This window comes from Ylistrum balloti, unplaced genomic scaffold, assembly GCF_031769215.1.
Source record: "Ylistrum balloti isolate Yb309-2 unplaced genomic scaffold, AGI_CSIRO_Ybal_v1 Utg369806, whole genome shotgun sequence".
Taxonomy (NCBI): domain Eukaryota; kingdom Metazoa; phylum Mollusca; class Bivalvia; order Pectinida; family Pectinidae; genus Ylistrum; species Ylistrum balloti.
In genome coordinates, this window is record NW_026781981.1 from 1,547,087 (window position 1) to 1,619,175 (window position 72,089).

Sequence of the window (72,089 nt, forward strand, 5' to 3'; positions counted from 1 at the left end):
GCTTTTATCGACTCAACCATGAAAACATTGATGATTAATCCACCAGGTCAGGAAACCAAGCCATTACGCATGTTCCTCGCCTGCGGAGGTTCCATGTGAATCTTAATGTTTCAGGTGGGTGGGGGGTCGAGGGGAGGGGCCGAGAGTAACGCAAAATCCTAAGAAAACATTCAAATTAAATCAATTAGAGAGACGCAACAAGTACTTTGTATGCACTTTACACCATGAAATTGTCAACAGTTGATACAGCAATCAGTCGTTACACCTCCAAGTGTAAGAACGATGCAGAACCAACACGGTGTTGTGTCACTTTTAATAAATCCACAGTGCTTCTCTAGATACAAAAGGTGTGGAACTTCATCGGAACTAGGACTGTCAGTAAATCAACCTTTCTACCACAACACAATTACCTACACATTGGAAATGTTCTCCATTCTTCCAAAATTGTCACATAAAGTCTCCTGAAAGTTTGACAGACATGCATGTCGGTACTTGGCATTTGATTACAATTTAAGCTTACTGAAGGTGAAAACAATATCTCCCTGAAGACACTATATAAAAGTTGTTTTGAGTCTTTCTTAGAATTGTAATTATTACGCTCATCTTCTACAGTGTAATATCCAAATATCGTGTTATTTGATGTTTAACCTGCAGTTGAAAACTTTAAATGATATGTACAGCCTACCATGTTAAGCTCACAATACTAAATGAATTGTCACCGCCTATCACCTCCACACTGCGTAACAGTAGAATAGTTTTGATACATAAACCAGACCCGTCATCCTCTGACGTATGACGAACCATCCATCTGTCCCAGTTCAGGATAATCAATTTCAGCGAGACGGACTAATTAGATCGAAATGTCAGCGACTAATTAATTTCGATGTGTTCTGTGTAGAACCTGTTTCCGATTCACGATCACTGTTTGTAGCAAAACAGATAGTGGGCTACTCGTGTTCATTCTTTTGATACGTAAAGTAGAAGCAGATTGAATGACAGAGAGGAACTCATCATATACTGATTTGTGTTGAGAAATGGATCCAAAGAGTTGTGTTTGTTTCCGAAGTTGTATATAATAGCTTTCCCTTACGTATCAGATGAAATTCTAACCTACTTAGCCTGGAGATGTATTTTTTGTTGTAGTTGCAACTGCGGTTTCATCCGACTATCTATAATACAATATCACTTGGTTAATAAACAAAATTCTATTATTTTACAATATACATTAGTCATCAGTGGCACCATCAAAAGTACTTTTAAGATTTAGTGTAAATTTCAGAGTTCCTTTCCTTGTGATTAAAAATACATATGAAAAAATACTTATTAGAAATACACTATATGATATAAGGCAGTGTAAATGTACGAATTCCTTTTCGTGTGAAAAAATACACAAAATACAAAAATATATGTTATAAAATATTACCCAAAATTTTGTTGATTATAAAAGTATTTTTCTCGGTCAGCAGGTAGATAATCACATTGCAGTTGACATATCAATGATAAACAGTAGGTGTGCCTTTTAATTTAAATTTGATATTGTATTTTAATATACTCTCGAAAAAAACTCTTAAAGAATACAAATTGTTCACATTACTATTGATGAACAAACATGTCATTTTCAAAAACAATAAATAAATAAATAAAAATGAAAAAGGTCTTGATATCAGTATTTGTGATTAACTGTTTTCCTTTAACAGTCACAAAACTACGTCTTAACACATCGAGATAAACAGGATGTTCGAACAATAGCCTTTGATTTATTTTAAATTACTACATTTAAATATTAACTTTCATGAAAATATACACCTCTTTCTATAGTATCGATAACACGAGACTTTACCGTTAATCTATTGTATTCTTATAAACCTTACTGACATTTGACCTTTGTATTGTTATCTACGTCACTCCAACACCCGTGTTGTCGTAGTGACGAAGCAAGAGTTACAGATGTGAGTGTTTATTGTGTGAAACGTCACGACAACCCACACATTAAACAGTCATAAATCTCGGCTACATTTACAAGCGTCTGAATAGATTCTAACCCAAATAGTTCCGCTAAATAAAACAGACAATTTAACTTAATTATAACTCGTCATTTTGCTTCAATTTAATTAAATTTGAACGAAATTTTGGGATTATTCTAATCGAATTATATAATGTACCATCTGTGACTGGCGAATCAGCCTCGGATGGTTTCATCAATCGCCATTGTTTTTGTAAGATTAGCTTGTTTGGAATTCTAAAACAACTGGTGACTTTTCCTGTCCGATTGTTCCGGAGAGTAACCCAATAGCAGCAGGGCGTGGTCGTTTGACACTGGGACAGATCCGATACACACCAAACGGTAAATTGTCCCCGCAGTTTGTGACGTTCGAAAGCTATTTGTGACTTGGTGTGTCACTCCGTTATTGTGATTCCAATACGGGTTTCAGTGTGACATGTGGAGGGAACTCTTCTCTTCAACTCGAAAAGGACCATCGCCGCTCTCAAGTGGCCATCACAGGAAGGCCAGTTTGATGCCTGCTTGTTATGTGGGATGGACCTTTATTGAAAGTCCATCAACTAACTTCAGCTTATTGATAGTTATTGTTCGATAGCATAGTAATTAATACTCCACACAATTCATTTCCTAATGAAGTGAATATGCTAGTTCCTAAATATTTTATTATTTGAATTAAGTATAGCAATTAACGGGAAGCTGTTGGGCATATTTTCGTTGCAAAAGAAACGTCATGTCTTTTTCATGAGATAACCCAAACTTAATGTCGAGAAACTAACAAGTAATAACGCCAAAACTGTTTCAAACACCGTTTTAATGCTTTCCGAGTATCAGTTGGGAAATGAAGGGCGAAAATTGCTTATTCTAAGAGGAAGAGAAGTAAAAATGAGAAAACAAAAAGGTTGCTTTGGATTTTTTTAAACGCAAATTCCTAGTTTTCTTTTTGTTAATTAGTTTGTTATGGTTAAAAGTCATATTCAGAGCGTAAGTCATGTTGGACAGGTTATCAAAGAAATGCACGAACGAGAAAGAAGTGGAATGTGTCGTCATACACCTTTAAACTCAGTGGAGCATAGGCAGCCCTACAGAACAGGGTGTCATGCATATTGGACATCGCTTCCATATGTAATATCATTATGATTTCAATCACATGTACAACAAACCAGATGTGAAATTGTCATTCGGTCCTGTTTTTGCAGAGAATTTTCAAACGTTGAAAATTGACTCATTTTTTCATATACAGATTAACGATCTATCACACCGTCTGTGATATCACAAGGTTTAGGTCTATCACCTTGTGGATGTCGGTCTATCACACTGTCTAAGACGGTCTGTGATATCACAAGGTTTAGGACGGTCTATCACCTTGTGTATGTCGGTCTATCACACTGTCTAAGGCGGCCTATGATATCACACTGTTTAGGACGGTCTATGATATCACAGTGTTTAGGACGGTCAATTATATCACAGTGTTTAGGACGGTCTATGATATCACAGTGTTTAGGACGGTTTATGATATAACAGTGTTTAGGACGGTCTATGATATCGCAGTGTTTAGGACGGTCTATGATATCGCAGTGTTTAGGACGGCCTATGATATCGCAGTGTTTAGGACGGCCTATGATATCGCAGTGTTTAGGACGGTCTATGATATCGCAGTGTTTAGGACGGTCTATGATATCGCGGTGTTTAAGACGGTCTGTGATATCACAAGGTATAGGACGGTTTATCACCTTGTGTATGTCGGTCTATCACACTGTTTAATACGGTCTGTGATATCACATGGTTTAGGACGGTCTATCACCTTGTGTATGTCGGTGTATCACACTGTTTAAGACGGTCTGTGATATCACAGTGTTTAGGACGGTCTGTGATATCACAGTGTTTAGGACGGTCTATGATATCACAAGGTTTAGGACGGTCTATGATATCACAGTGTTTAGGACGGTCTATGATATCACAAGGTATAGGACGGTCTATCACCTTGTTAATGTCGGTCTATCATACTGACTAAGACGGTCTGTGATATCACAAGGTTTAGGACGGTCTGTGATATCACAGTGTTTAGGACGGTTTGTGATATCGCAGTGTTTAGGACGGTCTATGATATCACAAGGTTTAGGACGGTCTATCACACTGTCTAAGACGGTCTGTGATATCACAAGGTTTAGGATGGTCTATCACCTTGTGTATGACGGTCTATCACACTGTCTAAGACGGTCTGTGATATCACAAGGTTTAGGATGGTCTATCACACTGTCTAAGACGGTCTGTGATATCACAAGGTATAGGACGGTGTATCACCTTGTGTATGACGGTCTATCACACTGTTTAATACGGCCTATGATATCGCAGTGTTTAGGACGGTCTATGATATCACAAGGTTTAGGACGGTCTATCATACTGTCTAAGACGGTCTCTGATATCACAAGGTATAGGACGGTGTATCACCTTGTTAATGTCGGTCTATCATACTGACTAAGACGGTCTGTGATATAACAAGGTTTAGGACGGTCTGTGATATCACAGTGTTTAGGACGGTCTGTGATATCGCAGTGTTTAGGACGGTCTATGATATCACAAGGTTTAGGACGGTCTATTACACTGTCTAAGACGGTCTGTGATATCACAAGGTATAGGACGGTCTATCATCTGGTGTATGTCGGTCTATCACACTGTCTTAGACGGTCTGTGATATCACAAGGTTTAGGAAGGTCTATCACCTTGTGTATGACGGTCTATCACACTGTTTAATACGGCCTATGATATCACAGTGTTTAGGACGGTCTGTGATATCGCAGTGTTTAGGACGGTCTATGATATCACAAGGTATAGGACGGTCTATCATCTGGTGTGTGTCGGTATATCACACTGTCTAAGACGGTCTGTGATATCACAAGGTTTAGGACGGTCTATCACACTGTCTAAGACGGTCTGTGATATCACAGTGTTAAGGACGGTCTGTGATATCGCAGTGTTTAGGACGGCCTATGATATCACAAGGTATAGGACCGTCTATCATCTGGTGTATGTCGGTCTATCACACTGTCTTAGACGGTCTGTGATATCACAAGGTTTAGAACGGTGTATCACCTTGTGTATGTCGGTCTATCACACTGTCTAAGACGGTCTGTGATATCACAAGGTTTAGGATGGTCTATCACCTTGTGTATGACGGTCTATCACACTGTCTAAGACGGTCTGTGATATCACAAGGTTTAGGATGGTCTATCACCTTGTGTATGTCGGTCTATCACACTGTTTAATACGGCCTATGATATCACAAGGTTTAGGACGGTCTGTGATATCACAGTGTTTAGGACGGTCTGTGATATCGCAGTGTTTAGGACGGTCTATGATATCACAAGGTATAGGACGGTCTATCATCTGGTGTATGTCGGTCTATCACACTGTCTTAGACGGTCTGTGATATCACAAGGTATAGGACGGTGTATCACCTTGTGTATGTCGGTCTATCACACTGTCTAAGACGGTCTGTGATATCACAAGGTTTAGGACGGTCTATCACACTGTCTAAGACGGTCTATGATATCACAAGGTATAGGACGGTCTATCATCTGGTGTATGTCGGTCTATCACACTGTCTAAGACGGTCTGTGATATCACAAGGTTTAGGACGGTCTATCATCTGGTGTATGTCGGTCTATCACACTGTCTTAGACGGTCTGTGATATCACAAAGTATAGGACGGTGTATCACCTTGTGTATGTCGGTCTATCACACTGTCTAAGACGGTCTGTGATATCACAAGGTTTAGGACGGTCTATCATTTGGTGTATGTCGGTCTATCACACTGTCTTAGACGGTCTGTGATATCACAAAGTATAGGACGGTGTATCACCTTGTGTATGTCGGTCTATCACACTGTCTAAGACGGTCTGTGATATCACAAGGTTTAGGACGGTCTATCACACTGTCTAAGACGGTCTGTGATATCACAAGGTTTAGGATGGTCTATCACCTTGTGTATGACGGTCTATCACACTGTCTAAGACGGTCTGTGATATCACAAGGTTTAGGATGGTCTATCACACTGTCTAAGACGGTCTGTGATATCACAAGGTATAGGACGGTGTATCACCTTGTGTATGTCGGTCTATCACACTGTCTAAGACGGTCTGTGATATCACAAGGTTTAGGACGGTCTATCACCTTTTGAATGTCAGTCTTTTAAGTTTAATAATACGGATTTTTTACCACGAAAATAAACACCACTAGATGTTGCACCTACTAATATCGGATACGCATCCGAAACAAACAAGTAATGATTAGTGTTTTTATTTATTTGCATACACAGAAAAATAAAACATACGTTTCCTTCAGCCATAAGGCCATTCCAAAGAAGGAAAGTCTAATTATTTGTGGAAGTGTGACAGTAACTTTAATCAGTATGTCAGAAATATTAAACACTAGTGGGTGTGTTATTACTATTTCAAGTCAAAAATATGACGTAATGTCATCGCAGTAAAAACGAACAATACGGAGGAAAAACGTTGCATGAAAGAATTAAAGATACTGTAAGATAATATGTTTTTGTGGAACTTAAATTTCATGGCTTTTTCAAGAAAAAGAAACACTTTTATTAGCATTTGATTTCGTCAATAAACCCTATCTATGAAATACAACCGTGTTGAAAATTCATGTCAAGATTTACATGTTACAGTTGAACATTTCATGGTGATGTGAATTCGTGGATTATAGTGCCTACGAAATGTACGAAAATCAAATTCACGCGAAAATACGTGCATTTCAACATAATGAATTATTTGTATTGTGCATTGTTTGACAAATATGAAATCGGTGTAGAGAACACAAAATACAGAAGGATATTAACAGACCGAAACAAATCATCGACATGGTATGATATATAAGAAAGTACATTTTGTGAGCTACATATTAACGATATGAATAAGAAAGTGATAAACATAACATCAAAACGGAAATCACATGTGCGAAACGTAGCTAGTTTGTTTCATCATGTAAAAATATGTAAAGGACATATATCCGGGATAAATGACATATGAACGAATATCTCATATTATGCATTTCTTTATCAATACTGTATAGCAATATAGAAAACACAACTTGGCCTCCGAAATAAAAAGCATGGCTTTACTTTTGTTTTATATCTGTTGGCACACAGAAAACTCTTAGACAGATGGAATTTAATTATGATATCAATAACCAAGCGATAGTTTAAAGTGTTGGATACCACGGCGTAGGCAGTGGTGTGGGAGAAATAACAAAACCCTTCTCCAGATGCTAACATTACAGTTATTGTCATACATTATCATCTGGGCGATCTGTTTTCCTGTTCCACATCGATGCACTGTAAATAGTTTCCTATAGTTCCCAAAGGGCTAAAGGGGCGATGCCTCCTCGCACTATGTCGTCAATCCAGGCTGAACAGTCGCCGAACTTCACTCAATCACATCATGAGTGCGTTCGATTGCAAGTCGTTTGTGTCAGGGACTAGGCGTGTTCGATTTGAAGTCACCATCGCAGTTATGTGTTAACACGCGACGTGCGAATGGACACCAAAGGCAGAGACTTTCACAGCCTTCGGCTCGGATAAAAGCAGAAAAGCAGACTTTTCATCTCGATTATGGCTTTCTCTTTGCGATGATTAATTGCAGAACTTTCGCTTTTATGATATTAGTTTTCAGATGAAAGAGAAGTTTTACAGAAAACACAACAGTTAACGAGATTTTGGGTGAAAATTTTGCACTGAAAAGTCGCCAAAGTGACTTTAATTCTGCAGTTATGTAATTAACCCCAGTCCTAATAAAGGGAACAAGTTGTAATCTGCGAATGTTATCCTATTTTGGGGTTAATGAAACGACGGACATGCCATGCTATTGGCACCCAGCGTGTCAATAGTCAGGCACGGTTAGACCTCGCTGTTTCTTTTGCGACAGTTTTTCCAGCGCTGCCCGTAACCCAATAACGTACCAACATTAGAGCACACAGGGTGTCCCAACAGATACATAGATACAACCTACGCATATGCCTCAAAGCGTGTTTTCTATATCCATGGTATAAATAGTCTGATAACCAGTTAATCAAATAACTGCAGAGAGAAAAATATTATTTTCGTTTTCGGTGTGGGAGTAGGGATACGTTCGCTATTTTCAAAATATTGAAAAACAAAATACAACGACTTTATGACTTTCGTGAACAACACACCCTTTGTCATCAAACTGGTAAAATCGCAACAAACAAAAAAAAAATAAAATGCAAAAAAAAAATATTAAAAATATCACCCTCGTAAAGAAGAAACTTTACAGCACACTGATATCTTTACCAAGCAGAATTTGTAATATTTTCTTTCTTTCGTTTCGATTGCGTTTTGATATTAAATGTGTATGGCATACTTTTATAAATGACGTTTCAGTTTCAGCGCATTGTTTTCTGAACAACACAGGATATGTCGGTTGGTGTATAGCTACACTGTTTCTGTAATATTCATATGATATATTACTTACCATAGAGGTAAATTGAATAGTCTGGAATACTCTACCATTCAGTAAAGTTCTCACATAACGTATATCTTAAATCAACAGTTGTTTACGTACACTTGTAGTTCCTATATCGACTATTCCGTTTAGAACGACCGATTGTATATATCATATACATGTACTCAAGCAAGTGTGTATTTTCAGTATCATGTATTCATTCAATGCCGTTAATGTATATTCTAAGCATTTCTATTTATCGATATCAGTTATTAACGAATAAATCATTAATATCTTTCACACACAACAAGCTTTAATTTGTAAATCCTGCATTAAGGTCTCGTTATGCTGGTAGTGTTACAACATCATGGCACTATAAAGAGTTTTGACACTGCATTGATGGTGAAAGTGTAGGGATCTCGTCAACGGTAAAAATAACCATTGTTCCGGCTGGCAGTAAGGTGTTATGAATTTCAGTATTTTGCTAAGATATAACGACAAGAAAAAATTAACAAAACATCAATAAATTTCATAAAGATGTCAATCGCAGAAAAACGTTTTCATGAGACAACGCGACATTTATAAAGAAAAAAACTGTTTTATATGCAAATCTAACACATATTTTATAACTAGGAGACATGGCCAATCAATAAACTACCTCCGAGAGATTGAACATCCAGATTATGAATCATAAAATTCATACAATATTTTGACACCTGGATCGACCAACCCTGTCCCAGTGATTTGTTTTGTGTTTTTGCATAACGCTTTGTGGTGATACCCAGGTGGTCGGCCCTTGCCGGCCAACAGACGGCGCCGTTCAGGCGTGGCGCTGTGGTGTACAAAGATGGCAATATCAGAGGATCACAAATCACGTATCAAAGAGTGTCGCACAGCCATGTATCATGAAAGTCAAGTGCTTTGATTTACGTACTTTCAGTTCTTTCTCTTTTCCCGGAAATACGGTGAAAGAAATCAATTTCACCTCATAAAGTGATATGTGTGTAATATAATTATAGGTTACTAGAAATATGTGCGGTTAACCTTTTACCTGGCAGATGAACTCATTACTCTCATTCCCATACCACGAAACTAATATTTTGTATTTTAAAATAAATTTGCAAGGTAGTAATATAATAAAACTCCAATAGATGTTAATTTAAAGCTGATACCATTTGTGAATGTTTTTAATTTTCTATCAAACCTGGGAAATTTTGTACTTCAAAAATACTTCTTCTGTCACTGGAAGTACTATTTTGCCATAGAGTAATTAAATTTCCGCAAATCTTCGCTGAAACCATCTTAATTTTAATTTACGTAGCAGTAATAGTATAAGGTATCTTACGTATTTTTACCCGAAATCCCCAATACTATTGACAACGATGGCTATGGTATACAGACCGATTCAATGTACATTGTCATATCTTGTTTATTTTTATTTTTTTATATCAAGTCGTGCTGTCTGACCGAGGCTCAAGTAGTAAAGGCCGATAAAAAATATAAACAAATTGAAAATTCATTCTCTCGAGCGATATAAACATCTTTTCCCCACAATTCGCTGACGGCAAACAGCAGAAGTTATGTGTTAGACACCAGATTAATGAGACATCACGATTTTGTTTTCTGTTGTTTTCATTATGGCTGCACATATCTTCCAAAATTATCACCTTATGGACAATGATAGATTGTTTTCGATAAGATTATGCACATGAAATATTGACTGATAATTATAAAAGGAAAATCTCTCACTGTTGATCAATAGTTTGTATATGTAAATTTTTGCGTCGTATATGATAATGCATGCACACAACACACCACATAATAAGTAAACAAGGATGGCGTCCCACGTGAGTCAGTCGCTGCTAAAAAATGATACAATGTCTGTCACAAAGCGAAGGATGGTCAAGTGGGCAGAAGAAAAACCCAGAATTTTGCTGAGAAAGCGTACCATGGTAGATGAGACCATATCAGACGAGAAGGCAATCAGGACGATGGGTGTATTCTGCTGAATTGACTGACGGATTGACCAAGTGGAACTAGGTCAAAGATTTGCTTCTTGCTTACGATTGTGCACGGCTGAAGTGGTCCTTTCAAAGAAACGATGGTTATTATTATAATTTTTTTGTAATTCTTAATCAGATTAAACTGCCTCGTTCTCAAAACTGTCAGATGTTATCAGGTCTAAATTTGAATGTTGTCCTAATAAATTGATTGGTCAAACTGGACATTGGATATCGACTGTGGATATCGATATAACATAGAAACGTAGCTGGATGTGTTTAAATCACACAAAATCAATAAAGATAACGCATTTTATACTGTAATGTCCCTTTAAAACTAAGGTAAAGGAATTTTATTGATTTTATAAATGTGTCAGATTAGACACTAACGTCTACATGTATTTTTTTTTTCTTATTTCATGTAAACAAGTTTAAAGTGTATTTTTGTACCTTAGAATATTTCTCTCTACTGACGTACAGTAAATATATAAACAGATTTATAAACAAGTATGAAATATACGTATACATACAGTGTACATGTTGTGCTCTGTTAAACTGCATGAGCTGCCATCATCCATATTCTTCTTGTTACGACCGGTAACTTAAGTATCTTTATCTAAATGTATCGTTATGTAAAATTTCCACTTAACTTATCGTTTTTTTTATTTCCATTTGAACGCAAATGTCACAATTTACATAGATATCGAATAATGAAATTCAGTGAAAATTCAGTCATAAATTCAATGATGCACATAAAGACTGCAGGCATTGCCAAAATGATTATTTCAGCGTCAAATCGTCTTATCATCGCCGAATGATTCGTTTTAATTCATACAAATTAAAAATTGTTAGAGTGTCGGGAACTGAATTATTGTACAATTTGACTGTAAATATATTCTGTGTACATGGTATCCAGGAGGACGTAGAGAAGATTGTACACTGGTATATACATCACGTAAAAGATTATTGGACACAGTGGTCATGTCAACATCGAAACATGTGTTTTGAGGATGTCGTCTCGGGAAAGTTATTGCAATTTATCTTGATATAAAACTCGCTTTTTATTCTTGATACATCTGCAAAGAGTTATCATGAAGGCATACGCTGTATGTACATACAGATACTGAACAGAAACTTTATTGCTGGCTATAACAACTTTCAGATTTGGTAAACAAACACAACTATCCAATGACATGCCAATATTAGATGTAGTTTCCTGCATATTCCCGCCATGGATCTGGTTATTTCAGAATCGGTATGCGAACGAAACATCCCGATCGGAAGCGCACCTGTCCGGTGTAACCGCAGGGGAAACTCCCAAGTGTTTACCGGGGTATTGACTTTGTCCAGTCGTTGCATTTTCCTGATTTCCCAAGGTACTATTTACCAGGAGACACCACCTCCGTCATATAGGATAGACGTGATTGTGCTACTGTAATGCTTGGATAATCACACACAAATTTAAAGCCCAAATGCCAATTGTTAGCTTCTCAGTATGCCTTGCAGCCATTTTGATGTATTTGACTCTTACGTTAAATAGCCGTCTGGGGAACTATGTCTGAAATGGATACCAAGAGAGGACCATTCTTCATTTGTATAATGTTTTCTCTTGTACCTATACTCGACATCAGTGGTGATAAAACACAAAAGTTAGTGTACTGTATCTTAACGGTGAATTTTGTTCTGATTGTAAGGCATCAATATTTATAAAACTATAACGCAAGTAATCAGAAAACAAGCAAATAACCGAAACAAAAGAGCGAAAAAATGAATTAAATAGATATATAATTAAAAAATCTAAATTGATATAAAAGTGAAAGAGCGCCGGTGAAAAAAGAAAAACCTTGCAATTAGTGTTTTTTGAAAAAATAATTAAACCATTCAAAATTGTAAAAAAAAACAACATACAAATTATAATCTTTTTCTAAAATGGTTAGTCTGCGATAACATTTTCAAACATACGTGTATCGTGCATCCGTGAACAGAATAATGTGTCATTTTAAGTAAGCATACATTCGTTTGGTTTCTCCTCTGTCCTTTACCTCACACTGTGAACAGACAGTAACTGCACGTGAGCACTAATTTCACAATGCTAGAGTTCAGGGATGGCAGAATCTAGAATTTAGTTTCTATTGCTGATGATTTAGATCGCCCCAAAGGTCCCTGTTGGCGTATGTGTAAAAAAGATGGATGTTGTCGACATTTTGATCTTTTTTTTTCTCTCTTTTTATGTTATTGGTATTTCGTGTTGCTGATGAAAGTTGGGTTTCAGCAGCTGATCTGAGCCAATATGTATTTATTTCTCTTCTTCTGAATGCCTGAACGCACATCTGTACATCTTTTATTACACATTCATTTCAGCTTAGGTGGAAAGATGAAATTCGGATATTAACTTCTTGTACACGGACACATATTCCTCTGTGCCCAACAACGTATTTTTTTCAATACTAGAACCGATGACATGCATGGGTTTACTAAATCTGAATTTTCGGCTCTTACTTTGGGTATTGAAATCCTCGTTTGTGAAAAATGAGTCCATTTGTCAATTCTATTGTATTAATATTTTAATCTATGTAGAGTGTGTTCAGAACGAACTGTTCTGGTAGTTTGTCAGATGATAAAGGTCAGTGCTTCACTATATAGAGATGACTACGAATACCTTATCAGATACATGAATGCCATATCAATATACATAGGTGGAGATTGTGCACGGCGGAAGCACTATTAGGTCATACCACACCTGACACTATCTCCAAAATCCACAATTATATTTTTCGAACCTTTTCAAGTTGGAATTCGTGTCAAGTCCTTGTTGGTAAATCTTAATAAACAACGTCTTACCTGTTCATATACTTATATTTACATTTACTACTGACGTCAGTAAAATGTTTTTTTTTTTTTTTTTTTTGTTTTTTTTTGTTTTTTGTTTTTGGTTTTGTTTGTTTTTTTTTTAAATACAATATGTAGTCCTTTTTAACTTTGCCTTTCTAATTACAATTACTAGACTGTGGATGAATTAATATGCTACGTGAATGTTGGAGAAAACATCCTATCGTTATTGTTCCTTTCTTTGCACTATTGCCGTAAATATAGTAGAGTTCACAGTTTCTCTCTAGACGGGTCTAAAGAGAGTGTCGCCTTCAGGATATTGCCAGTAAATGCCCTTCTTGAGTTCGGTCCTAACGTATTTACAGATTCAATGTTGACTGTGATGGCTCCATTATTCATAGAAACTTGTCTTTTATGCATTTGATTGTATTCCGTCTGAATGAGCAAAGAGCCAATTGTAAATACACTGGCTAATGTGAAATATAAAAAAGAGAATTTTGAACATCTTGTTAAATTCTGTGGATAATTTGATTGATTTCCCCTGACGGTTGATAACATCTCCACCCTCTCTATCCATTAATTATTTATGTCAAGAGTCGATCTCAATGGTTACGTGACTTCAATGCGCGACAAACTTCCAGTCGGAGCGTTGATAACGTGTACTTCTGATCAGATCAACACACGAAATGATCTATCTAGTTCTCAATATATATATATACAAAAGTACTCATAGATTAGTATTATGTGATACATGCAGGACAGTATGGAATACTTTCACGCGCTGACCAGAATCGAGTTAGGTAGAAGAGGAAACCATATCTAATATTCAACAGTTCCCATATCATTCTTCATTCTGAAAATATAACTAGTTGTCAGTTGTTGTTTTTTTTAATTTGGACGCTCTCTTCCATGTGTACAAATTACCATATATTCTACGATAAAAGAAGTATAGTTTAAAATATGATTTACATTGTGAAACACTGATGTCGTTGACCGTGTAGTTGACTGCACCAATAAAGACCAACATAGACCAATGGCTGAATTAATATTATTGATTGGTTCACATTATGTCTTCAATGTCAAAAAGTCAGGGAAGAAAAAACTGTTGTATCAGTTAATATGTAAGTACGATGTCGGGTCAGTCATCTGTAACATAGACATGCGAGACAATGCTTAACAAATATTTTCCAACATGAAACCAACCTAAAATGTACTAAATAACTTTATTGATAAATATGAAGAATTTGAAGAAAATTTCTAAAAATTTATAACAGAGAAAAAAAAGAGAAACAAAATATTGAGGTCGAAATTGATATCATTATCTGATAAGGATACTTTACTCATAATATAATTTGTCATATAATTTGGAGTGAGTCCGTTGATGACACAGCGATACGGTTGAAAACAGCAAATAGGAATAAGTCATCCATTGTATACAACTATAGTTAAAGTTGTGTATTTTCTAACTTACCTTAAAATGTTGGTTTTATAATCAATACAAAGATAGTATGATTTAGATGACTTCATATCTAAATGATATTTATAATACTTTCGAACGATGAAGAAAACATACCTTAAGCAGTTTCTATATCATTCCTGGCCTCTTTAATTGACAATAAAAATAGAATAAAAGTCATTTCAAAGGCAAATTTTTCTGTCCCAATATGCACATCTTCATTTTCAATCTATTTTTCATCTAAAGCCCAATGATCTGTAAATGTTTGTCCTCGTTGCGAGTGCTGTATTTGCCCTTATTTTATTGTAGTTTGAGTGCATTTCACAAAGTACACACGATCGTAGAATGTTTATAGTCGCAGCGCCGACACTCCAGTTTTAACATCCATTAAAACATTTTATTTTCTTTGAAAGCCTTTGTTACATCAGTTTTTTATCCAGCATCCCCATTAGCTTGTAGATGCCATGGTCTATTTACCTGCGAATTTATGTAGTGTGAAATTCTAATGTCTTGCCGTCATTAGTAGGCCGTTAGTGTGTATTATGACCAACCGATCGACAGTATTCCGTGCGATGTTTTAATGTTTTCTTTTGATGAATCAACAGGCTTTCCCGTACGGCACGCGTCCACGACTATAGTTCGATGACTACCACTTGACAATGTTCCGGAACAATAGCGGAAAGCATTAGTTTCTATGTTTCCCGGAGCAAACAGCTTTTTAATACCTTCATTCTGTGGGGAGGTAAAGTGACAACCAATTAGACAAGCTCAAGAACAGCGCCATACCAGTGTGTTTTATTCCGACTAAGCTATTTGTATAGGTCATGCGTTTCTTTGCAGTCACTCGGCCACCCTAATTCAACTGTGGCTCTAGATGAGGAGCTCTTTGATGCATATAAAAATAAATTTTAGACTAAATTGATGAGGACATTTTAATTGATACAATCTATTTTGTCTCGAGGAAATGTAAAATGTTAGTCAACAATGTTGGACAGATTTGCACATTCTTTTTTAAACATACTTACGTTATTCAAAATACATGTTTACTTGTTGATAAATTTGGTAAATTTAATAAATGTCATTTGTCAAATAGGACTTTCGATATAAAATGTGTGTTGTTGTTGGTGAATGGGCATAGAATACTGTACTTTTGGTGTTGTTTCATATCGTGATGACAACCATACAAAAATGACTTTTGTCCGCTAATAAGCAGTAAAAGTAAACACCTTTAATAATCCTGATTTTCATGACAAGTTACGTTACCTTCCGGAGCCCTCCAAATTGAGTCAACCTCTAACAGTAATGCAACAATAGACACGCTCACCTGTATTATGTCACTTAATGCTTTAATGTAAAGTCAATATTTGTATTATTTTGTTTTATGAAAATCTTATCTTTTTATCAGTGTATAATATGCTTCCATCGACACTTTACGTGGCTACACAGGCAACAGTGTGCCGTCACCGGGGTCTCATTGTGTTACTATTGTTCATGCCTCTCTGAGCAATGCTAACAAATGTACCCGTCCGGGTAGTGTATTATACGGACCGACGCATCCTCCATATAATCAGAGGATGACTCTCACGATTTAACAATCCACTGGCAGCGATAATTTACCGTTAGTCTAGAAACTGTTTACAAATTCTATTACGCCAGGTTGCACACAATTATACTTACGTTACCTGTTTTTGAAATAAAACTACAAACGGTTTGCTTGCTATTTTAGGTAAATTAACTCAATTCTAAATTTTTGTGGGAATATGAGAAAAAATTATATTTATTTAGATTAAAGCTCTTCAAAATGATGATATGGAAAATTTGCATCTGTCTTTGTAACAATAATCTTAACATTGGATATTAATTGTGGAGGGGTTGGGTGGAGTACACTTATATGATGAATCATTCTGCATAATTTCAAGTAATGCACTATTATGTTAGAGGAATTTATTGTTTTAACGCGATTGTTTTTGCTCGCCTTTTTGAAAATAAGCTATAACTGTGCTGTACATATAATTGTGTTAAATGATTATGAAAAATAAGCATTCGATAAAAGAGTATATTAAATCCCTGGAGCCATCATTGATTTTAATCCAGTTTTATGAATCATTAAAAAAACCTTTAAAATGTCAATTAGTTTGTATGGTTGATTTGATTGACTGTATCTTTATCAGTAAATTATTTAGCATGAACTGCCTTTTCTTATAAATGATGTTTTGTACCATTATTGTTAGTGATTTCTATTTTGTTAGTATACATAACCTAACATGGACTCGTTAAGTGAAGAATTCTCTATGTTCATTATGATATAACTATATCAGGTTCATACTCTTTACATTAACAATGAAAGACATGATAACATCAGCAATATTATACTCTGGCATTGTAAATTCTTAAATACCTTATGTTTGAATTAAGGAACATAAAATATATTATCGTAATGTGGCATGTTTGTCATTGATATTTTTATATCACATTTGAGATAAAACATCTTACCTTCTGAGGTGCACAACAGCAGCATATATGTATGATGTTGACATTATAGTATTAAACATGAAACATTCAATCCTGACTATATCAGCACTGTATCATCCTTTAAGCTTTATAAAATTACCAGTATAGTGTATCTAAGTTATCACTACAGGAGATATCATTTATGTGCTTTGTATAAAATCGATTTCTTGTTGAATCCAGTTGATCGATTGTGTGGTAAAATACACGTCTTCTTAAGGTGTCCTCTTTGACCGTTCCGAAAATCTTTCAAGATAAACTAAATTAGTCTCATAGTTTTGGTTACGTGTTCTTGTTTGTTTTTATCATTTTTTTACCTTGGAATTTTTTTCTGAACCGAGAAAAACATTTTCGACAGGTAATTTTGATACGTTGTTAAAACATTCATACTGACTTTATCTAATACTAGATTAAGGAGTCGATCTTGCTAGCAATTACTCATTAGTTTATTTGTAACATCTTTATAAAATCCTGATCCTAAGCGTTGGTTAATCAGAATCATTACTTTCTTACGCGTTTTCAAAATGTTATACACAAATGTCGTACATATGACGATATGGAATTCAGAGTTTAGTTCTCAATCTAAACATATACTAGTCAACATATTCTATGGTAAACCAATTAAATATCCATTAGTCAAAGATATATCTCATATACATTATGATTGTTATGATAATTAAGATATTTCAATTGTATTTAACAAATAATTGAAATATGTATTAATATGATTAAGATTTTTGGTTATGGGTTTTTTCTCTTTGGAATATCATAATGTCATTAGAAAATTTCGTTTTTATATTTAAAATTCCTCTCGATTGTTCTATAAAAGCAAGGTTGATCTGTGACCATATCAAAACAGTGCTGAAATCTTGAATAAGGAGCACGAAAGTAATATGAAGTAAGGGTACAGCAAAACAAATTTCAATAAGAATTGTCCACAAACCGTCCTTTATGGTTCAAAGACTGGTCTTATTCTCCTTATACTTTTTCCGGAATTTCTATATGTTAATCTTTCTCTTCTTCATATTTTGCTTTATTTACGTAGGGATTAAATCAAGATTCTGTTGACATGTTAGTAATTCTTTTCAGTTACTTAGACGCAGTAAGTCCTATGTGCAGACTTGACATGATTTACATCGGTATGTAGACTTGACATGATTTACATCGGTATGTACTATGTGCAGACTTGACATGATTTACATCGGTATGTACTATGTACAGACTTGACATGATGTATGTCGTTTTTGCAATAAGTATACATAAGTTAAGTAGATAAAAACAACTAAGACAATTTATCAGCTCATAAACACAAACCCAACTAGAACATGCCAACATGCCAACAGAATCATAATACAGGTTCAAATTCAATAAAACTAGGGCAAAATATGAACAAAAGAAAGATTTATACGGAGACTCCTCAAACAGTACAAGGAGAAAAAGGCCATATGTTCTGAAGGAATAAGCGTTTTCTGCCTCCTCGATGAGAAACACCATGTAAATCTTGGACAGTCCACTTAAGTAATTTAACGTTTGCAAATGAGATCAAGGTATACAACGGAACTAACGGGCAAACTAAAGAGCATCAAACCGTTTTGTGTCGCACAAAGAAATAGAATATTTCTTAATGGGATCACTATGGCGGCTGTAAAACTCCCTCATAATTTTCATCAACAATACAATTAACTATCGCAACTTCCCATGTAGATTTTGACATTTCTTTTGAGCACTTTGGATTTTCATAAGTCGCCTCCTATATTTCAACTTCAGGCCCTTGACATCACCGACGAAACCTAGAAGGACAAAACAGCTGTATGATGCAGTTTTATTCATTGTTTGGCTCCATTGTATCTTATCTAAATTCGTATTAAAAGGTGATATTCACATGTGTTTTATATTTATGTCGTGATGAACCTAATGACATTCTTTAACAATTTGGGAACTGTATTTTAGGATGCATATAAATGTAAAGCTAACATTGCCGTAGAAAGATGATTGTACAGTACAGTCGTAACACTTGTATCAGCTTTCATTCAAATTTGAATCAATAAAAACAATAGAACTGGCGTCCGATTTTCGATACCAAATATTGAATTATGAAACTGCCTGAGGCCTACATCTACAGTATAAGCGTTCAGTGACTTCAGCCGCAGACCTGTGACCGTATTGATGCCAGACCAGGAGTATGACGTTATCAAGACTAATGGTTGGAGCCCAGGGCGGAGTGTGGTGTAGCGTGTCCCCGTATAACTGTCAAACGCCCGTGGATACCTTATCGCCCCACACCCTCTACAGTTTCACGTGTTGACATGTCGGTCTGACAAAATCTACCCCGCGGCAATATCACTTTTCCGCCAGCAACGCCACACGTCGGATCACCGCCTCCCGTTTCGTTCATTAGGTTGCACCTGCATGAGTATACATGTAATGATTGGTACATTCGGTCCAACCGAATGAGCGCGTGAGCTATATGAAAGATCATACGGATAGGGCTTGCGTGTGTTTAACTTGTATACATGTGTAATAATGACGTTTAATTATGATTAAAAAGTCACAGATATACACAACTGTAACACGGGTTAACACTGAATGTGTACATAATGATGAAGTCGCTACTGAATAGTCATTCTGTAATAGAGAGGACAGTAAATACTAATACTGCTGACCTCATTTCAGGTCCAGCTATTGGACAGATACTCATCTTATTTTGCGTACAAATTGCTTCATTTTGTAGTCATGTTGTCACTGATAGTCTGTTTAAAATCTAAATAATTTACATATACATATTCTTCATAACAGGATTGTGTTAATACTGGTTAGTAAGCAGAGGTCTCCAAAAATTGTCATTGTTTACAAATTTTGTATGCATGTACATGTATGAACTGGAAATGAAAAAAATAAATATCAATATTTCATCTTTATCTTCATATCATTTATGCACAATGATAAAAATATAACTGAGCTAGGCAACGATATGAATAGGGAGAAATGATGTCGATCAAACTTAATATAATGTTTAAAGAGACTGGATGGTAAGGATAATATTGTGTGTTGATAGACTGACTTAAACGTATTTTTCACGGGTCAATTTTTTTTCAAAGGATCGAATAAAAAATCTTAACGAATAAAATCTTGATGTAAAAGAGCGCTGTACACACGTTTCTTAATATTTCACAAATTTTATTTTTGCGATCACGTTAATATACCGCGAAACAGCGAAAATATCCTCTTCGCGAAAATAAACGGCTAAAGTGTGGCACACAATATCGTTCGTGATATTCATCTAATAACATCACCCTGATTTACATGGCGAGTGCCGTGGACGAAACAATGTGTTGTTACTATCCCAGGACATCTGGTCGTATTTTTTTCTATGTATTTTTGCAAAGGTTTTGTATCGTTCTTGTTTTTCATAGCAATATGAATAAAATCCGGAGCTACGTTACTTCATTTCGCATTTTGGTATTATCTATTATGTACAACGTATGCCAGAATGACTATTTACTAAGTCGGTATTAATATTAAATCAAGATTGAGAAAATGATGTAATGTTTTTAAGCTTACGTACCTTGAGAGAATGATACATATCTACGAATTTTATGAAATCGTGATATTCATGATAACCTTTGAGAATATCTGACATCTCATCACATAAATTCTGTGAAAACTGAGGTAAAACCTAGGCGAAGTGACATCTAAGTGCAAAGCAACCATATCAGAATGTGACTGTGAATGTTTCCTTAGAATGTTGCTATTCTTGGTAAGGAGAACAATTGTCTTTATAAAACCATTGGATTTAGAATGATTGAAAAGGCGATCGTTAATTTTAAAATATTTTCATACAAACGCCAGTACATTGTTTAATTGTCGTTTATTTCGAGATACAACAGAGAGGTTATATTGGGTAGTTACTGAAAATCATGATAAACATAGGAAACAAACTAGTAAACACAGTATAACTCCCAATGGAAATCGGCGACCTTCCTGCTATGGCATTTATTCGTCTTCTTCAATGACACGTCTGTAAGGTCCATCATCCATTACCCCACTGATGGTCGGAAGTGAGGGTCTTCTCTCTACAAACATGACAGTAAAGCTAGCTACAACTTAAAGGAGATCGTCCCCACCAGCTCTGTCAACGGTTTAAAGTTTCCTGGCTAAGTTGATTAAGAATCCCTAAAGTGAAAATGTTATTTGATTTGCGACCTGCAATACGCCAAAGACGGCTGGTGAAGTCTTTCTTCTTTCAAACTACTTTATTCTATTGTATGTCCGGGAAATCTCTTTAGTATGTCCGTGTAGTGTTTATCTTTAGGCAGCAAATCCTTGTTTACAAGCCTACTTCAACATGATCGTACAGTCATTGATGCTCACAGGAGTGCCTTTTTCACATGGCTATTATATTCAAAGGATAGTTACGGTTATGAAATATATTACAAATTATCCCTATCGGCTTAAAACTCTGATTTGTTTTCATTGTTTTAAAACGATATATGTTTAAAGTATACCTTGTATCACGCAAAACTTCTCTTGACATTCAAAAACATATAGATACTAATATTTACTTTTATCGTGTTGCCAACAAAATTTTGATCTAATAATATCAAATGTTTTGATCAGAATAAAACAGGCATCGTTAAACACATTGTATCATTGATGTTGTTTACATTGTAACTGTTAACTTTCGGCCTATGATTTATATTTAGATTCAAACACACATTTAGGCCTATTCATCAATTAAAACTTGGTAATTTCTTTACCAAGAACATCTTACCGTAGGCGTTTCCGAACTTATTGATGATAATGCGAAGCTTTTGATGTATTGTGATGTAAATTTGTATGTAAAGGTCTGTCTATTCTATGTTCCACATATTTCCTGCTTAGTGAAAATCTTATGTTTGTGGAATGGACGTTCCCTTACATTATCATTTGTTGTTTTAAACCATTGTTATAACTGCCAATAATATCCGATTACCAGCAAAGCAATTTTAATCTTTCATCGCCGAAAACTGTTTTTTGTTCATTGTTCATCACTGATCTGCAAATCTCGCAGTATTTTCGTTCTGCTGACCATGGTGTCATTAATGTTATGAATGTGTTAAGATCTTCATCACTGTGTTATAGAATTGCGACAAGTATAGTATATGTATATCATCATTATGTCGTGTATTTCCATCGTTACGTCGTAGTTGTATTTAACTTCATCACTCTAATGAAAGTCTTCATCATGTTGTACATTTTAGTCATGGTAACATATTTTATTTCTGTGTTGTAAAACCACACCACTGCAATGTACATATTCATTATTATGTCGTAAAAAATTCCCATTGGGAAGTAGACCTTTAACCCTTTAACGCATTTCATCATTAAGTCGTAACATTTCAATTCTGTAGCTTAGATCCTCATCATTATGTTGTAACTATTAATTCGGTCGCCATAGATATTCATCACCGCCGATACCAAGACAAGTTTAAACTTCAGACGTTCTGAGGGGAGGCACTACTGTCATTTGTTAATGGTATTTTCCAACTAATTTTGAGTCCTACCCTCTTCAATAATTTTCATTTTAACTTTTCCTTCCGAAGTTCATACATATTGTAATTATCATGTATTATATATTGTATATATCTATTGTCCTTTTCCAACATATCATGAACTACATAAAGGTTTAAACACAGAGCTAAAACCTATCGCCTTTTCTTATTATTACAATGGTGCGTTTAAGAAGATTCTGCTAATGAAGACACAAAATTGCCCAGATCAAAATCAATTTAACAATACAAAAACTGTTATTAGCATATTAACATCAAATCTGTTGTGTATCTTGATCTATGCTACATTAAGCTGTATTGAGACTATTACGGAAATCATAGCTTATCATTGTTGCTACGTGTTTTATTTATTGTGTACAAATTAATTATGCAATCGCAACTCAACTGCTTTGTTTCCTCGGGATTGTGTAATCAAAAAAAAATCGATACATATTTGATAAATATTGCTATCATTAGTTACAAAATCAATCATCTTTTGTCATTTATTAACTAAATACAGGTTTATTTATTTTCCTGTGGAAGATGACAAATATCGATATTTCTCATGAATATGAAGCAGGGCTAACATGGATTTTCCGTTCATATCATTGATATCAGAAAAATATATATATTACATTTAACTGGTTAATTTTTTTTCTTTTCTTACATTATAATAATTTTTAAAAACAATATGGCAATGATAGAGACGTGACATCCTGACATCAGAACAGCGCCATATTGAACTAGTTAAATGTGAAATTGAAAGAATAACATTGATTCAACGTTTGCTCCCTATAAATCTTTACAGAGGAATGGACTTATTTCAATACGACAAATAAACACACTGTTCATGTTTATCCTAAAGGTATACATTTTACTTAATTTTAATTAAGGTAGTGATATGAACATTTATGGAACAACATTTTGTAATATTCGCCCATAAAACTGTGGAAATATAATTACATTTACATATAATGCTTTAACTATGCTGATGTTCTATGTAATGTTTACAACCATGAGACACTAACACATTTATCAGTGTTCTACATATCTGATTAGTTTCTGTGAAAATGTTGTGAATTTTAATAAGAGTGTTTAAAAGACACAAATGAATAGCGCTTCCAAATACAAAATAATGAATTAACCTGCATCACACAGCTGTTTCGTCCTTCTAGAACCCGTTAGTAATCCCAGGGGCCTAAATTAACCATAAATGTTATCCACCTAGGACGGTACAATTTGCTTTAAATATATAAGGCCTTTCTTCAGAAAGTGTCGTCCTTGTATGAAATGCGTGACAGAGAAGTTTGCACAAGATTTTTATGGCATTGGTATGAAATATTGATGATGCATTGATATTATTGAATGTATATGCTATTAAACAGACCGATTACTTTCGTTTCGTTTTATATTTAAGTGTTGGAAAACATTTTATATTATCTTCAAATGATATTGCACAAGTATACCTAATTAGGACTTATAATCACACATGTCTCAGAAATGTGTATTTTGTTAAGATTTCGGTAACAAGTGCTTCTTAAACACATTTAAATTATCATAAATCACTGATATATTATGTATGACGTCAGTGTCCTACCCGACTAATGTCTGATTATTGTATCTATAAGTCAAGACGTCCAGTGTCATCTTGCTCCATGGTTACTGGAGCGTATATGCTGGTTACCGTGGTTAGGGGCATTGGCAACATCATTTGACAGTGCATTTATTAATGTTTAACACAATGCTATTCACACTTCAATCTTTTCCCCCTTGAACGGCGCTGATGTTTGACGTATCACAATGATATATTGCGAAGTTAATGAATTCGGTTTAAGATTTGTCTCAATTATTCATAAGCGTTTGGATCTAATAGTTATTCTTATTTGGTAAGAAAATGATTATAAATGACAACGAAGCTCATTACTCTGTCGTTTTTAGGGTCAGAACACAAATGACATTTTCGCAAGAATTTTATGAGAACAATTTGGATCGTCCCTTTTCTCCATAGTAAGAAAATAATCTAAAGAAATTGTCGACGTTTAGCATGAATTTGTTTTATTCTCTCCTTTTAATCATCACGGAAACCTCAACATCTCCCATATCGTTGTGTTACCGTCACATTGTCTGTTTCATCACTACCATCAACTGAATGTGTGTTTCCAGCAATTATTTTTGTTGGGAGTCCGTTGCTAGCAATTTGGAGTTATGTCGACGTAAAAAGTTTTGTATATACGTTTTAGGGGTTTTCCCCTGTAACAGTATGCCTTTACGAGGGCAAAGTTAATTAGCTGAGCTGGCGTAGTGATGAAGACATCACGTGATGCCCTACAAGTGAGACAATGATTACACAATTTATGTAGGTCCTCGCTCTGATATATGCTGTGGAGTTTCAACATTTGATATCATCTTCTCTAGATAAGTCCAAATATGTTGAATCTAAGGAAACTATCTTTAAATTGTTTTCTATTTAACGAAAAGTAATTATATTTCTTAGAAAATATTTTTCTTTCATTCACAAAATATAGTAAATATCATATTCAATTTCTATCAAAACGCAACTATTGAATAGTTGATGATTATGTTTAACTCCACAATTGTAACGAATTCAACCCGTTTCCAAAAAGATGTCGATAATTGCCCATATAAAACTGGTAAAATTCACTTAAGTGATACGACAACGTTGTCAAAATATTTGTAAATATCTACACGGAGTTTATTGGATAAATCCGTGTGTTAGCAGAAAGAACATTTACAATCGTGTCTCCTTCTCGAGATTCAAACATATAACTCGGTGATGATACATTTTTGTGCTATTAAATAGATTATTACTTTATAAAAAACCTCACAGATTTTAACTATATGTTGTATTAACTCTGCAGTGTTACTTTATGTTTTGTATGTGTGTGTGTGTGTGTGTGTGTGTGTGATTTTTTTTAAAGAAAAAATACTTAACGGAAATTAAGGCAGATAGTTGATGTCATCATACAATTTATATCATAAAAAAGCATCCAGTTAAAGTTTCATTACCATGTCTTCTTCAGCCGTTTTCTTTTGAAAGCGACACTATATCCCCGTCATCGTAACGAAACTGTGGGAAAACATATTTGTTGATATTATATCACAGTTTACTTCTATTGAATTTGGTTATTCAAATAGATTGCTACGTCGATAGCATTATTCTGCTATCTCTATGGAGCATCTTTCATTACATATACAAGAGAATGGCATTATGTTTCCCCTACAAATACGGCTATATATATATATTGTTATGCTATTTTGTCAAAGTAATATTTCAGGCTATTTATCAATGAGGTGTATTAAACTTAAATATACTTGACAAAATTTAATCATCGTATATACCTCGCTACAAATGTTAAAGAAAATATTTTTAGTATTATTTTGAACAGCATTTGTCGTCTCGTACTTTGTTTAACACGTATTCGTTTTATACCTGATATTAGTTCTGATGATTGAGACGTAATGATGAGTTATTGAGATAACATTAAATTATCTTTATTAAAAAATTGTATGATAAAAAAAATTGACTTCTTGAAAATCTATATATATCAAAGTTTATAACAAGTACAAATTATCAAAAATATTTTTGATAAACACAAATAGTGTTTCAGTGATTATGAAGGAATATTTTTATATCAAACATCAAACAGTTAAACAGAATGGGTATGAATAGAACATAATGAAATTATATGTTTGACAAATAAGATGTGAATTAATTAATACTTTAGTAAAACATGATCTCCCTTTATTGGCAAAACCTATATTTGAAAGCATATGATATATGTGTATTTCTTTATCAAACATATTTCATGTTGATACAACAAAACGATTGCTGCTTTATTTGTACTCGAACCAGTGAAGCTACCTGGAGTTTCCTGATCGGTAAAGCCTAACAATCACAGTGTATACAACTCAGATGTGTGGTTCCGTGAACAAATCGGAATTGTTTGTAAACAAAGCTTGAACAGGGATAATTATGCTTCTCTCAGATTCAACGTCGACAGGTGTAAAAATGTCCTACCGTGTCGACCGTCGGTGAAATTCTTAATTACTGCACACAGAGTCACAGAGAATAGCCGTTTTCTCTGCCGAACAGACAGATCGATAACATCATGAATATTCAATTAGGCAAGTCACGTGCTTCCCAAGTGGTAGTTTTCAAAGTGGTTCGACCAATTGGGTATGACAAGTACTATTAAGAATTGAGTTTCCACTGAAAAACCAAATTTGGCCTCTCACAGTGAAAAGTTGGCGGACAAGTGGGGATTTAAGCCATATCCCAACCGGATAAAATAGAATTATTATTTATATATAATAATTCATTTTACTATGGCTACACTTGCTGAAATTTCTCCACAAAATTCTGGTTTTCATTCGGAGAGTCCAGGAAGCCCTAATCCGAGGATGTTGACGGAAATGATCAGCAGGAACAAGTTTTTGGAAGGTACGTGCATCTCTGTATTGATTGTCCGTTTTAATATTTCAATATCAATCAGTGGGTGAGTATCTGATTTATTAGGCAGGGGCTATCACGGGCAGAATCAAATTAATTTTTCTCCTTAGCATAAATTGATATTACATCCCTAACTCTATATGATTATTTAGGTTATTTGGGGGTAATTAAGTTTATTGGGTAGCGACCAGATAATCTCTGTGAATTAAAACTTGGCGAGGCGCGACATTTGATTGTAGGTTGATTGTATGTGATTAACCGAGTTTGATTACTGGGACGGTTAACCCGTACGGGGACAGACAAATTTAATCTTCTCCAACTATCGATGGAATTCAAAACTAATTTAACAATAAACACATCTATAACCCCAACACATCATGCTACTTCACTTACGCCGTATACAATATCTCCAGTATGATTAATGTCGATTACATACGTGAGATTTTCATGAGTTTTTAATTAGAGGTAATTGTTTTGTGTGCAGAGCTATATGGAATGAGACGCGCTAGTATGCATTCAATTCTTGAAGGATGCAACACGGATTTATATCTCTGTAAGGTTTATGTTGGATGTTAGTATTTGTAATGGATAATGATTTAAAGGTAAGTCTAAAATTAACGTTATAATTATTATCTCTTCTGAATTAATTTTGTAATCATCCATTATTTTTTATTGATTAATATTTTTACTTATTTGGCTAGTGCAAAATAAATATACAGTAGCTGTGTTATTTCTTACGAATGAAAATCGTGTGGAAATAGCGTATTGATATACAAGACAAACTATTCATTTTATAAATACTGTCACGTTTCCTTTTTTTCCTGTTTTATAAAACACCGTTATCTTTTATCGAGTTTTTTTTTTATATTAACTGACATTTGATTCTAATGTCAGAAATACAACAACAACGGGCAGAATTGTAAATCTGACAGATGAATACTTGGTCGACCAGGTAACTTCCATCTGTCGTTGCTGTCACTCTACTGCCCCGGGTTACAGCCTTTCTCTAATACTCTAATACACCTGTTCAACAGCCAAATGATACTACTGAATAAAGTGAATATCGTCCCCACTTAAAAATAAAATTATCTGATAATACTTCGGAGCCCTTACCCGTAGTGCACAAATATACGGCTTATTACTATTCCTGGAATGTGTGTTTGTTTAAGAAGTGTTCTCCCTAAGATAAAATAGGGTTCATTAGAAATAATCTTAAACCGTGTATCTTAACACAACATTATATTGTAGTGTGTTTTTTTGGTATAAAATAATGTACATTTTACTTTGGTATTAATACTTACATATATGTTTCTTAACTTTTAAATATATTATCTTATATCAATATTCTAGATATCACAATATACTTTGCGAGATATTATATTTATTTTATTTTTTCGTTTAAACATATATTTCAACAAACGAACTTCTTTGAATAATAAGATATCTGTGTTTATTTATTTTGTCCTCATTTTTTTGTAATAGTAATGGATCTGTGCATTTGTCCATCTGTAAACTAACCGCGATCACGTGGTGTGAGATCAGAAAGACCACTTGAGACAGGTGGTAAAATCTAAAACAACACGATACCTGATAAGCTGATTATGTTTCGATACCATGAATACAAAAATTCTTTTATAAACGGGAACATTTCTCTCGAGATTTAATAGAATTAGATACTTCAACGAACAAATATTGATAAACAAAAGAATGAAGTATCACACGTTTTCATGTTTTTGTTTACATACAGTTAATGAATGCAAACAAAATATTTTCTAAATATCATAAAAGTACATCTAGATAAAAAATATATTCTTGTCATATTACATAACACTGCTGAGTAATCTTGATAACATTTGGCAGCTGGCGACTTACCAATATTCGTTTGTCACTTTTAGCATTAAAGTATAAAAATGTGTTGATTTATCTATTATTTTTTTGCTTTCAATTCATCTTTTAAATGATCTAGTGATATAGTGCAAAACAAATGAACCTGATGTCAGATTCGATATATAAAACAAAATATTTTTGCCTGATGTATAACATGAGAATGGTGCAAAATGTAATGAACAAAAAGCATTTGGTTATTATATTCTGAAAACTGTTTAAATTCTAAATATAGTATTTCTTTATAATAACCGCAGTCACAACGCAGTATTTTATCTTACCATGCATCTGAACCCTTTCCCTCACAGAGAACTGTGTTTTTGTAATCTGCTTAAAATCTGAATGGATTCCACTTTTATCGCATTTGACAGGTATGTCGCGTAATCTGTCATTTCAGAGAAAAATCGAATTCATATCGAGTAAGGCACGCATATTGTGTCTCTGACTTTGACTAGTGTTCCGTGACGGCACATCAGTGGTTCGCACGTGGCTACTTTAACATACGTCATCCATGACGAAAACTACACCTGCTCTAGAAAAAGCGACTCTAAAAGCGAACACGATCGGCAATATTTTCAGGACCAGTGTCCTTTCATCTGACGGCTGCTGATACAAAACAAAATCATAAATTCATAGATCAGATTTTGAAAAAGTTATTGGCGTATCATTCAACCACTGACAAACTTACAAATTAATGAATATCATATGTCAGTCAAAAATACGAAGCTCGCCTTTGATATAGATAATCAGTAAAGTTATTACAAGAAACAGGAATCTGTTTACAACTTCTAATCTATTTATCTAATAAAATGTAAAACAAAACAAAAATATTCAATTAAAGACTCAATTCCCGTCACCTTAACCAGATAATGATATGTCATGAAACTTTAAATATTGGCATTAAGTGTAGGTATCCTATCAAATCAAAATTTCCAACTGCATTATTCTGCATCAATTTCAGCTCTGAATAACTATTTGATAGCTAAGAATATTTAACTAGGCACAAAATTATCACACAAAGGATAGAAATGATAAGTTCTTTGTGTAGCAATATTATATCATCTACCAATGTATTTGATTCAAAGAATCTTAAAATCTAGAATATTTTAGAAAAGATGCACAGATATCGTGACATCGTCACAATAAACGACAGTAGATTACCGTAGATGTTATAGGTGATCTATTGTCGACAAAATTTTATGGATGGTGCAGATGTTGTAGGAATATGGAAGGAACCGCAATATTTAGAGTAGGTCATTGTACTCTCTTGAATTTGAATAGAATTTATTATTACAGGCCTACAAGTAAATTTTTCTTTCATTGTCAAATGACCCATTGAGCAACACTTTCGTATCAAAATAATGCCGTGAAAATATTGAACATCAAGAACATTTAAAAAGAATCTTTCGGTACTAAAGAAACTATTTCCGGTTTGTCTTAATAATGTAATAACTGTTGCATTGAAAAATATAGTAACATTTCGTTGTACTGTTTAATATCTAATGATTAACCGAAACGTAAAATTTTTAACTTGATACACAAATTTTCAGTAAATAAATTCATACATTTTCCTTTAACTATTGGGAAAGTTTAAATGTTGTGTATATAAATATTTTTCTATAGGAATTAACACGTCCTAATAGGAAGCTGTATAACGGAGTTCATTACATTATTTTGTATAGAAAGATCTGATTCTTTGATGTGCCTTTTGCACACCCCATTTGCTCATCTATCTTCTGAAAATTTTAGAAATCAAATAATATGATTCTGGTGTTATATAACTAACCTGAAACTGATCTAAGATATTGAAATGGGATGTAGGCGAATTGTATGTAAGAAAACTGCTATAATCATTTTGATAGTGTTATATGTCTTTCCGTTCAGCAATGTTCTATTTTTTATTCAACATTGTCGTATTTTTAGAAGTAATGGTGTAATCGCTTATGTTACTTTCTTTTATAACACGGCAACAGATATTCGGAAAATGTTCAAAGATCATATATTACCACTGTATACATCCAGGATAATGGTACTCTATAAAGCTTTATATGATTATGTTAAGTCGTTTACGTACTATAGACTACGGTGATAGCTAACAAAGTTAGAGGTGTTATTTTTCTTTCTACGTGGTATTTTTTCATCATCAATATCGAAAGATTCGTAACGTGTATGATTTAGTTTAATAGCATTCTTTATTTGTTGACAAATAACATCACATGCAGTTTCTTTATAGTACTCCTGTCAGTTTGTACAATTGTACAGATAGGAAATATTATACGATAAATATAACACTTATGTGTATAGAATATATCACACAGTTGATATAACACTTATCTGTATAGAATATACCACACAATTAATATAACACTTATCTGTATAGAATATACCACACAATTAATATACCACTTATCTGTATAGAATATACCGCACAATTGATATACCACTTATCTGTATAGAATATACCGCACAATTAATATAACACTTATCTGTATAGAATATACCACACAATTAATATACCACTTATCTGTATAGAATATACCACACAATTAATATAACACTCACCTGTATAGAATATACCACACAATCAATATAGCACTTATCTGTATAGAATATACCACACAGTTGATATAACACTTATCTGTATAGAATATACCACACAGTTGATATAACACTTATCTGTATAGAATATACCACACAGTTGATATAACACTTATCTGTATAGAATATACCACACAGCTGATATAGCACTTATCTGTATAGAATATACCACACAGTTGATATAACACTTCTTTTGTATAGAATATACCACGCAGTTGATATAGCACTTATCTGTATAGAATATACCACACAATTAATATAACTATTCGTCTACAAAGAAAACACCATGCAGTTTATATAACACTTCGTCTACATTTTTTAAAAACAAATCCATGTTGCTTGTTGCTTTCTATCGGCAGTTTCTATCCGTTATCGAGATGATAAATAGTTAACAGTATTCCGAATGGAGAATAACGTTGTAGTCACCCTGTGACCTATAACAACATAAGACGGTCCCCAGGCGGCGATGCCCAGATATGAGTGACGAGATAGGAAGACACGTAATTGGCCTACTGCTTTATATTTCCCAACATTCGTGCATTATTTAAAGATAAAATGGAACAATTCATGGTTGAATTTCATATCTGGGGTGTTTAACAGTATCTTTCAAATAACGAGAGTAATAGATTAGAGAACTAAAAATGTTTGAATCTAGGAGGATATTATACATTATATAATTATTCACGACGTTTTAATGCACAATAACAATGTATCATTCATTTGATAATCGATTATCCAGGCCCCAATTATCTACTCAGTTTATTTCTTTGTTTGTTTGTTTATTCTGTTCTTTTTCAGCGTGTGTATTCTTTTTAATATTTAATTTTAATAATAATATAGATTTCTGATGATATCGTTTATAAATCAACACGAATGACAATCAATTTTCAGTAGTTACAGTCACAACTTAGTTACAGCACAAGGAACGTTAAGTGTTAAGATTTTACACACTCGTTAGTAACATTATACAAATAAAGTAGTAACAATATATGTACTCAAGAGTAACATTATACATGCCAAACAGTAACAAAGTCAATATTTCGTTAGTAACATTGTACAAATAAATAGTAATAAATCAGTTTTACATAGTATCAATATACAGACCAAAACGTGACAAAATTAGCGCTCAATAATTACACATTCTGATGTAATAAATTAATAGTAACAAAGTCAGCACTCAGAAATAACACTAACCAGCTCGGATATTTTGTAAAAGACGCTTACATGTAAGTGAATAGCACCTTTTAATATAACTGTTTACAAATCATGGTTACAGGTACAATGTATAACTTTTTTATATGGCGACTATTTATTTTTTTATCTTTCATTAAGGGTGTATGTAAATCGTATTTAAATCATGTCACATATACCGGGTTCAGTAATAGCTTGATGTCCACATTGGTTGCCTCAAACTATTTTGTCTTGTACTTTCATTACAGTTCTTAGAATAAACGGTCGATGCGTCATAATATTTCAATATTTTTTTTTAATTTTAGAAGCTTTTGTATTTTGTTAACAAATGTAATTAAATTTCAAAATGCAAATCGATATTTTTACGGCGATCAGCTTCGGAATCTGCAATAAGACAATCTTATCGGATGGAAAATTAAATGATTTAATAATGAAGATTTACATTAGGATTATAATCTTTAAACAAATCTAAAACACGACCATAAAACACATATTGTATTATCAGACTTTACTAAGTTATGTATATCATCAACACCTGGTATAAAATGTATTGTGTATAGATTGCAACATTTCCGTATATCTCGTTTTCATATGGCATGAAACACTAAAAACAACATCTTCTCTTGGTTTATTTTCATTCATGAATGCGTAACGCTTCAACACGTAAATTTCCCATTTTCGTTGTGAGGTATATCTAATTTCAATATTCTAATATTTTGTGAATACAGGTTGAATTATCTCAAACATAACTTTAGTCTACAGAATAATTCTTCGTAAATATAACACGAACCCGGAACATTTTCAATGTATGTGAAAATACTATTTCAAGTGATAATGGAATACCTGCATCTCACTTTCTGTACATATGTATTGTTAGTCTGAAATACGTATTGAACTGCTAAGATAAATGCGCGGATGTGTTTAATGGTCTGTCAACACCGTATAATTGAATTCAAATTCCTAAACACATGAAACAGCATCATTCTAAATACGTAACGTTCTAAAATCACATTAATGCCAGTAAATGTGATATAACACGTCAAGAGACACTGAATAAAGGAGACGTAATTTCCAATAATTAAACGTTTTCGAGTTACACTTATGAAATTAAATGACTTATAAACAGCCCTGGTAGAAACATTATGTTTTCCAAAATAAGGATCCATACCATTGCTGGTCGTGTTTGTAATGCTAGGAACAGTTTACAATTAATATATTTATGTACAGAACATCTATTACCATAACGAACACAATCAGGTCCGATCTATGGACAGCTGTCTAACAAACAGACCGCATGTCCGTTTCGATACATATAGAAATGCGGACACAACATATTGATAACAATTTATTGTTTATGATAATTACTAATTTATGATGATATATATTAATATAAATGTTGTAAATGTAAACATTTCTATGTTTTTCATTGTTTACAAATATTTGGAATGGCAAATGTATTTGTAGTGCGTTTTGAATAAATGCAAATATGTCTGTGAGTGTGTATATATATACACATATATATACATATATATATATATATTATATATGATATTTATATATATGTATTAAAAAGGCTGAATGTTGATTTTAAAATTACTTACAAACTGACAAGTTAATATTAAAAAGTTTTAAATTATACAAAACTGATGAATAACTGCAATAAATGTTTATTGAAAATTCCACGATAGTATGTGTTGCCCTAATCCTACCAAGATAAATTGGTATTTTTGCTGTTATAAAAATGATAATACAATATTTTATTATCCAAAGTAAATCAAACAATATTTGTAGTGATAAATGTGATTTAAGTTTTAGCTATAAAATGTTAAATAATACCAGAATATGGAAACCTTCTAAAAGGAAATTTCTATGAAGACCTGAGTTGTGATCAGAGTTTGTTTGGAAATTTTAGAAAGAATGATTGTAGTGGATAATTTGGTGATCCAGTGCGTTTAAGAGTCATCAACATTATAGTCCAGTTGCTGGTCATATGCGCATGTCCATGACAAACGAAACGAATATATTTGATAGCTCAGCACACTATTATCATATGTTTTCAATCACTTTTAGTGTTTAAAGCAAATTTAGCATACAATATTTATAGGAACTAATGAATTTGATCCCTAACATACCAAACAGATCTGAATGCAACGTCGATTTAAAATGATAAGAATATGAAAATAAACATGTCGACTAGTGATCATAATGAAGGCAATCTCCCGCTAATAAATCATCACATGATATGATAATCACAAAAAACACGAAGTTTGGGGGGATCACATAAACTCGTATTATCATATCATAACAGATATTTGTAAAATCACGTAATCTGATAACATCAAAATAACATAGGGGGTTAGATACATCACGTGACATGATTATGTCACTGATCAAACTATATGACATAGATATTGTATACATATTCAGACAAAACACCTGACACAATAAAGTCTATATTGCACGAGTATTCAGTTAAACCACGTGACATTATAATGATCCTATTAAATAGGAAATGAAGTATATCACGTCACATGACCATGATCATGACTTATGATTAGTTGATAAGATTAAATACTTGCAAAAATTACACCGTCACAAACTTGTATTGTTGACTGTTTTCTGACTGCTTATAATGCCAGATCAGGGCTTCTTTTGTTGTTATAAGTTAATCAGTTTACAATTAATTGATTGAGTGGCTTTATTCTAATTTCAACTAAATCTATTTGATTTGGTTCTTTTTTTTAATTATTAGAATTCTTGCTGCTGACTAGATTCTAGGAAGATTATTTGATGTAAACAGCCGATATTTTTGAAGCAGTGATTATTTTGAAGAAATGACAATATGAAATGAAATCAGAGTCTTTGTTTGACGAGTGTTACGATGGTTTTACGAACTTAATGCTTCCACATATCGACCGTGATCACAGGTCTTCCTACCTGTCGCTGGCTAATGTACGTTTGGATAGCTATAATGACAGTTATTCATCCGAGTGCTGATAATAAGAACAAACAAATGCGCACAGATCGGACGCTAGACAGGTGAAAAACACATTAGAATGCACAAGGGACCGTCATCAGCATGGAGATGAATGCGCCATCACATATCTCTGTTGTTTGATTTTATTAAGTTAGCGGCACTTGTATCTGAAAGTCAAATTAATGTAGGAATGATTGGTGCCGCGCTGTCAGTTCGCTACAATGGTATGAGTGTATTGGGAAGTGAAAATATAGTAAGGAATTGTTGTCTGATCATATTGTACTCATCTAGTGTTTAAAAATCCAATACTTCCCGTCAACAACCACATGGATCCGGTCTACTTCCGGCAACCGGAATCGTTACATGATTAGAAAACAGAAAACATTTCCGGTTCGCAGTTTCCGGTAACCGGAACATCATGGTAATTGAAAACACAACTAATCACTTCCGGTTTCTACGAACGGCAATTGGGAAATCATCAGGACCATTTAGCTGTTTATAAGATTTTTATGCAGACTGTTTTTTTAACACATCAATAGAATTGATTGGCCAGAGTGATAATTTCAGAAATAGTGTTATTAATGAATATAAACTCGATTGCAGTATTTTGTATGATGAAGTTAGCATAACAAAACGTAGCGTATTTACGAAGCATGAACGATGCACATATATATGAAATACTCTATCAAATCTAGCCACATGTTCAAAATTTAAAATAAAATAATATGTGTATATATCAAGTTTAATTATGTTCTTTTTATTTAGGATTTAAATTCAACTTTTATCCAGAACAACTTTTTAAGTAATTTTTAACTCATATTTTGTTACATTGAGAAAATAAAACAATTACTTTATTGAAATTTCAGATACACATTGATACATACTTTTGTTTTATACATTGTACTTATAAGGATAGACATGTTGTAATGACACTGGGACACATTCTCTAAACTCTGCCGGATGCTGTAGAAAATGAATCGACATATTTACAGAATGTCTTGAACAATGACGGAAGTGCATTTGAATTATAACGGATAACAGTTGAGTTAACAGCAGTTTTGTTTACCAACGTAACGCTCATTCAGTCAGCACGTGTTTCACTTGTCCCCAAACACCTACCGTTGAAGTCACGTCCAGATGTCGGGCACGTGCTCAAACTAATTTGCATAACATTTGTACTCAGGTTGTAATTTATTGTATCGTTGTTTTGTGTATTTGATCGGGTAGAGTTAGAATGCACGTGCCTTACACGCGCCGTACTTTGACGTTTGTCTGAATCACTTACGCCTAACGTTTCCAAACGTTGGTCGGAATTCCGACGGGGAATGGAAAAGACCTGTCACAAAATTTCTAGACGGGTGACGGTGAAGCACTTAGTTCCGACTGACAGGTCAAAAGGATTGCCTTTCCCTAATTTTGTCAGAAATTAGAAGGCTATGAAAATCCTCTCGTTGACATAGCTTTCATCTTCATTCTTCCTCGTGCACGAAGGCGTTCTGACATGAAATTGCACGTGCATTCTCAGAAATAGAATGAATAGAGCATATCTAGGACGGATAATGAACTGTATTAAAACTGTGATACCTTTGTGATACAGTAGATACATGAAGGCTTCGACAACGAACGTTGTGCAACAGCTTAATTATTTAAAGTTCCAATAAAACGTGTAATTATCGTAAAACTGGGTCATAAGAAATTCTGTAACAAAGACGCGTAGTCATTCCAATGTAGAGGGTTTTAATGACCCATTTTATAATATTACACCGTAATAATGTTTTTGTTGCAAACTCTGAGGACGACATTTGTGTTTGGGTATAAAAAGCAACATAAATTTTAATAAGAATCTAACTTTTTGACAACAGTCTTTCGGAGCTATTAATGGACTTAGCGATGAGAATAGTAAGGATATAGACCATGAGGGGAAAACAATATAAATGTGTGTATAATTGGATTATGACTGAAACCAATAAGATAATGAACGTTAGAAATGTAGTACAGTTGTATCCTGGGTGTAGCGTTTCTGTACTAACAGACAACCATATGGCGAAGTTTGACAGGGTGTTAATGACCTTGGGCGCACACCACCCCTCCTCCTGTCACTCAGTCCTACAATTGGTCGTCAGCGCCTCAATGGGCACTGTAATGTTACCCCTAATTTAAGGGCGGCCTCGTGTGACCTGTTTGGCCCCTGGGGATCCACGATTCCTGACCAGTGGCCATAGTGGTCAACAATGCACGATCTCTCACCTTTACCGAGACGCTTTGTTGGTTATAATGACCGCACCTGGCCGGGTACGTCTCGTCAATGTTTGAAACTGACCGCTGCTATATAGGCACATCACGCATCCCCGCTGTCCCTAGTGACCTATGCTACCTTGAAGGGCCGCATGATACTAGACAATACGGTACTTCCATTTCTGAACTGATATCTCTTTATCATTAAAACAAAGTCCTTACTTTGTAAACATTGCTAATTAGAGCAGATTTCTACAAAAAGCACACGGATGTCGTGTGCCTAACGTGATTTTGCATCCTGATTACACGCGCTGACCTTTCCTTTAAAATTCCCAATGCTTTGTTACTGGAAATCCACAATATCAAAAACTTTCCGATTCATAACGAATTTTCCTATACCTACCATATTCCACAATGCTCAGATTTCAGCGTCTTTGATATATTGTTTTATATTCGATAACGCTACCGAAGCTGTTAGATATCATTCAATCAAAGTCCATTGTCAAGTCAATGTGATAACAACTTTATGTCCTTGTCAATTATACGTCGATAATCACGGACAATGCTTCCGAACGGCCATCTAGTGACAACCGAACACTTATAATGTGTTTATAAAGTAATGTTATAAACACTTCCAGTTTTTCGTGAAATAATGGCTAGCAAAACTTGATTGGATGTGAGTGCCCGATCCAAATGACAGTCCATTCAGGATGCAGCAGTGTTATGAATTATGACACTTTTTTGCTAATAATTTGTCATAACTAGATGCCTTCAGTGAAATGATTTGATATTATATAGAATATTTAATGGATAAGATGAATCACGGTTATGATCTGCGGGTACCAGTTCGGAAACAAAATATAACACCATGTCTTATATAGTTTTACATCCGTTTAGAGTTGTTCGATTTGAAATGACAAATATCAGTATTGTATCAATGCAACAATCAAACACGTATAGGGAATTAAAATTGAGCAAACGTAAAGGGTATACAGTATGTATATCTGTCAAATGGCGACGACGTTAAGCTTTATTTGGGTGTGATTGTGAGTAACAGAATGGCGATAACAAGATTCGTGCTCGGTCGCTCTCTCTTACTCCTTCTAAACGCACATATGTCCGTCTGATCTGTGTATCGATTCTCGATTTATCATTCATATAAAAATCATGAAGACTTGATATGCTGTGATTCTGTGTCTTTTTAATAGACGGGATAGCCGGAAGGTTCGTAACGGTGAAACTTACACTGACGAGAGAGCGACGGAGCTAGGCCATCTGTTGAGGAGTGATATCGACATTGGGTATCGGTTACACAAGGCGGAGTCGAGCGCCATTCTCTATGGCGAACTCCTATGTCTTTTTTGTGTCTCCGTTTCGTGTTTCTGTGAGGCCATGAATAAAAGTAACTGTTTAACCCAGCATCCTCGACATATGTAGCCAAGCAATAAATATCCAGTTCCTGGAGTTGCCTTTGTTGTATCCTGCTGCAGACAACCATTGAAACACATGCCTAATATTTCGGAAAATGAAGAATTGAAATTATAGTTATTAAGAATTGTAGTTGCACCATAACCCTCCATAGTTTTATGACAAGTATGAGGCCAATGTAATGGAACAATATAATCTGAATTTGCATTTTATGATATGCATCAAGTCGGAATAAAAACACACATCTTTTGTCAAAATTGTTAATTTAAGTATTAAAAGAAAGAAAGACAGAAAAAACAAGAACACTTTTCAAAAAATATCAAACCTACCTTTAAGATCTAACTACACAGTGAAGTTTCTGTATGTGTAATTTTAATTCTTACATTTTTACATGCCTAGATTTTAATTGGTAGAATTTGTTTTGTGTACATAGATACAGTTTACAGAAATGAATACTTATTACATTGGTTTGAAATATTTTAAGATTAGACTAGGAAGTATCGTACTTATTAGATATAACCCCTATTCCCCTTTTCAAGGTCAGATAATGAGTGTTGAAGTACCCGGGTATGTATCAGATGCCCGCATATCCTCAGTAATGGCATTCGTGATGTGATGACGATCTTGTGCACAAACACGATTGTGTGGTTTTCCGAACAAAAAGAAGATATTAACCAGTTTGTAATATTGACCTAGAAAAGATTTGTTGATGAAAAACCCCGAACACTCATTAGGAAGGTATGTGTGTAAATGTCGAAGATGATTAACTTGAACTATTTTGTCTTTTTAATTATCTTTCATTTTCATGTTTTCTGATCTAAAAAAAATAGTAGTACAGACCATCAATGTCTGTCTCGTTTGAACAAACAAAAATTCATACATTAAGCGAAGACGAAAAATCCGGTACAGATTCGATTTTAGATTCTAATAGCTGTGTTATCACTCTTCTCTTTAGATTTGCACTTTATCACGTGAAATTATATCAAAGTTAATTTATGATGTTATCTATAGTTTAGAATTAGCTTTAGATGATGAAATATGGGATAAATCTAGTAAAATGATACACTTCAATTAACAAAGGTACATTTTTCAATCGTAAGAATATGAAAGTATTCATTTGAGAACTGTTCACAACTATTTACGACCAAACAATTTCTTGTTATAGCGAAAGTGAAACTAAAACCGACAAAGTTTGACTTTACGGCTCCCATTGTACACATAAAACAGTATATTATATACGATAAATAAATTTTACCACCGAGGAGTTATATAATTACCTACAATGTTCTTAATAATTCACATTATAGAAAACAATGCCCAACTTTGTTGGGATCTATCCAGGTCGAGTCTCCATGCACCTCCAACGGTGGGTTTGGAACAGATCTGAAGCAAGAAACCTAGCGTTTTTGTGAAAAGAAAATAAATTGCTTCGGATATTCTCACCGTAAAATCCAGCCTATGAAAACAAGAAATAGTTTAGTAGCGAATATAATATGCAATATATAAAAAGCTGTGTTTTAAATGTTTCTTCCAAGATTATCAAATCATTTTCATATCGTCTTATGACAGGGTCACACCCATTCTCTAGTAATTTCTCTGTCTGGTATCATTTGGAATTTTAAAAAAAGTCCGTATGAAATAAGTTTAACTTGCACATCTCTCTCTCTCTCTCTCTGTCTATATATATATTCACATCATTAACTTGTGATATAATACTGTATCACAGGGTGTTACAGGAAAGAGTAATTACTTGAAAACGTCAATGTGCTGTGGTTTCCTTTCAGAGATCAGTAAGGATAAGAAACGTATTTGAAAACATTGTTTTTGTCCCCATCGACGTGCGTCGAGCTGGGACCATTATCTTGCAGTTGCAGGGTTTTTTCCTCCTACTTCCAAACTAGTGCACTACAACCCATCGCTATAACTGCATACTACGCCCGACTTGGATATTTTAATGGTGAATTTATAGGAGATGCTTAGGTGAGATATAATACGGTTGTAGTATGGATCTAGCCCTAGTCGTCCATGAGAGCACTCATGCATGGAGATAACATATGCTCCCTAAATTGACATACAATGACTTCTCCCTCAAGTCGTTATCTTACGAGATCTTGGCGAGATAACAGCCTGCAGTCCGCTGTTTATGATGTGGTTGTATTCGCGTGTTGTTTGAGATGTGATATCCACATGTTAACAGATTACTCGTAACGCATATCCACAAGTTAACATGTTTATAATAACAAAGGTCCATGTTACAATGTAAATACAAATGACGTATTTCTCATATAACTATTATGGTATTACGCGTGCGCAGTCATGATTAGTATCAGCATATTGTCACATCAGTCATAACATAATTTGACATATTTTTTAAAAAAAATGTCAACATAATAACATCTAGGAATCATTCTTGCGATTTTATTTAAAATTTTCTCATGTGCATCTCATTGAAATTTTGATTTGAACGAAAACGGTCGTAACCTCTCTTGGTTTTCGGACAAATGAACAAATATATAAGCCATACAAAATACAGTGATACTGTGAGAAATTCAATAGATTTTTTTTATATATGGCGTTTTAAACTTAGTGATGTCTGTTAAAAGAGTCCTATATTATAAGCCAGAGGTCTAAATATTAGTTGAAGGCATCCAGGCCCTTCATTCCAGAGTCTAATGCTATAAACGAATTGATGTGTACCTTACATGTAGTGTTATAGTAAAATGGGGTACTGTTTTGTCTTCTGAGCAACGCATTAATATATCAATCAACATGTTGATGACAGTCAACAATCTCAAACTACGTTTTCCTTTTTAGACAATAAGAAACATTTTGAGTTTATAAACTAACTTCTATTTAAATTTCCCTCACAACTGCACTCTAGAAACAAGACCTATAGACAACACAAACCATTCACAATAAAAACTATACAATATTTTATTCTGTCACAACGTTTCTATCACAAATATTCCCGACTAAGTGATAAAATATAACAAAAAGGAACCATACAGAGATTAGGATGTATATAATCTTATATGAACGAAGCTATGGTACCGATGAATTGCGGATAGCATGTGACCAGTTTTACAAGACAGTTAAGGTATTTTGTGTGTTTGTGTCTCGATTAAGGTCAAACATTGATGTGAGTCTGGTCACACTACATTCTCAGTCGAACTTGATGATGGTAAGCAGCCTAATTGAACGGGGGAATCAAGTCTTCGATTTATATATATATATAATGTATTACTGTTTCCCTGTTACTTGTGGAAAAGTCTAGTGTCATGTACGTTCTTTTCTGCGACAATTACCTGAATACGTATGGTACATTTTATATTGTGATATTGCAAAATTGATTGTGTAGACATTAACGACATAACAAGCATCCCTAATATAGAGTTATGTTGGAAATCTATCAAAGAGATTATCTAATGACAGTAGACATGTTTGTGGGAAACGTCCGACACAATCGGCGGTGCTGGACGTATATCTGTCCGTCAAACTTTAGCATCCGGAAGCAAACTTCAGCTCCTGGTTAGCTTAAAGTAAAACAGATTCAAACAAGTTCAGGCGTTGGACAGTAAAATAAACAAAGAAAATTCACAAATCTGTTTCAGAGAGAAAACGATAAGAAAATACAAATGACAGAAAAGATAAAAATAGGAACGAAAAAAAATTAAAAGACGTAATTAATGTTAGAAAGAAGCTAACAATGCTTGCTGTTACTTCACAGGTGCCTGTATTGGAGGGAGACCTACTGATGAACATGAACATGTAATAACGTTTGCATGTCTGAATTCTGTATAAACTGAATCAGCTTCATGCTAGTAAACATGGCAAGCGTCCGATACGATTACATATACAGTTTTTCAAAACACCCGCTTTCATGCCGGAGTTTGCGAATACCCTCGACCATCTTATTGTAATGTTTCAAAGTCGAAGTGATATAAAATTGAATTAAAGAACCTTTAAGAGTGAGACCGAGCGTTAAATTTGTCAGATTACGGTCGGCAGTTTCGGCAGCACTGGCATCTTGGTATGATTGGTGAGAAAGGAGAGCGGCTTTAATTGAATCAGTCTGATGGACGTTTCAGCATCGGCAGCTCCCTCGCATAGGCCTGCAGTTCTTAATCAAATCATCCTCTCCACTCGGCATATTTATCTGATTTGGGGCCTTCATCTCTTGCTTGCCGTACCGTGTAGTGTTTGAGTTACATTAACATTTTCGTCAAAATGAGTTCGAAATTTTGCATCCCTGTCTTCGCCCTGTCTGTTTAATTAGATTAGTCGCGAGGAGGTGTTTGGTACTGTCATCCACATCCCCCTGGAAGCTTTAGGAGGAGATAAATAATTTCGGTCTCATTACGATAGAGTCTTAAAGTCGAACATGTAGATCAGCAGAGGCTGTCTCTCGACAGAAATTGAATCTTGAAAACGTATACATTTTAAAAATAAGTTTAACGTACAATATTGTAATGTGTGAAATAGGGAAATGGTCTTGCATACAGCGAAAGTGTTAATTTGTGACAGAATTAGGACGAAAATATTTTTAGGAGAAAGCGTCTTGAAATGAATTAAAACGTATATCCATTTAGGTTTATATTTCGTAAATGTCTTCTGGGTAAATTAATGCAGTTATTTAACTTAGGATTCAATCTCCGATAAATGGCCAGTTTTCAAATGAAAAAGCTGGATCATTGTCAGAATTATAAAGTAAGTAACAAAATGCATTTTGCTCTTAGATGTTCAACACAGAAGTTACTACAAGGAAAAGAAAACGGTTTCAAAAGAGGAAACATAAATCTATGATTCTGCGAAGGATTATCAACTCTTCTCTGTCGTCGAAATCTTCCTAATGAAATGATTTCCACTGCACAAGTTCTCAAAATTATATTTAAAACGATTTATAAACTCCTGACCTTGGTTTCGAGTCTATTAGAATGTGACTTGATTTAGAGAAAATGATACAACAATATTATGCATGCGTGTAATTGGTGTTTAACGAAAATGTGTAATTATTTGTTTTCCCTTTATAGAGAAATCAGTTGACAAACCTCGAATATCCATGCGGGCAGTACAATTTAAGACTGGTATTATTAATTTCCCTTCTTAAACTAGAGAGGGGGTTTTCTACTACATTGTGTCAAAACAAAGGGTCGCCTGATAAACGTCTAAACAAACTTGATCATTCTGTAGCATGGGGCATAGCAGTTATTCCCTGTTAAGAATTCTAACTCATTTCTATTTGTAAATATAAATCATGATTAAATGAGAAACGTTTAAATTATATTAAAATGTAAAAATCCCACAGATATAAATAGATAAATGAATTTTCAAACAGCGTCAAAAGATTTTTAAAAAGGAAGGATGGAATTTTCTATTGTCTTTCCATGATATTCCAGCCAAACTGCATTCTAATTAAGAAATATTGCCGATGTAAAGCATTCACAGAACTACGTATTATCCAATTAATAATATATATTATCTAATTTTAAGACTTGTTTGAAAAAATAAATGGCAAATATAATTCTACAGTATGAATTTCGTTTCACATCATTGTCCTTGTGAACAGTAGAAAGATATCTCATTTTCTCTTTTCTACGGTTAAATGATCATGTGTTTCTAGCATAATAATTTATAACGAAAAATCTTTACAAATAATACACTGTGATTATTCGTGGATGTTCAGAATAGATCACCACTTTATTAATGTTTGTAACGTAAAATGACACCATCAATGAGTATATATGAAAACTCAGACTTGATTGATGATTCGTTTGTAATTTATTGTTGAACTGTAAGAGAATTCGGTAGGAAACCATATAATACTCACAGGAAATTGAAAAGAATTAACGGGTACTTTTATCTAATATATTTTGTTGTAACCATTTGTTCATTAGGGATACAAGTATCAGTATTTATAATTATGTTTTTTCTGTGTTTTTCAGCGGCCATTCCGAAGTGTGCAGGGTGTGGGGAACCTATCCTCGACCGATTTATACTCAAGGTGCTCGATAGATCATGGCACTCGAAATGTTTGCAGTGCTCGGACTGCCACAGTCAACTTAGTGATAAATGTTTCTCCAAGGGTGATAAAGTCTACTGTAAAGATGATTTCTTCAGGTGAGTAAATTCTTAATACCAGACACTATATCAGCAATCTATGTAACTCGATCCCTACATATATATACATGTATATGCATTTTTAAACACATAACAGCATACACTAAAGGTAGAAACTGATAAAAAAAATCCATAGGTTAAGTTGATAACATTTTCAAAAACATAAAAAAATATTAATTTCAAATTTTCTGTTATCGAACTTTTATTTGTAAAGGTAAACAGCTGTTCGGCGCCGATCTAATTAATCTGGATGAAACATTTTTCAAGGTGATATGAATATAATGAATGCTTTTAGATATGAAAGGTATTCCAATTCATATATAAGGTCTTTAAACCAGAGATTTATGAATGATCCTATAGGCAATGAATATAATTTTGATACTGCAGTTGTTAAAATGTTATTACAGATATTTCTGGATTGATAGGTGTGATCAACATAAAATGATAAGTAGATGAAAGACCATGCAGGTGTCCTCTATCATACACAGGTATCATCGTAAAAATATCAATTCCAAATTAAAAAAAAAAAAGTAGCAAATCCAGATGGGATATTAGCAATGCATGTAATTTCCAAAATTTGATTAAAAAAAAAATCAATTAAGATAAGTGTAGTATGATATATGTAATTATCATGAATATTTAGCGATTCTAACAGTTTAGGTGTTTTATCATAAGCGAGTATCATTCCGAAAGTTAGAAAGTTAAGCTTGATCAAGTATTTTACATTTGCTAAGCAATGCAAATTACTTTAAAGCCTTATTCGAATTTGATAAATCAGTTTTTGTGTGTTCTGTAAATAGTGTCTGACTATCGAGCTTATGGTTGTTAGTCCTATATCATTCGTGGATGTAACAGCTATAATTATACAATGGTATGGTGGTTCAGGTGTTGCAATGATAGTCGGACAGGTGCGTACTCGTAAGGGTTCACGTCAAGAAAAAACATAACTGTATCACGTACTTCAAAAATATAGATCAATTACTGTACAAAAGACACACCAGTGGGTGACACGTTTTAATACATATTAAAATAAGATACAATCACAGCCAAGCAATGAAGTAAACTGCAAAATACAGCTATTTCGTCTTGCTTGATCTCGTCAGTGATGCTAAGGCCCTACAATTTAAACTTAGGAGGCATATGAGGAAAACTCAAGGTGATCGAAAGAAATGTCCAAAGCAAGATGGAGAGGTACACATGTCCCATTATTAAGACAATTTCGTAAATTTCGTATTGCTGATAAGTTAAGAAAAAGGCCAATTACATATTTTTATTCTGAATCATGCCACCATTCGAACTAGTAAAAACGTGGTGTGCAACTTACAGCAAACCCCGGAGAATGATAATCCACCAACAATGACAACCACCTGCAATTTCTTGCAAAGACTGTACAAAAGACACCCAAATAGCACATCTCAATTCAATTTTAAATAAGATAGATTAGAGCCAAACAACGAAATAAACGAAAACTCGTCAGCTTTGATGTCCGTTGCTGTGTGTACTGTTTCCTGTGAACATTGCGTTCTCTACAACAGCTTGCTGTTCTCTCTCATGTACAGAAAGATCCCTCCTCATCAGGAGTACACAGATAACCCTTTTTCCTGTACCAAAACGGTTGAGTGTCCGTTGCCTATCATTCTCATGATTGTGATGTAACAGCCGTAGCTTCTTTGTGAATTAAGCATCTCCTTTAAAGTCTGTTCCCTACTTGTTCTCGTTTCGTGAAGCACATTTACTTGTATGCGTCTTCTTTTCTTGTGTCTCTTGTGAAGTAAATCTCCCATTTGAATATCCGTTTAAGCGGACATCTCAACCCCAGTTATCTAATATTTTCTTCCCTATGAAACAATAGTCAACATTACTATTCTTTTCATGAAAATGATGAGACACACATAACCAGTAATAGGGCAGTTTAACCTTTATTCATCAGGACTGTGCATTTTAATCAACATTTTTCTGCAAATTAGAGCGAGCAGATATTTATTCAATTTTGTCAACATAGGTGTTGAAACAGCATACCGATAAGAAGTTGAAAACCTTGGACTTTCAGAGAGAAAATTATCTCATAGTTAGTTAGATATGTACTCTACTTACAATATAAAAAATAAACGACTGCTTGTTTAGCGACACGAAGTACAAAACAAAATATTGTTACTTATCTTTACCCAATTCGTTGAAAATAATATTCTCTAAAATACTAATTAAGAAGCACTATGTTTGAAATGAGAAACTGCAAAAAAATAAAACCACATATTTTATCTAAAGAGATTTAGTACGACGACATAGAAAACAGTTCATTTTAAAAAAATGTATTATCTGAATTTTGATATTAGAAAAATAGGTACGGGTGTTAATACTTATGCTCTATTACATTAAAACACATGTCAAACAGAAAGCTATTTGTATACTTGTGTTAAGTGTTACAATTAATAACTTTGGCTGTGAAAATAGTAGTCACGATCAGGCAATAAATCAGACATATTGGCTCGGGGATCGGATATAGGTCACAGGGCACGGAAAACATTAGTTCGGATTTTATTTCCTTCTTCGAATGTTTGCTATTAAGCGGCATAGTATTAATATTGTGTGCCATTTGCATGCCTTATAATAACACGGCATCACATGGATAATCTTCTCATCTACATGTTGTATTACCATAAACAAATATAACAAAGATAGGTAACCAAGTCACAGGAGGTAATCCATCAATTTTATCATGTCTACTACTTTATACGGCTGCTTTGAATTCACTTTATGAACAGTTGAACTCAGGGACTGACAGATGCGTAAATGCTACAAAAAACACAAGAATTCATTCTGGTCAATGCCTTTTATGAATTTCTATGGTATTAATCTCATAGGAAATCGAGCTCATGCACGCGACCGCACGTACGTAAACAAATCGTGCTACGGAGTTGGGACATCAATCTTGTACATAACTCGGCGTCCTCTGTCAATGGGATGCCTTTTATTGTCGTCTCATTGTTTAGGGAAATTGATAAATATGGATGGAATATGGTGCACAACCTGCTAAGAAGCCGCCTCTCTATACAGCGGTTGCGCTTGAAGAGATTTCAATATTCATAACGATGTTGGATGTAAAGACTGTCGATTGTCCATTGTTATCCTCGCTGTGCGCACTACCTCACCAAATGTCGGAGTATTTCACGATACACTGAATAGGACAACATATCAAGATCTATTTGTTTGGATACGGCTTTACACTAGGGTGGTGCAAAATACATAAAAAGTGTAAATAAAAGTACAAACGTTTTGCTTACAGTATATATTTTGAACATGTATACCACATTTTTATAATTGTATCAAATGCACGTGGAAACTTTTAAGAATCAAACTAAAATCACATTGGTTGAAAAAAAATCTTATATATTCATAACCTCATCAATAATCAACATCATAACGAGACACCGGAGTAGTCTGTGCGACCCTGGGCGAAGCCTGAGAGGTACCGCCACTCCACACAGAAGCCCCACAACGCTGAGGCGCACTGTTCATTGGAAGACCATAAACGTTTGTTTAATACTCATCCCCATCTGTCACATGCACTTAATGCAGGGGTCAAGGGTCAAGAGTAGTTAATCACCAAAAGAATCCTAAATACACCTTCTGGAATAAAGGCAATCGAGACGAACACTCATGCATACTCTTGTGAAGGATCAAAAGATTTATGAATATTATCTTCTTAAACCTGAATGGCATTCTCCAGAAGACAATGATCTATTTTTAAATTTATTCCTATTGCACAGATGCAATATGATCATACGAAGACTTATTTTCAAATAATACGGTAAAAGGATAATAAAAATATCCTTTTAGAGTTGAGTTAAAAGGGCACACGATTCAACTAGACTAATTTTCTTGAGATATATAATGGATATGGACTTTTTTTTTTATCTAAAAAGATTGTTTTTGATAAAATAATTAGCATTTAACTGAAATAAAGCACAGCCATCAAAATGATCGCATAAAGGACTGGTTTTACTGAAATAGCCAAACAATATCGCCGACCTCTGAGATCTTTTTTATTAAAACATATGAAGATCCAAAATTATAACGAATAAAACCAAACTAAGAATTGTTTCGTGTATTTTCCCATGTGTGATAATAACGACGAAGTGTGCATATATATACCTCATACTTACTTACATTTATCATATAACTCAGTCTGGCGGTGGCACACTCCTGAGTCTAATAAAATAAAATTATCGTGTATTTAACCTTTGAAGACAGCTGAAGTCATCACAAAGACCTACCATAAATTCTCAACACCTGTCTGGCAACTCGAAGAATTATTGCTGAGGTTAAAGATATATATTTTTGAAAACAAGCAGATACCGCTTTGTCAACAAAATCGTAATGGAAACCTACCAAGGAAAAATCGACGGTAAAATGTTTATATACATTTGCTCCGTTCAAAAGAAGGATTCTTGGATGCGTATTTTATAAAACAAAAGTAACTTTTTTTCTTAGTATGAATCATATACGGATATCTTCAAAAATTACTAGGAGAATAAGACCAGGTGTTCTGGATAAGTAAGCGTCTTCTTCTTCATCTACGATACTTGCCATGTAAATCTTAAATGAGAACTGGTTTTAAAATAGCAAAAACCAAACTACGGAGCATCTCACACATTAGATTGGACAAGAAAATATATGCTATTTCCGTAAGAGATAATAATAACGACTGAACTTTCCCCATAGTACATGTATTTATTAACTCACATCACTAGAGGTTTAGGTTTTGATGTCATATGTCGAGGACTGACTTGAAACTTGTGATATTGGAAAACCAACACGTGTTGCAATTTTTCTTTTCTTTTTTTCCCCCTTAATGATTCCTGACTCAAAGATTATATACGGAATTGGTATCATTATTATTTTTTTCGCATGTTTAAGTTTCTTACAAATTTAGAATAAGCTAATTTCACATTTTTCAATTCTTACTTTTGTACTTATTTGCGATCACACATTATTACCAATCAAAGCTTAGCCAAAAATATCTGCAACCATCACCATCCCAAGATCACGTCGAACTCAAATAAAGGGTCGATTGGTGCAATTGGCATCAGTCTAGTATTCTGGAGATTGCCATATATTGATGACACAGTAACATTGGTATAACAATATATGTACATAAATAAAAATCGCAATTGCGCCCTTATTGTTTATTCGTTATCAAATATATATATATATATATAGGCCATTGTTTAAGTCATTTATCTTAAATATTCATACCAAATTTATTCATTTTCCTAATTTTTGTTACTATAAACATCACCATAACAGAATTCACGAGAAACACTTCGTATAGAACAAATAGATCCAAACCAGCCAATAATTCACACACCAAAGGTCATAAATCAACAAGTTATACGTCATAAAACATTACTCATTTTTGACCTTTCCCAACCAATACACAAACAGTAAAGCTCTGTGTTGGCTGATGCCGGCTACATACGGACGCCATGTCAATCTCCCAGAGAGATAGCATTCTTGACATTAACGGCCTCAGCAATCAAAGATCTTATGTTTGATTTTTCGTTCCATTGAATGCCGTATCGATCATGTAGATGAAAAAGATAGATGTGGTCTGTGTGGACTGGGCGTTGATCTCTACATCGTATCAAGCTGCAATCAGCCTTACCTTCAACTTGTACGACAAAACATTTACCAACTTTTCTTAGAAGTAATGTGATGTATTTAGCGCTATTATACATGTATCATACAACCAGTGTCGATTTATCTTTCTGCAATTTAACCCACACAAGAGAAAGTCATGAGATAGATACTTTGATATCTCATTGAAAACCTTTGATTAGATCAATTAAAAACCTCATCTTCTTGGTGAAAACTGGATATTGCTTAGTCTTGTCTGAGTAAAATTAGAAATAAGCATAATAACCTGCATATAAAACCTCTACGTATGCTATAATATATAGATGTCCATATCTCATAAAACCCTCTCTTAACCCGGCAGAAAACAAACAGCAGACTCAATATGCCAGTAGATGATGATAAATGCTTGTTGCTCTATACATTGCCTCACATGCATTACTTCACCAAGTACAAGAATCTCTGATTTTTGTTGCACTCGTGTTTCACCTGCACTTTTTCCTGAAGTATGTATGGTATCTAATACAGCCATTAAACTGCATCTTTACCTTATGCGATAATGCTATTAAGGATCAGGTATTTCACAAGGAGATATGTTGAATATTGGGTTCCGACGATAGTTGGGACCTGGCATCGATCATTACTTGGTGAGGTGTACTTTTGTGGAATGGCGTTTGATGTGGCCGACGGTCCCGGTCTAAGATAGTTTTACCTTTAACATCAATTATGCAGTACCCCGTACAAAGTACTGCGTCGTTTTTCAGATCTTGGGGACTTCGGATTTCCCTATGTAACGTTCTAAGCTAGAGATATATGTATTTTGCACGGAATACACTTATTTTGCTAACTTATGCTGAGAGAATTCAACAAAAAAATACTGAAACCTTATTTCATTCTTTTGAATTTGTATTCTACGAAAAAACGTACTTTATTCATTCAGACACTATAATTTATGCAAATTCATTCAAACTGATGATGTCTATTCTTTCCCCTCGAAAATACTAGTTGTGTTACAGTCGACAGTAAGAAAGTCCGCAACTGAAGACAAAATATACATAAATATAAGTGTGAAAGATAGCCTGTTCCCATCACCACATTTTGTAGGAGCTTACAACATGACAAAGACGGCTCTAAGATAGGTTGTTTGGTGGGGGAAACGTTCCTATTGCCATCGATCGGAACTTTTCGGTCTGATAACATAGAGTCATCGGTGTTTTATACCTCCGAGGGGACTACTTTTTGCAGTATAAATGGTCTTGATTCCATGGGTTTCATTAACCGAAGCGGTCATAAACTGACGCAAGACACAAGTTACTGCAGATTAAAGCCCCGCAGTTAATAAATCGTGAGCAAGATTAGACACGTAACTCCTACAAAGTATGGTCACTAGACGGTCTGTGAAATTAAAGTCACAGCACATAGGCACATTTAACATTAAATACAATGTTTTGAACGAGCTGTTTATATCCTAAATTTTATTTATATTCCCTTTTTAATCGTCATGAAAAAGTTACCAACATGGTGGCTTCTGTAGGTGCATGGTATTCTAAATTAACGATCGGAGGTAGGTGCGAAACGCATCGACGAGATATATAGATATTAAGTCTCTCTCTCTCTCTCCCCCCCTCCCCCCTCTCTCTCCTCTCTCTCTCTCTCTCTCTCTCTCTCTCTCTCTCTCTCTCTCTCTCTCTCTCTCTCTCTCTCTCTCTCTCTCTCTCTCTCTCTCTCTCTCTCTCTCTCTCTCTCTCTCTCTCTAGTTATACATGGAGAGACTTAAGTATCTCTTGAAATTAATAGAGGTTTTTGTAGTTTGCCTGACTTATTATTTCATGAGGTCGGTCATACGAAAAAAATTAACAACATATTTGGTTCTTGTTAATCCAGGAAATGGATTATCTTGTTCTATCCTTATCCCTGTGTGATTTCTGTATACTTGTTGAATCTGAAACTTTCAAACAGTAACGGTAACTTTATCTCTACGTAGGTTGGTTGTTTCTGTATACAAATCGATTTCAGTCGTTTTTAAACCGTTTAAGATCTTGTATTTTCGTACTGCAGTGAACTGTTAATTCAACATCTTTATGTAATACAGTACGAAAGATTCTCCGCTTTTAAAACACAATAGAGAAGTACAATACAGACGAACACATCGTTAAAATTTGCCTGCTCTCCGGAGTATCCCGAAATGTCAACATAACATTCCAATCATCCTTTCATAGTAAACATAGCATTCTGGACCAATCCTTTTTTCAATAATAGAAAAATGATGATAATAATATTATATTTTTTTCAGGCGGTTTGGTACGAAATGTGCTGGGTGTGAGAAGGGGATTCCCCCGACGGAAGTGGTTCGGCGGGCCCAGGACAATGTCTATCACCTCGAATGTTTTGCCTGTCTTATGTGCAGTCGACAACTGAACACGGGAGATGAATTCTATCTGATGGAAGACCGCAAACTTGTCTGTAAACCCGATTACGAGGCGGCCAAAGCTAGAGGTAAGGGATATCCAGAATTTGGATGTTTCTAAAGGGGGCCTTGCTGTAAAGGTTGTTTTCCTACAGTTCAAAATTTCGCGGTTTGATTAAAAGCCTGAACCAAAAAGGATGTGTCGAAAGTCACAGTTTTCTTTGATTATGAAACATGATATAGATTTCTGTAATTCTACTTTTTTTCCGCTGTCCCAATTCATCCTCACAAAAAGTGAAATATACCTCCCGAAGATAAAACAACATTCTCAGTACTGATCCACATGGTTTACAATCGTGTGAAATCGCTTCAAACACAAATTGAAATAAACAAGAATCGACGAGACATCAAAACAACACTAACAACAAATTAAGCCATCAAGTTCATATCATTAACATAATTCAAAACGTGTATATCTTATATAATGAGCAATTGGGCAATGTGACAAGGTAATAGTGAAACATTCAACAGTGTACACACTAAGGTAAACAGAAAAGGCAATTGGGCAATGTGACAAGGTGATAGTGAAACATTCAACAGTGTACACACTAAGGTAAACAGAAAAGGCAATTGGGCAATGTGACAAGGTAATAGTGAAACATTCAACAGTGTACACACTAAGGTAAACAGAAAAGGCAATTGGGCAATGTGACAAGGTAATAGTGAAACATTCAACAGTGTACACACTAAGGTAAACAGAACACACAAAAGCTCGACTAGTGTCATTTCACAAATTGGTATTAATTTAACACTCTGAGAATATATCTGGTTTGAAAACTTAAGAAACACCAAAGGTAGAATGAAATATTATATATATAATCAGAAAGAAAAGCAGCAGTAGGGTTTCCAGGTAGTAGTTATTGGACTAGTGATGTCAATATTGTAAAGATTACCTAGACCGCTGAATTGTGATTTTTCCCTTCAGAATCTATGTATAGTCCAGTAATGGTAGATACTAGGAGAAAAGATGAACTCCAAGTGAAGTCCACCAGTCCAAGTGAGACTTATTCTACCCTAGATAGATACAAGACAATTTATCAATGTAGAATAGCAGATGGCGTAGTGGTTAATCACTTGAATTCCATCTAGACGTCCTGGATTGGATTCTATTTCCCAAGCAAACATGAATAGATTCTAAGGTTACCGACTACGTGGGTTTTCCCCGGGTACTCCGCTTTCTCCCAGACACCTCGTCAGCAAAAATGTGCGATAAACATAACCTGGTATATGTATGTAGCTTGTTTTGCCGTAGTTGTGTAATGAATAAAACTAATACTTATCTAACCACTGGTGTGTTATTTTCAGAAACTACTCACTTCAGGCTTGACTAATAACGTTTGCCCAATTTACATTAGTTTCTGATTACGGAAGTGTGTATACTCCAGGTTAGTTACTAATCTGGTTAGTAAGTTTCTGATTAAGGGCATGATTATATTCTAGGTAAGTCACTAATCTGGTTTGTTAGTTCCTAATTGAGAGAGTGTGTGTAGTCTAAGATAATTCCTGACTAACCCGTTAATGCCTGTCAAATAATTGCAAGCAACTCATCAGTAAAAGTTGTGCCCTTGTAATAGTCTGTCCAACAGTGATCCCATTACAGGGTTACACTCATCTGACTGAATCCCTACCTAAGTACTGGCCTTCTTTAGGCTAAACCTCTAAGCTTATTAATTAATCACCAGACGCAACATTGAAATATGGCTTCTCCGTCCAATAATTTAGTCGGCTGTTAATACACATGTGAACGGACTGACCTTAGATTCAGGGACTTCGTACCACCTGCAGTTCGTTCATAACATAAGCTCTTTCTCTCTCTCTCGTGCACTTTCGTCGCCAACATATTACAGTATATTTTCTAAACTGGAAGTTAATTTACAGAGGAAGTTTAAGTAGATCATCATCAACATTAACTTTATAGAAATCTATATTTTACTTTTTTTTCTTAGAATCAATTCATAGGGGTTCTTTAAGGGACTAAATGCTTAGTTTTTTTTCTGTTTTTCACGCGTTTGCTTTGTAATACTTAAAATTAGGTTATTCTCAAAATTGTAGCACTTTGTTTTAGAAAAAAAATATAAAGATTATCAGCTGTTGTGTCTTCTGCCATTCATTGTTTCGATCGGAAATAGCCGAGTTCATCAAGAGTTTTAACCCGTCGCTTTGTTATGTTTTCTAAATTTCCCCGCATTGCGCACGTGCAAGCACACGGTTTACACTTTAACGATAATGATATGAATTAGTGTTGGGTCGCTCCTATTTTATTTTAATTTTTTGACGTTTTTAATGGAATGGTTATGCAAACTTTTAAATATTATAATTAACATAAAGTGCATGACTCTTAACAGATATTTAAATATTATAATGCTCTTTATCGCTTATGAAATGAAAATCTAACTATTTAGTCCCTTTAATTCTATATGAGCAAGAGGAAACATCGGACATAATATCATGAGTTTACCTAAATGTTTACATCCCTGTAAGAAATATGTAACAATGAATTTCTTCGATTTTTCATTAAAATAAATATAGATTAATGAAAACAAATTGAAAATTTTCGTGTTCTTGCCTGTTTTGAAATAAGTATTCCATATTTCATCTTTCTAGAACGGGTTTTAAAATATTTATATCGTCTGACTAGGTATGTATTGGTTCTGAGACGTCAAGATACGTTTGATCATTTCATCTTGTCCTTCATCATCGTGGCCTTTATTTTTATCCCAGCTCCCTGTCGTGAAGAAAACCTAGATCACACAGATGATTTGCGAGACCCCGCGGAACTAACACTGATATCGAATGCCTGTCTCCCACTATCTCTCCGCTGATATATTTACGATCAAGGCGTTCTATAAAGACGATTCAATGCGACATCAGGTGAAATGAATTATCCAAAAAAATCTCGTTATTTTACCTGGGAACACGCGACGAGGCCGCGGAACTGCGCGCGTGCTTTGGCGGTGATAAGGAGCTAGAACTGAAGAGATAACGTACAGCTGCACTGGCAAGTTTCATATTTCACTAGGAGAGAGTAGTTATTGATGGAGAATCGTCATGATATTACCCTACCCTAACAATAAAATTTCTATCTACGATTCCGCCGGCTCTCAAACGCCAATTTAATGTTCTTAGTGTAATGCGCTTACGTATTCTGAAAATCTGCTTTTTCTTCCACATTCACTGGCATTGTAATGGAACCGATGAGATGTGTTCTGATGAGGTAGAGCTAGGCATACCCGTACAGCTTCATATCCCCGCAAAGCAGGTGTTTAGTTGGTGCAGGAATAGCAATGCGTTAGTACAGCCATCCACCACAGCTGTGTAGCGGACGTATTTTCCTTATAGGTAACATAAACGAACCATTATGTCAGAGGTTTTCTGACACATCAAGAGTTCAACTGTCGACGGAATCATATAAAAAGATTATCAAATGATGTATATGGTTTATGCCTTGCTCGGATTTATAGCTTAAGTCCTACTTCAACTTCAGCTAGGTGAACACACAATCCTTATATCCTGGCTTAGTTGTCATTAAAAGTTTTGCCTTACCCTCATAAAAATATATATTACAGACACCAAAGAAATGTGATAGTTCTCCCTATAATGTTGTACTTTATAGTGATAAGTTTTGACCGTGACACCATCAAACTTTTTTTCATATATGCATTTATAATTTTTGATAACGTTTTGACTTTTGTGTATAAGTTATTTGACAAAGTATATGACAACATTTTTTGAAGAATTATTATTTTGTCATGTCCTTATTGATACGAACTTGGAAGAAAAGACAATTATTTACACACAAACGTCTTTTTATCGCTCAAAGATATGTATGCTGATTCAGTTTTGGCGAATATTAATACTAATATTATTAACAGTCAAAATATTTCTTTTAATGAAAATAGATTGATATAATTGTACAGACAATTCAAACTTACATCTATTGAAGCATATCATTGTTAGTTACACATATTAATGACAAAACACGTTTTTGGTAAATAAGATTTCAACAACGCCTAATTTGCCTGCATAAAAAGATACCACCAGCTTAGAATCTGTACAGGTGACATAGCAGCCTTCTTCATGTCGGTGGAGTTTATATGTGGCGATATAAAATCTGCTGGGGCTCTTGTTCTAAATAACCTAATTCCTGTATATACGAGTTCTTATGACCGATCAGCTGTTTAGTGATGGTTTCTTCGCGACATGTTTCAACCTACGCAAAAAGGACTTTAATACCAATATTATCACCTTCTCTTTCGTAAGGAGAATGTCTTTGTCAGGATTTAAGAGAAATTTGTGCACAACTCAGTTTACATATAAATGATATTACTCTAACTTGTAGGATTTTAGTGTTTTTGCATTCATTAGAAATTTAATCACATATTTTAAGGCTTGTGGTAACCTACATATCAATGGGAAGACTTCCGTCTGTAGAAGAGTATACGCTTGCATGTTTAGACTACCACTAATGGTAGCCCAATGGTACCAGAATAAGTGAGCTGACATCACGAAAGGGGCAATAAATGCTGCAGTGAACACTTTTTGTTGACCCGAATGAAATACCAACCTTCAGAAGTTTTTATGGTTTTTTCAGGTTTTGGTTTCTTGAATAAAAGAAATTAATTATTTTAAATGTCCTTTAATTCCATTTACCATGACTTAATCGATTATTTAAAAACGGTTTTCCATATTTATAATTTTTGTAAGATTTTTTTGAGGGGGTTGGGATGGGGAATGGGCTTGTCGTCCTTTTGAAGAGTATTAACAAAAGCATTATAAAACAGTTAAAATAACATTGACAAAACAGGTGTATTCCACAATTACCAACAGTAACAGTTCGAAGACAAATTCAATTCACATAAGGAAACACCATTGCCCGCTTCTCCTACAGAGTTCGTACACAGCAGATAATTGGTCAATTCACAAAAAATAAAGTACAAAGTACGGGTATTGAATACACATTAATTGTGTTTTTGTCTACCGTTTTCATTTTTTTTCTATATTTTTTTCGTTATTTTTTTTATAGAAATCGACCTAGATGCTGCCAACAAACGACCAAGAACTACCATTACGGCTAAGCAATTGGAAGCACTGAAGACTGCATATAACGAAAGTCCAAAACCTGCAAGACATGTGCGAGAGCAACTGAGCGCTGAAACTGGACTGGATATGCGTGTTGTACAAGTCTGGTTCCAGAACCGTCGAGCTAAAGAAAAACGACTGAAAAAAGACGCCGGACGAAACAGATGGAGTCCCTACTTCCGGCAGTTGAAACGTTCAGGAGACGCAGACAGTTCACAGAGCGCCGATAATATGTCAGACGATGGACAGCTCGACGGATATAGTGAGTGTCAGTCTCTTTTTTTTATCTTTTTCTTACCCTCAACTTCGTTCATAAAAATCCATTAACACTACAGTTGTTCACCCAAACATAATTTTTCTTTTCTAAAAGTGCTGCTTTACAGTTCAAAGTATATATGATAAACTTAATTCTTATCGAAGTCACAATATATTGTCTTATTTTAAGAAAAAAAATTGCTTGAATTCACATGTCTTTTTAAAGAAATCTTGGCATTATCGCCCAAGAAAACTCATTATCAATCATCGTGATTAAAAAAACAGTATAACACACTAATATTATGGCCCGATTTGAAGTATGTCTTTGCTACAACGTGATATGTCTTTGCAGATGACTTAGACGATTTGGATGGTCCAGTTTCATCAGGAAGACTTTCGGGAGATATGTTCAGTTCAGGCCAACCTCTTGATCGAGAGCCAAGTATCGGCCAGGTGCCCGTTGGACCCCCAGGAACCCCACCAATGGAATCCTGGTCCCAATTTAGTACCAACATTCCGCCCAACGCCAGCTACCTCGGTCGTCACTCACCGAATATACCCATGTCAAACTCACACATGATGCCGATGGAACCTATTCCAATGCATGGTGGACCGAACGTGCTCAGGATGATTTCTCCCGACATTAATGAAAACTCTCAAGGATACACGGATTACCCTGTGGTGACGAGTCACAGCCATGTGGAAGTTTACTGACAGCCTCGATATCAAAAAGTATATATTTAATCATGGACAAGACGAGAAATGATCAGAGTTATTCTCAGTGATAGGTTGAAAGGAAAAGAGATGTCGTATGTTGGTGTTTACATGAAATATTGAAAGAAAGGATTTCCGTCGAACTGGTCAAAACAATGACCCATTGACTCAGTCAACAGTGCTTGTGTTTATCATACCGATTTCCATATAATGAGTGCAACACAGGAATATTTTTAAAGATAATATGAAAATTCACGTGAGGCTAGTGTATGAACTAAGTCTCTGAAAGAGTTTCTTCAAATAATTCTTTCGAGTTTGTAATATTTAAAATCGTATGAACTTACCTAATAGTCATAACACATACTGCAGCGAAAAAGACTGATCATGAAGTATGACGTCAGTGGATCTCGCAGGACTGTTGCAAAGTGTCGGAACCGGTATATTACGCCCTTCGTTGTGAGCTTGACAATGTAAAAGCGACAGCTTTGGGGATAAACTTTTCGACAGTCAAGAACAAAGAATTTATATATTAATTGTATGGACAAAGTTATATAAATATATATTGATGAAGTAGTGTATGTTAGATGAATACATATTTTCGTATATAAGGTTATTGAGAAATACGCTGGGTTTTTTTTTGGTTATTTTATTTATTTAATTTTTTTTTTTTTTTTGTTACTTTTTTTCTTTTTTCTCTTTTTATCCCTCCGCTCAATCCTTTGTCTTTTTTACTGAAATGATCAATAGGAATCATTGTATCAGTATTTTTAAGAAACATATTGGAAGTTTAGCAAGCATGAGGATAGGGTGTTTATGCTGCTAAACGTTATCTAGTAAACAATATATTCCATTTCTCATTTATCAATTAATTCAGGTCATTTTTGCTATGTTCAATTCAAAAGATATGCCTACATCAATTGCAAATGTTTTCATTTAATTCATATCTATATTTGTTAACGACCGAACGAATTCAGGTACTGATACAGTAGATTTTCTAACAGCACGATTTTATCATTATTATTTGTAATAAGCGTAACTGAGTTAAGCACCATAAGATTATATCCATTTAATGCAAGTCCAAAATATGGAATAAATCATCTGGGTACTTAGTGAAATTTTCTGCAAAAAATACTCCCCAGCATTTACCTGCATAATGATTACAAGAATAATCACAAGAATATACTTATGTCAATACTTGCCATAATTAAATTAGCTTCGGTATGTAAAAAAAAAAAATTCCAGAAATTCTCTTGGAAAATACTCGTTTTAATTTATCGAGGTAATTGCTCCCTGGAATTATCTATCGGGGTAAGTTCATCCTTTTATCATACACTATTGTAGTCTTATTCTGCATGGGCAAATATCTATCAGAATTTCATGTCACGCTCTCAAGGTGCACAACCACGGAGGACGACACCTGCTATGTAAACCTTGGTCAACAAGTGCAAATACATCCTAGAATTTACCTGTTTAGAAACATAAATTTACCATTGTGAACACAAGTATTCGCTAGAATTTCTCTGAGCGGATATTCCCACACCCTTCAATCAAGATAAGCTTATATATCAATACTCAAAGTTCAGCTAATCAAAATGGTTTTGCAATATCTTTATCAATTATTGGAAGCAACAATCATACCAGTGCAATGAGATATGTTTTATCATTTTAAATACTGCATAATACTCATATTGCTAGAGACACGTAATGACTCCATGTCTGTTTGTAATCAGGAGTTGATAACATAGCGCGGATATATCTGGGCAAAGAATGCATGCTATTACACGTGATAACTTGTATCTTTAAGGTAATTATTACGGGCATTTGTGCAATGAAATGATATAGAACTCTGTTATAGATGTGTGAATATCTAGTCATATAATTTATGTAAATCAAACTGTCTTCGTTTTATCGGCTCAATGTTTTGATAATTTATATTTTCTGTTATTTTTGTATTTTCCTCAGCTGTTGTCCTATGTTGACCAACTGTTGTTGACAGATCACGTGCTAATATAAATATATCGATGGTGTTATTTATTTATTTATTGAATGTAAACAAACTCATGTAACCAAACGTATTACTTGGACGGAAATAACTTCAAAATGTGTTATTTTTCTCATCAATAAGAGAGAAAAATAAAATAAAGCATTCCCATCCAGTAATTTACAAGGAAAATGAAAAGCAAAAAAAAAAAAAAAAAAAATCGAACGCTTATTTTCTAAAGTATAATATTTCGTCGGACATTATCTGTGAACACATTCTACCTCTTCTAAAATTCACAATAGCGGAAAATTCAGTCGATTTAATTATCTCCGGTTGAAAATAATTTATTTCCGAAGATTATGTTAATATAAGCATTTAACTGTTTCGCTGTCGAATGGTATGTGTAATAATATATCGGTGGATATTAATGGAGGTGTATTCTGCAGCCTTCAGTAATTGTGATAAATTTCATTTCAGTCGTGTTTTCTTGATTATTTACATTCGATGTTCGGAATGTAGCTGATTTTTTCATCTTCATTTTATTTGCCTTTTGTAAAATGAAATAAATATTCTTCAGATTATAAAAAATAGTGTTCTTGTATTTACTTGGTGTTTGATATGAGACAATCAAATGAAATGCGTTGCATATTAATCCCATAGTGTAACTCAACGAAATTTCAAGTGTGAGTTTTTAACTTTTGCTAGAAATTCAAAATAAGTTCGATGTAGATTTTGATTCGTTCTTTCAAATGCTTTAAACAAAGGTTCAAACTGAAACCTCTGAAACCAAGTCATAATCATTTCTTTGGACGAAACTTTTATAAAATAGTTAAGACATGCTAATAGGTATTATTTAGTGAAAAAACATTCCCACTGAACAATGCACTTATTTAATCGAATTTATCTCTTCTCGCTACAAGAACTATTTTTATGAAGTATGGTTGGATTTCTGTTATTGTCAACGTTTAACAACTGCTCCCTCTATTTCGAAAGGAGAGATGAAATGAAATTCACATGCATCTATCCACCATGTTGGGTTTTTTTTCAAAGAAATCACGGTTTCTGTCTGTACCCCCGCCGAGCATGGGAATATTTTCTTTCCATTTTCTTTTTTTTTCATCTATTTTGAAGCATATTTATTGAAAATAAATTCACTTTCATGACTTAGTTTGTGATTCTGAAAATCATGAAATATAAAGTATGCCTCCTCCTTGACAGATTTGCACAAATCCATTTTCACACTTAAAAGAAATATTAGGATTGAATAGCATCATACTAAGGTTCATGGTGAATGAACCTCAAAAGGGTACAGAGTCAAATTCAAATAGTATAATTGTACACATGTACACTTTTAACGGAGTTTCACATTTACATATTTCAAAACCATCTATCACTATAAATATCTAAGAATATAATACGTTTACCTGTGAGCATGTCTGTAATGCAATTCAATAACAGTCAATTATTTTGTCTGTAACATATCTTAGTTTCTGTTGACTCCTTTTGTATTGCAACTTATAAATGTATAAATATACGAAAAACATATGGATTCTTTAATTAATATCTAATTCTTATTTCGATCTTTACAAATCACAGTCGGTTTGAAAAGTAAACTTACATGTACTAAGATAACCACTCACATCCAACCCCTCCCTTGCCAGTAAATCTAGGTCATTTTCATAGCATATTCTTTAAATGAGAATCAGGTACCTAGCACCAAATCAAGCATTAACTCTGCACAAGAGGCAATTAATGGCAAGCTACATTATCTATGCTACAATTATTATCTAAAAGAAATCTTATAGTGCGTTCGTTTAAGATTTTATGACACTTTGGGATTAATAATTCTTCTAAAAGGTAATTTGTCTCCTGAGAACAATACGTACTTTTTATTTCATGACGACATGTCTACAATGCTTTTTTATTTCCCTATAACCTATAAATAATCTTTAGTGGATATGCTGGTATCGAGACTTCTCTGTATTTCAAGAATATGAGAAACTTTGCATTATTAAGGAGGAAGTCATATTACTTAATACTTACAGAGATGACGAAGACAGGAAACCTTTCCAAAATAGGGGCATGTAAAGTGGAAAGATTATTTTCAAAAGAAAACCGTTGTGTTATTTGTTTTATCTTTAATATTTTGCTATTTTCATTGTGAATAAAGAAAACCCGAAAGACTTTTATTAGTAGAGAAAGTTGATATATTTTGCTAAATAACATTATAAGATATGATTTTGTTATTAAACGGCAATTGATGCTCCCCCCACTCCCCATGAACATGAATCAATATTCAGAAATACCAATAGACCTGTTATAATGCGGTCATCGGCATAATTCATCATTTATTGAGAAACAGTACACTGTGGTCTAGTCGCCTTCGATAGGTAACTGTAATAAGGTGATTGTATATGGTATAAGAAGATACTCTAACAAAAAGAATAATACATTGATGAAATCCCATTGCTCATGCATGGAAATTCTTATCACACTATGCACACTGCCAATTTCATTTTGATATTCATATATATTTACATGCTCACAGTTTTGACCTTACATTTAGATTTTTATATAAATGTTTAAAGAAACAATGAATGAAATACACCATCTTTTATGAACAAAGAGCTCGTCATAATTGCAAAAACTGAACATAGGATTCTTTTGCAGTTAAAACTTCAATGCTTTGTTAGTGTATAGATTAAACGTTAGAGATTATAGAATGACGTTAAAAGGATCAAAGGAAAACAATATGTAAAGATAACGTATCATCTTTATTATTTTAATATGAATGAATGGAAAATGATGACAAGCCCTAGGAGGAATATGGTGAGTAATATTCTAATGATGTATACAACACTCTAAAATCAGTTTTCGTCTCACTAAATCGTATGAAAAACAGGATTGAAATGTGAAAATCAATAATTCATTAGATTGCAATAGGAGGATTATCATCAGTTTAATTCAACTCCATCAAAGCATTTTCTAATATAAAAATAGATAACTGTCCCAAGAAAGGATGAATGGAATTCGATGGATTATGTTTCAAGCAATAAATATGGTATTGAGGTTTTTTTTTTATTACTGTTTCTTATTTAAACTTAGCATTAATACATTGACTATTAAATCAGAAGCCAGGTCCTGTGATAGACTCACCACCTGTCGGTGTTTTAAGTTTATTTGAATTCCAATTAATTTCACATCGTTTTATCAAATGTATCAATGAACAGCATGTGCGATCTTGCTAACCGAGAGATCGTTTATTTCATATTTAGATCAGTCGATTTTCCCAATGATCAAGGGCATTGTAGCAATTGTGATTTAATGGCATATAACACTCCATCATTTACCATTGACAACTTTACCTGAACCAGAATACGGATTAGATAAGTAAACAATATTGAAACAGACGTGTTAATAGTAAGTTCACCATAATTGCTATGTTTATCGTAGTATTTTCCAAAATGTGTATCCAGCTTAGATAAACTAGTAAGAAAAAAATATCATATATCACTTAATATCGATTAATGTAGTGAAAGTGTCTGTTTTAAATAGCCTTCGTAAAAACCCGAAAAGAACGTATCTGCCGTGCATTACCATTTGGATTCTGCATAGATAATGAAGTATATCTGATTATTGAAAAGCATTTCAATCCGTACGTATGTTGTCATCAATGTTAAGGTAAAGGCATTGTGAAAATATTGTTACTCTTTCTTTAATCAATTCAACTCGCTGTTATAGTTTGGAGTTAGTGCATAGCTAGGACTAATGTAACAACGGCAAGACAATTTATTCGTCCGCTTGATATGTTTAGCCACACAATTCGTTAAAGCTGATAAAAACGTTATGTCCTTTTAAAATGAAGCGGATCTAATTTGAGGAAATTATGGAGGTTTTTCCTGCCCATGACAATGGTTACTTACTTTTTTATATGAGAAATATCGTTATCTCTCCGCTAAAATGAATAGGGTAAAAAGATATACCTAAGCATTTGATGACGTTACGGAAATATTCAATGACGCCACTTTAACAAAATTGATATCATTACGTCATCAACATTATGAATTGACATTACGTTTGTATAAAAAAGGAAAAGAGAAAGTGACAAATAACCGCCTAATCCATTCATGATGAGATAGGAGAATCGGGGCAAGATTCTATTTTCCAATCCAATACCAACCTGACTTACGGATCTTCCTCGTCACATCTCAGTGTATATATCATATGCATTTTTGTTTTAACGTTGCTTTTCAAAATTGAAAATATTTCCCTTTCAACAGTTTGAAGCGTTATTCTTACAAACAAATAATCCTTTGAAGAAGGGGTAACTCATTAGATTCAATGCAAAACATTTTTCTATACGTATTCTCCAGCAGTAGCAGCGATGTCCTTACATCGTAAATTGAGCAAAAGTGATAATCGTGTCGTAAAAACTTTATCCCTGACAAAGTCTTTACTGGGCTATTAATCTACTTTTCAATCCGTTTTTATTCCACTGGCATTAAGAGATTGAATTGCCTCGCATAACCATAATGTAAAATCTTAAATTCAGAATGAAATATCTGCAATGATAAAATCCAAACATCTCCCAAAATATTCTTAGATGGAAATCCAAAGCCTACGCCACTCTAAAAACACATTAAACCTTAGATTATGTCATAAGTCCAAGTGTTTTGTACATTGCATGACAACAGAGTAAAAAGGCACTACGGTAAAATGAGGTCTCTACTCTATACTAACCTCCAGTTTCGATGTAAGAGACATTTTGCCATTTTATTGAACAATTACGATACAGCACTTGCGTAATGCCGAAAAATGTATGAAATATTCAAGCATGTAGGATTTAGATGTCAAATAATTTTGTAATTTGAAATTAGTCCACGCATTTAATTCAGGTCGACATGCGCAATGACATCAGTTATTTTTCTAGCGACTAGTTTTAAGTAGATGGCGATGGTTAAATATTCATGTTGGTGAAAGCTGACGTGACTAGAATGTGACCTTAAAGGTTAGCAATCAAGTCATCAACAAATTGTCACTGATCAAAATGTGTTAAAATAGCCAAGCTCCGCAAGTTACATGACGAATATTTGGTCCCTTTGCGCTCTGATACCGGAGTAATGAAATATTCATTATAGTATGATATGACTGAGAACAAAAGCTAAGAGATCTTTCATTGCTGACGTCATTACTTCTGGTCTGTATTTTGGATCTCATTGTATTTCGTTTAATTATCATTATCTTCTGTTACTTATACTGACAAATGATAGAAATACTTTTTGCGTCAGTTTTAAGATATAGGATACAATTTATTTTCTCTGCATCTTTTCAGTTTTAATGAATTATTGTCAAACGCACTTAGCGCATTATCAATCTTTCCTGGCAAATTAGCGCATTGATAAAATTACAACATACCAAACTGCAATTAGCGCATTCATGTGTTAGCGCAATATTCTAAGTGCAGGAACCGTTAGATAAGATTAGCGCTTGATATATATGTTCGCAATATTTCAATAGCAGTTTTGGTCCATAGAGATTCAGTCTGAATGCATGGAAAGGATTTTAAAGAAAAGCATTTATACACATTAGTACTAAATATCCTTGTATCTAAAGAAACAGATGTGCTAACATGGTAGGACATATCATGATATAAAGATGCATATGTGCGTCAATCTCATGTCATTGCTTATGTTTTACTTATCAATGCACACACAGCAGATTTGAAATCCGATCTTTTTCGCATGTTTAAGTGACTAATATTTCGGTCCTGCGTACGCATAACTGATAATGAAACATTCCCTGGATTTAGAAGGGGTCAAATATTGTATTCCTAGTGTTAGGGTTACAGGATATAGCAGTTCGATGGATGACCTAGAATCGACAAAATAATATTCTAGACAGAGCTGACAAGAAATCGCATACATAAAAAGCATACTTCGCTATTAAACATTCTAGGGACATGCAATAGAGGGACCTGCAAATCAACATTGAATCATACGGACCCTCCTTTCATTTATTTGAATTTGAATAAAGGAAAGAGGTATACACCCTGGGAATTTCAGAATTGATAAGCGTCTTTCAAAGGCGTCAGTCGTTTTATTGGATGTTACACTTGTACTGTGGTCAGTTGGCCATGAAGACTATTGTCATCTGATTACGTCACGTGATGAGTGAACTGATTCCAGGATGAAGCTTTGCCATGATCGTTTGTACAGGGATAAATTTTATTTTGAAAATAAACTCTTTAGAGACCAATCAATTTGCAGATTGTCTTTGAAACCTTAAATCAATGTATAGACTCGGGTATATTTGTCGCCAATCGTCGTAAAATAAAGGGTTTTATAAAATGTTTTTTTCTTTGTAAGAAAATTCAAGTTGCTGGATTGGTCTACCGAAATACCAGATAAGGTGAAGCGTCTTGTCGAATGTGACAACTGAAAAGCGTGAGATAGATAGTGCTCCCTTGTTGTCACTGCCTACAATCGATACAAACATCCTAAGGCACCGAAATTCCTCCCGTTTGCTGTGATAGTGTAGCCAAAAAACAAAAATGGAGAAGGCAGACGATCGTCTACAATAAATGTATCAGTTTTTTCCCGCCAATCTTCTCATCATTGCAAAACTGTCATGAAGCAAAGATTTTAATGCGCGTTTTACCAACGAAAAGAAACCAAAACTATTTTATATTATACACTAGCACAGCTCCTTTTTATGGTTATGCTAAGTAATAAATCCTTCTAGGCCGATTTTCTCTGCTTTTTCATTTTGACATTTAAGATAGAATTGCTCAACTAAACACGTCATATTTGTATGTTAACAACGGACAAATATTTGACAACACCATTTTTTTTATTCTTGCATGTGTTCTGGAAGTGATTTATCACCATTATTTTTACCATTGGCAAGTAGGAAAATTGTCATTTTATGAAACAGTGTAAAGGATTTGTTTGTGAAATACCTTCCACAGAGATGCAATTCAACTTTGTTCAAATCCATTTGCGTCTGTGATTCTCGGCTTGTCTGAAAAGTGAACATAATCAAATGATAGGTCTAGAAAGCCGGCATGAACATATATACTATTGCTAATAACAAACTATAGACAGCAGAATCACATATGTTGAAAATGAAGATTCGAGTAACCCCAAAGCGCTAACATGTTTATGCTATAACCAAGGAATTTTATCTTTTTATACACTTACTAGATAACTCGCAATACTAAGTTACATATGACGGTTTATGTGAACTAAGGAACTATTTTTCTGATTCAATATTAATGTTATTTTTCAATAATTCATTTATTTGAAAATAACTAGTATATATATATATATATATATATATATTTCCCATTGGCACATCAGAAATAAAGACCCCATTGTGATCGGCTTACAACGTGGTCGTCGGATTCTGTCAAAAACTTTTTTTATTATGTATATGTATCTAGAGGCATTCTTGGTTGATCTATTCTTAGTACGTGTTGCTATGATTTATTGTTATGTCACATTATTTAGTGTTTGCTATATTTAACATTTAACGACACAGAGAGGTCGGGAGAGTTCAAGGGTGTTTGACCATCGACTGGACATCAGCTCGCTCGGGATTTTGCCTGAGCTACGTACAAAGCTACATCTGCAATTTAATATGGTAAATGCATGCTTATTGTCAATATCTACCACACTGTGTACATGTAAATTGTATAAAATTAACGTATCAAATATTCAGCTACTTTACAAAGACTAGACATCAACCACACATTTAACTTATTATTTCACTAATTATTTAACTTTAACAATGTTTTGGTCATTGCTGCTAAGGCAATTTTCAATTTAACGAAATAACGTTCTCTTAACCATTCATTGGTCAGTGCTACTATTTGTATGACCGATTAATTATAACTTACCAGTCTGATATGTGACCTGACCAAACTGACCATCTCAATTTGCCATATACACATGTACGCGGCCAACCGTTGTCTCTGAATAACAATCAGGCACGAGAATCATGCACGTATGTACCGTGTAAAGTGCGCGAACTCTGTAAGTACTCTTAATATCCGTGGCAATGTCATGGTCTAGTATTTACACAAACATCGCATGCAATGTATTTTTATCAGGGCACATTCGTGCGTCCTACAAGAAAAATATACTAACCAAGTTCTCGTCCTAATACACTGTTATATCTTTAACATACAAAAAGGGAAAGTAGTCCAAAATGTTTGTTATCTATCTGTATATGTTAAGAGGTAACGATTTACTTCAAAACGCAGATTATTATAAAGTGGTCGTGGAAATACTTCGTCAGCGTGTGAAAATAAATCATTGGTTAAGATCAAACCTTAACTAAAGTAAATTTTCCAAACGTTGACAACCAAACTGATATGGCTATAACGAACTGACATGTTTAGCATAGATAACAGACTGAAAAGGTTATTCAATGATAAATGAAATGTCGACGTGTAGTTATCAATTCTTTTCAACAATACATGTGAAGTATATAAGAACACACGTACATACGTCAATAACTACTTTAAAACACTTTATAAAATTTAATAAAAAAAAAACAGAATACCGACATGAAAAAATTGCTATAAATATTAAACTTATAAAAATCATTTACACAAGTAGTCCAGAAGGACAAGCATCTTCTGTTTCATCGACGACACTCACAATGAAAAACGTGGTCAACCGAGAGATCGACGTCGCGTTCTCAAATGAAAGTAAGATGATCAACAACGGAATCCACAAGGCACACCAGCTAGCATAGAACACATCTAACTTTATAACATGAAAGGTAATATAATGTTTCCCAGGGATATCTAGTTAGTGATTAGGATATTTCCCGATAGTCTTCATCTACTCGCTTCCCTCAAACCCTGTGTTGTAAATTTAGCTGTTAGATTTAGCGGAAGTGATAAAATGGATATTGAAAAATGCGATATCCAGTCATTTGTGAGTGGAAATAAGGCGGGTTAGAAAAAAAACAGTATGGTTACTATCAAGGAATAGAAAACTCACAACTCTGACAAGTTCTGATGGATAAACTTAGCGATACATTCAACTTCGTGTGAAAACAAAAAAATCAGCAAAGAGGGGGACAAAGCTGGCTCCTATAAGAATGCATATAGGATGTTGGATGATATTATCAACCAGAAATTTTTCTTACGTGTGACTTTCTTTGCCCTAGGCATTCTCTGCACAAAAAAAACACTCCTTTATACCTGTACCACCTTACTTTGGGAAAAAAACTCTTATAAGTAGAGAATAAGGGCAATGGTTAAAAATGTATGGATTTTTGAGACTTACTTTGGGAAAAAAACCTCTTATAACTAGAGAATAGGGGCGATAGTTAAAAATGTATGGATTTTTGAGACTTACTTTGGGAAAAAACTCTTATAACTAGAGAATAAGGGCGATGGTTAAAAATGTATGGATTTTTGAGAAGCCAGATACCATTATTTCTACTATAAGACCTTCTCCTTGGTTTGACTGCATTGAGAATGGTGGTAAGAAGCTTGGATAGAGGTTCCGTTCAACAAGTAGACGTGTCATCAATAAATCGTTGTTTATGTTGATATTTGAGAAGTTTAGAAATCCAATACATATGGGAATGTCCGTATTCATATTATTAACGGGAATTTTATCATTGAATTTGATACTTAAGTGTAATTAACTAGCATTTAATCTTTGGAAAATCTATAATGTTTAAATAGGTTCTCCTATGTTGTCGAGCTCACCTAGTCCTGGTCTTTCCATGAAATATAATAGTGTTTTCAGACGGGGATTAGATAATCAAAGATCTTTTCTGTTTACACAATGACATATTAATTTTGAAAATTAGTAAGTGTCGGTTTGGTAGATTTGAAGCTGATGCTTCTTTTAGAAAGAATTCTATTCACACTGAAAGCAAATCTTACGCAGCAACTTTCCGTTTTCATCCACCCTTTTTAACTGATTACCTTTTTACGTACCTCTTGAAAAAGTAATTTTCTCTTTATAGAAAGGTAGCATAGCATATATTTAAAAAAAACTAAATTGCGTGGGACTATATGTGTCCAGTGGACACTGATTTATGGAGCACAAGAAAATGCCGAAAGCGGAGTAATTCTAAGGTCAAATGATTTAACTGTTTTCGTGTACGTTGTTCGGAAGTGACGGACGAGTTCATCTCGGAAATGAATAGTTACATATCGACTGTATTCAGAATAAAGTGTAGAAATAAAGTGTGATGTCAACTTCGACAGACCTTTGGACTTCTAGAACATGACT

The 72,089-nt window shown here is 34.2% G+C and overlaps 1 protein-coding gene across 1 annotated transcript; it reads left to right on the top strand.

The window, feature by feature from the left end:
- The first annotated feature begins 27,143 nt into the window (after positions 1–27,143).
- Positions 27,144–59,846, top strand: LOC132544696 (LIM/homeobox protein Lhx3-like). The gene is made up of 5 exons (XM_060208330.1): positions 27,144–27,258; positions 45,523–45,697; positions 53,625–53,827; positions 58,822–59,139; positions 59,485–59,846. Exons 1-5 carry the CDS (start codon positions 27,144–27,146, stop codon positions 59,844–59,846), a joined length of 1,173 nt encoding a protein of 390 aa, XP_060064313.1.
- The last annotated feature ends 12,243 nt before the right edge of the window (positions 59,847–72,089 follow it).

Excerpts from the sequence above, each read along its gene's own strand:
- LOC132544696 (XM_060208330.1), top strand. The coding sequence starts at position 27,144 with ATGGCTACACTTGCTGAAATTTCTCCACAAAATTCTGGTTTTCATTCG. Across the intron at positions 27,259-45,522 it reads CAGGAACAAGTTTTTGGAAG|CGGCCATTCCGAAGTGTGCA; the intron begins GTACGTGCATCT and ends TGTGTTTTTCAG. Across the intron at positions 53,828-58,821 it reads CGAGGCGGCCAAAGCTAGAG|AAATCGACCTAGATGCTGCC; the intron begins GTAAGGGATATC and ends TTTTTTTTATAG.